The 72089-nt window shown below is 38.2% G+C and overlaps 1 protein-coding gene across 1 annotated transcript; it reads left to right on the top strand.

Moving 5' to 3' along the window:
• Positions 1 to 1439: 1439 nt before the first annotated feature.
• On the top strand, positions 1440 to 58879 carry tafa1a (TAFA chemokine like family member 1a). Its single transcript, XM_067371906.1, has 4 exons — positions 1440 to 1557; positions 47619 to 47759; positions 58169 to 58293; positions 58853 to 58879. Exons 1-4 carry the CDS (start codon positions 1440 to 1442, stop codon positions 58877 to 58879), a joined length of 411 nt encoding a protein of 136 aa, XP_067228007.1.
• Positions 58880 to 72089: the final 13210 nt, after the last annotated feature.

A 72089-nucleotide genomic window follows, 5' to 3' on the forward strand; every position in this document is an offset into this window, starting at 1 on the left:
AATTTGTCGGTGACAAGCAAGTGACTCCAGGTCTGTCAAGGTCTGGGGCTCAATTACAAGCTGAGGATTGAAGGGGCTTAAAAAACCGGCGAGCTACTGAGATCACAACCACAATCTGCTAGCGTGTTGAGCAAAACATATTGAACCCTCAGATACTCATTTTGCTACTTATGTTGCTCTAAAAAAAAGTTTCTTTTTTTAAAATAAATGTCAGTTCAACATCACCCATTGGAACGTTATATTAAGAAACAAATGCCCGGCATCATTTCCCAGTTTCCAGCGACTGTTAGATCAAGGCAGGTTTTAGATGAGAGATCACATATAGCTTGAAGCTAGGAGCTCTCGCGTATCGGGAAAAATTATTACGTGCAAAGGAGGGAGAACGAGAAAGATTGAGCGAGGGACTAAGAGAAAGAGACAGAGAGAAAGTGTGTGAGAGAGAAAGAGATGAAATGGGAGAGTGATGCGAGAGAGAGAGAGAGCAAGAAAGAGGGAGGGAGGAAGAGAGAGAGTACCGCCCTTCAGTTGCGTTTAAATGTGAAGCGGAAAATCATCTCTGTGGCTCAGGGGAGTGAAGAGGCGATTCTAGTGTTAGTGCGGGTTTGCCGTGCTTTAGATCATAGCGCTCTCTCTCTTTCTCGCTCTTTGTTTGTCCTATAGTGTCCCTGATTTCAGCTTCAGGCTTCAAAGTGAGAAGTACTGAGAGTTTCTACAAGACAACAATACCTGGACCCGGGAATATCTAGACAACTCACAATGGATGGATTGAGGACAAAGTATTGAGTTCACCTACGGCTGTCCCTGAATGATACAGGTACAGTAAAATAAGATTTTTTATATGGTTAAAAAACTAATATAACATGTTTTAAGCTTTATGCATGGAAAATGTTTTTTCTCTGTGAATAAAGAGTGCACTGAAAGATGCATGAATAACTTGAGCTGGTCTCGTTTCATTGATTATTATAGCCTACATTAGGATGCATGCTGTGAGACTGAATCCAGACATTTTTATAGTTTTATAGTATGACATTCAATTTCAATGCATGATATGTGGATACCTGAAGAAAATATGACTGCTTATTCACAACTCTTATTCATTAATATAAATAGAGAGTTGGAGACATGAGGTTAGAGGCAGGCTGTCGGGTAGCGAGGAAAAGAAACCGAGTGCCACTTTCATCTCTAAATGTGGCCTAATAGACACACTAAGTGGCTGAAAGCAAGTCAGTCTACATGAAGATTGGAGCTGTAAGATTTCCTCAAGTTCTGCCAGACGTTCTCATGCTCATTATTTCAGATTTAATTAGAAATGTCAGGTCTGAATGCACCTCACAGTATTCACAGCACTTAGTTAGGTAGGAGTGAATGGAAGTGAGAGAAAGAAAGCAAGACGTTACTGACTGACCGCTTTCTCTTTCCATCTTCAGAGGAGTGTTGGGATGTCGTGGCTGGTGTGGGTGTGGGTCAGTGTGACAGTCCTGCTGATGTGTGAGGCCACTTTCTATGAGACCATCCAGCAGCACCTAGCCCCTCCTGGAACCAACATACAGATCCTTGGTGAGTCCTTCCTTCTGTCCTTCTCCTGCTTCATTGTCCACTCTGAATTTTCTCAGTGTAACATCTGGGTATGAATTTCTCTGGATAGGCTGCACAATAAATGATTAAACTAAGTTTTATTTACTACTTCAGATGAGTCACACTCAGGGGTGGATCTACCAACTGCCACCCTAAGAAAAACTATTGCCACCCCATCTGCCACCCTAGAAATATCCCAGTATAAAATAAAAATGTAAGCAGCGTTTCTTGAACCACTTGTACCAGCAGTGGTGTTTTGATGTGATGACATAAAAAAGACAGCGTACCGCAAAATAAGAGAGGCTGCTCACTGCAGAGCCAATGGGTGGAGCTTGACATCCAGCTCCCCCCCTCTGGAATTAATGGGTGGAGCTAGAAGGTTTAACCACACCCTAAAGGCTGATTTATACTTCTGCATCGGACCTACGCTGTAGGCTACACTGTAAACCTGGATGAAGATTAAGTACGCTGCAATTAAAGTCTGTTAAATCTTTGATGCAACTTAAAACAATTACTGAACGAGGAGTTTAGTAGGAGTTTAAATGATTATTTTTAAGTTTACTGAGCGATATAAAGTGACGTCATCCATGCAACATCAATGCCGATGTTAACGACGTAACCAATGTTATCAAAAGAGACCATTCAACATTAAACTGAGTTGCAGAAGATTTCAAGTTCTCAGCATGCTTTGAGTCACACTCTGTAAGGGAGAATAAATGTTGTCATTTTGAGTGTTTTTGCACAAGATTAATACAGGGGAAGATGTGTTATTGTTTAATGTTCTGTTATTTTGGTATGTAAAGGTGTTTCTGTGATGTTGAAGTTTTGTAGGGTTACCATCATGGTAAAGGGTAGTGCCTGTGGTTAGGTCGAGAATGGGCTGTGAAACATCAAGGCTATAAATACTGCATGTTAATTAACAGTTAACAGTAAACTAACACTTAACAGTAAAGATTAGGTGTTAGTTTATTCAGTATTTCAATTAAATTGTAGCATAAAATATTTTTTGAGTTGTTTACTTAAAGGTGCCCTAGAACTTTTTTAAAAAAGATGTAATATAAGTCTAAGGTGTCTCCTGAATGTGTCCCCTGAACCCCATAGATTTTTTTTAATTAATTTTTTTAACTGCCTATTTTGAGGCATCATTATAAATGAGCCGATTCAGGGCTACTGGCCCTTTAATTCTCATGCTCCACGCCCACGGAGCTCGCGCTTGCCTTGAACAGTGCATAAACACAGTTTACACAGCTAATATAACCCTCAAATGGATCTTTACAAAGTGTTCGTCATGTATGCGGCATGTATGCGTCGGATTATGTGAGTATTGTATTTATTTGGTTGTTTACATTTGATTCTGAATGAATTTGAGGCTAACAGCTAATACTACACTGTTGGAGAGATTTATAAAGAATGAAGTTGTGTTTATGAATTATACAGACTGCAAGTGTTTAAAAATGAAAATAGCAACGGCTCTTGTCTCCTTGAATACAGTAAGAAACAATGGTAACTTTAACCACATTTAACAGTACATTAGCAACATGCTAACGAAACATTTAGAAAGACAATTTACAAATATCACTAAAAATATCATGATATCATGGATCATGTCAGTTATTATTGCTCCATCTGCCATTTTTTGCTATTGTTCTTGCTTGCTTACCTAGTCTGATGATTCAGCTGTGCAGATCCAGACGTTACTGGCTGCCCTTGTCTAATGCCTTTCATAATGTTAGGATCATGGGCTGGCATATGCAAATATTGGGGGCGTACATATTAATGATCCCGACTGTTACGTAACAGTCGGTGTTATGTTGAGATTCGCCTGTTCTTTGGAGGTCTTTTAAACAAATGAGATTTATATAAGAAGGAGAAAACAATGGAGTTTGAGACTCATTGTATGTCATTTCCATGTACTGAACTCTTGTTATTTGACTATGCCGAGATAAATTAAATTTTTCGTTCGAGGGCACCTTTAAATGTTTTGAGTATTTTGAACTTAATGAGTTTTACAAACACTGCACCAAAATTATTGAAAAATAAGAAACATTACATATGGTAAACAATAGTTCTAAGTACAGTGGACTTAAACATTTAATAAAACTAAAATTAAATAAATAAAATCAGTTTGACTTAATTGTTATTTATAATTATTCTTTACTTAAAAGATTTGAGTTGCTTACATTTTTTGAGCTAATCGGTGTCTACAATAATTTTTAGTAGTCTGAACTTATCGGGTTTTACAGTGTATGCGTCGGTTTTCATTTATATTTCTGCATCTTTGTCCGCGTCAACGGGGAACATGCAGACTGCTAGTACACAGTGTCCACAGTCATGTTGAGTATCAAGGCAAAAACAAAAGCAGCAGCAGTTTGTCATGTACGTCAGAGAAGCTTCAGCAGTGATGGCGGCTAATAGGCAATGACTTTTGTTGCAGCTTGACGTGCGTGTCCCCTGAAACAGAGCAGAGCGAGGAATTAAAATCCATAGGAATGAAAAACGCACGCTCTTCTTTTTTTGACCTGAGGGAGGGGTTCCAGCAGACCAATCACAGCGCTTGTGGCCCGCGTAGAATTACTACATTTTTGGAGAGGTGCACGTCAGGCTACGCCGTAGGCTACGCGTGCTACACACCGCGTACGCAATGCAGAAGTATAAATCAGCCTTAACCCTATCCCTAAACATAATTAGGTCAAACTCCACCCATTAGATTTGTTCTAGATTTGATTCATTTGGTTCTGCAGTGAGCACCACTTGCAAAATAATGGCAAGAAAACACGTCTTTCAATAAATTGTGCTTGCGGGTTGCATACGCATGCAGCGCGGTCAGTGGAGTCAGCTTTATAAAAAATGACTCGGTTCTCAGAAGTCAAAAACACACGTTTTTGGAGAGGTGCACATCAGGCTACGCTCCCAATTCATGTACAAATTCACTGTTTTTCCATTTGTTTGTGAATCAGAAAAAGACTGCTACTCGGCTAAATCCTCTGAGAAATGTTATCCTGTTCGGATAGGATATGTCTGGGATTCCATATTGTTTAGCAAATGGATTTTTCTACTACCTCATAATGGATATAGGCCTTTTTTCCATTCATCAAAAAAATAAAATGAAATCAATAGGAAGATCCTGAACATGGAACACTAATAGCAGAATAATTAGAATTAAGAATCTAATCTTAATTAACTAGAGTGAAAAGTCTGAAAAACAAATTGTCTGAAAGCAAACTTAAAGTCCAGTTTAAAAATGAAAAATAGTTTGAAGTTAGGTCAGAACTGATGTTTGCTAAAGTGTTGCTAGGTGATTGCTAGGATATTCTGGGTGGTTGCTGGTTGCTCTGCTATGCAGTTGCTGGGGTGTTAATAAAACTACATTTTTTTTTGTAGTAGTGATACAAACTCATTTAGAATCTGTTGATGTTTTTGATATACAGTGTCTTGATTTGGTGCCCTGGGTATTGACATTTTGTTATTTATTTTCCATTCTTTTTAAACAGTATAGATGGTTACTTTGGGGTAATGCAACATTCGTGAACACAAATGTGCATGTCAGGCTATAAATACACAAAAACTATGCATGGGTGCTTATGTGGTGTTGCCACCCCTCATAGACCTCATGCCTTTCTAGATCCAACCCTGATCACACTTTATAATATAATATAATATAATATAATTCCTTACATTTATAGAGCGCTTTTCTGGGTACTCAAAGCGCTTTACGTATGGAAGGGGGTCTCTCATCAACCACCACCAATGTGCAGCATCCACCTGCATGATGCGACGGCAGCCATATTGCGTCAGAACGCCCATCACACACACCAGCTTATTGGTAGAGAGGAGATAGAGTGATGAAGCCAATCAGTATTTATATGAGGATGATTAGGAGGCCATGATGGACAGAGGCCAATAGTACTTTGTTCGAAAGACATCCTGGGATTTTTAATGACCACAGAGAGTCAGGACTTCGGTTTAACGTCTCATCCGAAGGATGGTGCTTTTTGACAGTATAGTGTCCCCATCACTATATTGGGGCGTTAGGACCCACACAGACCACAGGGTGAGCACCCCCTGCTGGCCTCACTAACACCTCTACCAGCAGCAACCTAGTTTTCCCAGGAGATCTCCTATCCAGGTGCTAACTAGGCTCAGCCCTGCTTAGCTTCAGTGGGCAATTATATATCCTTTACTTTGCCTTGGCATCCAGAAGGTTCGATTTGCTGCTGTTTACTTACACTGGTTAATCCACAATGGTGGACAATCCAAATTAATTGCAGGTGAAGGTTTTAATTACTGGTTTGTTAGGCAGTGTATTATTAAGTGGTGCAAAGCAAATGCTTAATGCTTAATTTAATTCTCATAACTAGACTCAGGAAAGTAGACACACAGGATGGATTGCAAGTACAGTCCTTCTCAACATAGTGTTGCTGCCCAGATTTGGACATTTATCAAGTGGAATCCCAACACAGTACCAAGATTGTTTTGATCATTTCAAGCTTGCGGTAGCCAATAATTCACTGCACATGAAACATTGTGGTTGGTATTTAATGAATTCTGGGTCATGTTTTTTTAAGTTTCAGAATTTTGTTCATGATTTTGAGGAGGACATGTCAAGTAAATGTGTAATTTGCACCAAAATACCACAGCTTTATAGAGGATATCTTTTGACAACAACAACAACAAAAGCAGCATTTTTTCATACACTCTAAAAAATGCTGGGTTAAAAACAACCCAAGTTGGGTTGAAAATGGAAAAACCCAGCGATTGGGTTGTTTTAACCCAGCGGTTGGGTTAAATGTTTACCCAACCTGCTGGGTAGTTTTATTTAAACCAACTATTATTTAAAAATTGCTATATGGCTAGCTTAAAATGAACCCAAAATAGTTGGGAAATTAAAAACCAGATGCAATTAGAGACAACAACAATACCTTACAAAAGGTGAATGTTTATTAATAAGCTTTAATATTTTATTAATATAAATTTATTAATAAGCAATTTAATAAATGTTTATTGTTTAATAATTATTCATTTAACATTAATAAATGTTCATTTCCAACATACTTTGGGTTAATTTTAATTAAGCAATACAGTAATTTTTAAACAATAGTTGAGTTAAATAAAACTACCCAGCAGGTTGGGCAAATATTTAACCCTACCGCTGGGTTAAAACAACCCAATTGTTGTCCATTTTCAACCCAACTTGGGTTGTTTTTAACCCAGCATTTTTTAGAGTGTATGAAATGTTCATAAGCCTGTTATTGTGCTATCCTAACTATGCCCAATAATCTGGTTAGTTGTATTTTTTATTTCAATTTGACATTGCTTTTTTAGTTTTTTATCAGGACATGCAAACGACCAGCTGAGAATCACTGCTAATATACATACACTGCATCCTCAACAATAGTGTATTCATGTTGCTAACCAATATGAAAAAATCCTGCGTCATGAGTACAAATGAAGTTTTATCTCAAACAAACCATATTTGCTCATAGGAACGAATAATAGAGTGCCCATCACAGTAATAGTCACATCCTCACTTTCACAGATCAGGTCAAGAGGATATCGGACATGTAAATCTATTACAAAATCCTGTTTATCTAATATCTCAACGGTCTGGGGTAGTTTTAAGGTTAGCCTCAATTGAAACAGAGCACGAAAGCTTCTTGTAACCTCACACCTTCAAATGAGAGGGCAAAAAGCAATTTGAGACCGTACCACTTACCTTAACTAATCTTGCTAGAGGCACTTTACTGGGATTGGATCCTGAATTGGAATTGATTTTATTGTACAATCTATAGAACAATTATAGAGGTACATGCTATTCTTGATTCAAAGCAGAACGTCTGTGGAGTTTCGCCTCAGTTGACAATAAATGCTTTGACTATTTAGATTTGACCGATTTGGCTTCAATGCCATTCAGAGCGTAAATAGAGCGATGTTAGTAAAGCTAGTCCTGATTAAATAATTGAGCTCCAGCTGAGAGTCTTATCAGAGCACAAGTGTATTTCTTAACAATCACATGTTCATCCTAAATGGAGGGCTATATTATGGCCCACTGAGCGCTCGAGGGATTCCATTACCCCCAAATCTGAATATCAAAGCAGATAAACAAAATGCACAGATTGGGCTTTTATGAGCTTTGGTGACATTGTATAAAATTCAAATTTATAGCTGGATGGAATGAATGGACAGAGATTATGTTGACTATATGTTCTCTCAAAAGATAAACAACACTGCAGACATACTGACAAGCAGTATAGAATAATTGTTATTAAAGCCCACATTCTGCTCAGATTTAATTTATGGTCATATTTTCTGCAGTAATTCATTTACAGAGGGAAGAATTTGAGATATCGCTGTTTTCTAAAACCACACCTTCACAGCCATTTCCTTTTATCATTGGTCTTCTCATTTTCCTGTATGAGAAACACAAACAACCAGCACTGACTGTAGCTCCAGCATGCATTTGCATGTTGTAAAAATGTCAAGCTCAGCAAACACTCTCTCAAACTGTCAATCACGTAAGAAAAACTGTTTAAAGGCCAGCCAATCTGACACCATCTGCTTTCAAACCTTGTGTGATTATGTGGACATTTTTTGATGTTATGACAACTGTGTCCTATAATTAAAATGCTTTTTCAAGTCAGGGTGAGATTGCGGCTTTGGAGCGGGTGAGAGTGTGTGCATGTGTGTTGTATTACAAAGAGATATTTGTTTAAGTATCGAGTGCTTTGAGGCTGGTGGATTGTCCTGAGTATCAGGGTTGACAGGTCATGAATTGTTGCGGCACCTTTGCTTTCACTAAAAGCCATCATTGTGACTAGTGACCAAGATCAAGGCAGGAAACTGAGATTATGTAGGAAACAGTGTTGTTCTGAAACTGATTAATTGAGTTGCATCCATTACAAAGATGCTTTTTTGTTCTTGTTGAGAATTTTAAATCTGTATTTGAATTTCAAAGGAGGTAAAGGTTTATAAGAGCATATGTTTGATTTATGCAGTATTGATTATTATGCAGTGTAAACTGCTCATAGTAATGTGCCAAGATTCTATGTCGCTTGGCAACTGCAAACAGTCTATATAGTTAGAAAATGAACTAAATTTAAGCAATAAGATTTGAGAAGATGCAATATTGTAAAAAAAAAAAAAAAAAATAAATAAATAAATCTAAATCAGTTAAAATGTGGATTTTACAATCAGCTATCAAACAATAAAAATATTAAGGAAATTTTTTTATTAATTTGTTATTTTATAAAGCAAATTCATTAGAGGAAATTATTACATCAGAGGATCAGGATATACATTACATTAATACAGTACTGGTTATTGGCCTATGTGAGAGTTGTTTTAATCTATTGGTTGATATTGTATGCTTAACAATGCTTAATATTTAATTGTTCATGATTATTTCCTATATTTTCATAAACATTTTAAATATCTTTGCCATCATTTTACACTCACTTAAAGTTCATCTTTAAAAACACTAAACATTTAATAACACTGCTAAATGTAATCTCAAAATGAAAATTTTCACACTATACATTATGTTGCAATACATTTACTTTCTAGCATTATCAGTGGATCCCCACTAGCAGGGTCAGTTTTTTTGACATTTATAATTACCTTATTAAATGTATCTGTGTTGCCTTTCATGCCAAATACCTAAATTTAACTAATTACTTCAATCAATCATATGGAAGCTTGTTTTTGCCACAAAAAAAAAAAAAAAAAAAGGTAATTGCGACATTTATCTCACAATTCTGAGTTTTTTTTCTCACAATTGCCAGTTTACATCTCGCAATTCTACGAAAGAGGATTAGGGCCAAGCAAAAATAAAAAAATAAAACCATCTCGAGATTAAAGTTGTTAAATTTTGAGAAAAAACTCATTAAATTTCGAGAAAAAAGTCGAGATAAAATGTTGAGAATAAACTCATTAAATTTCGAGAAAAAAGTCAAGATAAAATGTTGAGAATAAAGTCATTAAATTACGAGAAAAAAGTCGTTAAATTACGAGAACAAATTCGTTAAATTATGAGAAAAATGTTGTTAAATTTCAAGAAAAAAAGTCTAGATAAAATGTTGAGAATAAACTCAATAAGTTATGTGAATAAACTCATTAAATTATGAGAATAAAGTCATTAAATTACGAAAAAAAAGTCGTAATTTAACGAATTTGTTCTCGTAATTTAATGACTTTTTTCTCATAATTTAACGAATTTGTTCTCGTAATTTAACAACTTTTTTCTCATAATTTAATGAGTTTATTCTCAACATTTTATCTCGACTTTTTTCTCAAAATTTAACAAGTTTTTTCTCGTAATCTACAGAGTGTATTCTCAACATTTTATTTCGACTTTTTTCTCAAAATTTAACAACTTTAATCTCGAGATGGTTTTATTTTTTTATTATTGCTTAGCCCTAATCCTCTTCCGTGCAATTCTGACTTCTTTTCTCAGACCTTTTTTTCTTGCAATTCTGACTTTTTTCTTGGAATTGTGAGATATACACTCGCAATTCTGACTTCTTATAAAGTCCAATTCTGAGGAAAAAAACTGACTTTGTTTCTCAGAATTGCGATTGTATATCTCACAATTCTGACTTTATAACTTGCAATTGTTTGTTTATATCTCGCAATTCTGCCTTTTTCCGAATTGCGAGATATAAACAAACAATTGTGACATATAAAGTCAGAATTAAGTTATATAAAGTCGCAATTGCAAATTATAAAGTCAGAATTGTAAACTCACTATTGCGAGATAAAAAGTCGCAATTACCTTTTTTTTTTTTTATTCAGTGGTGGAAACAATCTTCCATAAAATCAGAATACAATAGACTTATTACCAATAAAATTACTATAAAGCACAGGTTCTTATGGCTTGTTGCTTTAATAAATTGAATGAAACCATTTAAAGGCTGAATAGAGATGACTGTATGTCTATCTAACAACTATAAAAATTCATCGAGGAATCCGATTTTTTTTTTTTGTTTAGTTATATGCATTATTGAAACACTATGCCCATAGTGCATGAAATTGCATCTGTTTTAATTTGACTATGTGATGTCTGTACATCAGCTGCTCTGTGGGTTCAAGGGTCTTGATTTACTTGCTGCTGAGATGCGAATCAATGATTAAATGTATTTTAAATGCAGAGATGGGAAGTGAGGGACAGGGGGAATGAAAAGCACAGAGCTAAAGACAGACGGAGAGACAGACAGAAAGAGGAACGTGTAGCACTTCTCACAGATGTGCTGCCGGCTGTTCTTGCTCTCCGGCTCAGACAGACAGATGAGGATGGGTGATTCATGAGACCAGGTCTTTATTCAGCACTGACAGCTGCAACAGAACTAAGCAAATTGTGTTTGTCATGCATGCATAGCTGCCATGTTTTAGCGTTATGAGACTGAACTCTCCAGATGTAGAAAATAACCCATCTTTAACAAACCGAGACCTGAACCAACCCTTTAAACTCCTCACAAACAAATACAGACACAGTTTCTCGGGCCCCTGGGAGACCATCACTAAGTCCAAGGACATGTAGGCTATTATAAAAACAACCACACTGGAATCGACCTGGGTAGATCAAAGATTTAAAGTGCAAGTGTTAATAGTAGACTGGCAGCTAACTGTATTATGTTGAAAATAACAGCAGGCTAATCTGATAACTGTGGTTCTGCTATCTCTTTACTTTAACAGCAACACAACTGTGACTTATGAGCTCCTCTATGTGGTTTTAGAGGGCAGATATCATATCAGTCTTGCTGAGTTTCTGGGAAATATAGATTGTCTGTCAGATTCACTTTACTTGTTAGCTCCTTGATCAATGCGGCTCTTCCTGGACATGTGAAAATGCATGACACACACCTATATGTATCAATATACACCCAGGCATAGTCATATATAAGGAATCAGATGTACCTCACGCCACATCTCCATTCATCAGAGTAAGCTGAAGCTTGAAGTGACAATCAGGTCAATGTCCTTGAAAGGACTGCACTGTTTTTACCAGTATTAGTAATGGTTGGATGACTATTTTATGCAAAATTCAAAATGCAAAAAAAAAGATAGCATTGTTAACAGCTTCTTCTGTCAGTACAGATATCCTCACAGTTAAAAATCTACCAAAATCTCTGATGAAATTAATATTAAATATCGTAGCACTGCTGCATGGCGTAAAGCATTATTAATTATCGCACCATAAGTATTTTCATACCATGAGAATGCAGGTTGGGTCATACATCTGCTTTTATGGTTTGTTTTGCTGGTAAAATATGTAGCAAGAAAAGCGCTGGTACATTAGAAATAACAAAACTGATGCAGCTACATTGATTTTAAGGAGTCCCATGCTTGTCATTTCAAGATGAAAAACTTGATCATAAAACAGACAATTGAATAAATATAAATATTAACAAGGTTTCTTTCAGTAAAAAGAAGCAGGAAGAAGATCTGCAGATGTTCAAAAACTATTTAGAGCTGTAGTGTTCAATAAACCTTTTTATAAGCAATGTAAATATATTACATTATATTACAATAGATGCTTCACCAGAGCCTGATTCTTGTTAAGGGGCACCTAAAACTGAAATGAACATATATAATTTTGCTCAGGATGAAGGCTTTAGGAATGTGTACGCTCTTGTGCTGCCATCAGCCAATCAGTGGGATCATGACATCATTTTCCTCTCGGCTCTACAGTCATTAGTCACATGCCATTTAAGTTCAGTTAATTGGCTCAAAACAACCTGGCAGCAGAACTGAGCACCCATGAAGATGGCAGCCTCCAGGTCACGTATTTCCAGACTTGGCCCTATGCCAGTCCAGCAATTGCCACTGAGATGAATGGGAATGCTAACGGATCACCCTCTCCAGGTATCATATATAGCTCCTCGTTTGCAAATAATTGAAGAGACAAATAGGCCAGCCCTTACTAACACTACTTAACTTTGGCAACAGTTTGATGCACTCATTCCGGGAGATCAGGCAATATTTCCGGAAAAGACATGTCCAGATCTCTTTGAATGAAAGCGTCATCTGGTTTCTACTCTGCCATTAGAGTTTCTCTGGAGGATATTTTTCCAGGAGGGCACAATAAAGCTCAGTGACGTTGGATGCCGGTTCTCCATCTGCAGCTCTAGGCTGCCGAAGCCGCCCGAAGACTTCCCCACAAAGTGCCTCTGACAGAATCAGGGCTCGACTGCGGCACGGCATCCTGCGTGTCCTTCTTTGTATTAAATATATCTCAGCGGCATAAGAGAGAAGACAGTCATCTGTGATAATTCCCCCCACACGCACCGACAGACGCAGGCCATGGATGTAGCTACATCAAAACAAACATGGAATGTGTTTTTCATCTGCTTCAAAACAAAGGTTATCTTCCCGCATGTACGCCAGCACACACTGACAGTTTAATAGCCTTATATAATGCAGCTCCTAAAGGCACATTATTTTAGCAGAGACATTCCGTCCATCTCTCCCGCTTCCATCCAATCTTCCTGACAGTGCCAGCTCCCCTGTAGGAACAATGGGAGAGTCGTACAGCCTCAGCCCCTGGGCTGTCCTCCATCTGTTCTTTGTCACACTTCCGCTCACGCTCTCAATCTCTCTCTCTCTCTGCTCCAGACAGCGGTTCTATGAATGCCAGTCTGACCTCACAATACCTGAAGCCACCAGACACACAACCACATATTACATCCAAAATCTTCCCTTGCCACAGCATGGAGGAAGTCCTATATCAACTTTATTACATCAACCTTATGAGTTTTATTAGACATGTGACATCTACTGAGATACCTGAACAAAGAGAGCAAAGAGATTTTTCCTTTCTCCTAAAACACAAAACTGCTACCCATTACTGACTCTCTCATGAAGTCTTTAAACTTACAAAAAATATTATATATTTCCTACAAGTGACTCTTCATATGATCCTCAATTTTAATAATACCTATAAAAAAATAATCACCTCCTTTGAAGTGCATGTTTTATCATTTTACACTGACACGCTGTTTGTGCTTAAATGGGTCATGAACTGCATTACGGTATTATTTTATAATGTTTCCTGGGGTGCACTTATGTTAGTGTTATTTTTACATTTACATTTACATTTATAAATTAGATATAAAAGGCATTTTTCCTACTGTGATTTTAGCCCTCTGATTTAAATGCTCTGTTTTAAGGGGCGTGTCTGCTGTCAGACTTCAGTGTAAATGCCCACAAGTTGACCATTTATTCACTGGTTTGATTTACTGAAAAATAAATTATTTTGAGACAAAAACATCTGACTGTAGGCATACATGAAACATTACATATCAGAAATCACTGACCATTGGTGTAATCCAAAAGATCTGTAACAAAGTAACAGTAAAAACTTTTTTACTAACTTAAGCGTGTTGCGCCATTCTTGTTAGACCCAATATAGAAGGCACAGCATCGTTTCTTTAAAGGTGCCCTAGAACTTCTTTTTACAAGATGTAATATAAGTCTAAAGTGTCCCCTGAATGTGTCTGTGAAGTTTCAGCTCAAAATACCACATAGATTGTTTTTTTAATTCATTTTTTTAACTGTCTATTTTGGGGCATCATTAACTATGCACCGATATATAGGTTGCGGCCCCTTTAAATCTCGTGCTCCCCCGCCCCCGGAGCTCGCGCTTGCCTTGAACAGCATAAACACAGTTTACATAGCTAATATAACCCTCAAAATGGATCTTTACAAGATGTTCGTCATGCGTGCATGGATCGGATCATGTGAGTATAGTATTTATTTGGATGTATTACATTTGATTCTGAATGAGTTTGATAGTGCTCCGTGGCTAACAGCTAATACTACACTGTTGGAGAGATTTATAAAGAATGAAGTTGTGTTTATGGATTATACAGACTGCAAGTGTTTAAAAATGAAAATAGCGACGACTCTCTTGTCTTCGTGAATACAGTAAGAAACGATGGTAACTTTAACCACATTTAACAGTACATTAGCAACATGCTAACGAAACATTTAGAAAGACAATTTACAAATATCACTAAAAATATCATGATATCATGGATCATGTCAGTTACTATTGCTCCATCTGCCATTTTTTGCTGTTGTCCTTGCTTGCTTACATAGTCTGATGATTCAGCTGTGCACATCCAGACGTTCTGCCTCGATCATGGGCTGGCATATGCAAATATTGGGGGGCGTACATATTAATGATCCCGACTGTTACGTAACAGTCGGTGTTATGTTGAGATTCGCCTGTTCTTCGGAGGTCTTTTAAACAAATGAGATTTATATAAGAAGGAGGAAACAATGGAGTTTGAGACTCACTGTATGTCATTTCCATGTACTGATCTATTGTTATTTAACTATGCCAATATAAATTCAATTTTTGATTCTAGGGCACCTTTAATTTCACGCTCTCTGCAAATCCAACGCAGCTACTGTGTTTTTCCACAATGTGCACTGTGAGCACTGCACAACATTTTGCATTCTTCAAAGGCATATTTATCGCTTAGTCGCCCGATCCAGTGTTAGCGTCACATCTGTTATTTACCTACTACTACTTTTTGTGCTCAAATCAGTGGGCGGGGCTACTGAACTTTAGGGTTTGTGATATCACCAACCTGAGAAGAAGCTTGTTGTACTCCCTACCAGCCATTTGTTGTAGTCCTTAAAAAGAAAATATCTCCCTTTCCATTGAACAGATGTTGTTTATGCTCTAACAGCAACATTACACACTAACTAAAGTTAAGGACCCCTTTAAGACAGAGTGATTGATAGAAAAAAATATCTGTCAAAGTAAACATTTCTATAAATGTACCAGAAATAACTAGTTATTGAACAAAATAAATATTCATGTTATGTTTTAGTTTTTTTACAGCACTGAACCACAGAAGATTTATTTTGTATTTTATGACACTGATAAACAGTATTGTTATCCTTACTTGTTAAAGGGAGAATTTCTACAATTTGGTCAAAAATAATCTTCTGCAAAAGAAATTCAACCCCTTCCAGTCAAGTATTTAGTAGATCCATCTCTTTCAGCACTTCCAATCTTGATTCTATGTGGATTTGGATCTAGCCATTGCAATTTCCTCTATTGTTCTTTTCACAAGACTCAAGTCAGGCTGCATGGAGATTGTGAGCCTTATTCAGACCAATCATAAATTCTCAGTTGGTTTGAGATCTGGACTCTGACCAAGACATTGTCATTTTATGATTGGGGTCATTTTCTTGCTGGAAAACAAATCTTCTCTAAAATGGCAGGTGTCTTGCTGATTTGAGTCAGTTCTATAAAAATAACACACTAAAAATTAAATATTTTAAACGCTATAAGTGAATTTAGGCATCACAACATTATAATGTACAGTGTGAAAAAATTGGATTTGCTGAACACTACATTTAACAGTAATATTAAGTGTTTTAGCAAATAAATATCCAATATCAACCAATACCAATAAAATAAAAAATGATATAAAAGAAAATACTTAAAAAAATCAATTATTTTATTTTCTTTATTTTATTTGTACATTATTTGAATATATATGAGACTTATAAAGAATATTTTTCTATTTATCAGTTGCTACAAAATCAAATTTAGTTCATTTTAGTTCAGTGATTTAATGCCGTGAAACAATAAAACATGTGGCAATATATGTTAAATCTGTCAAGAAGAAACCCAAGAATTTACATATTTCAGCTGAAGTCTGAGCATTTCTACTTGATATCTGTATGTTGTGACGTTACATACTTTATCTCTGTCATCTCGTTCTGGTTGAATGTGTTAATGCTCTCCAGATCTCCCATGATGCAGTAAGCGTAGAACTTAAAGTGACATATCACCGATGTTGTCATGGCTACAATATACTCATGATATGAAGCTGCGTTCTCCGTTTGATGATTTGTGGTTTCAGGGGGGATTTGCTGGGGTAATCAAAGTGTTCACAGCACAGTAAAACACTGATCTGCTCTATCCATTAATCTCCTCTAATTGATTTCATCTCTCACAAACGGCAGAAGTTTAATAGGCTTGTTTGTGCCATCAATTTCAAAACAAACAATTTCCAGTGTGCAAGTGAGAAATCTATATTGCAGATGAGTTCAGGCTGATGTTCAGATATTCAGCAGGGAGAAAGAGAAACTGTGTGATGCATAGCCAAACATTGCCCTTATTGTTTTTTTGTTGTAGTTTTAAATGAATTCTTTCCGTGAAACAAAACTTGACAGTTATAGAATTAGAACAAATATAGACATAGAAACAGACTCAATTGTGGAGGACAGTGTAGTGCTGTCTCGCTTGCAATTCAACTTTCATGCCATGGAAAATTTCTGCATAATTTGTGTCTAAGGAAACAACCCATCCGTGTTTTGTGAATCATATTCTGGGAATAGCTGATAAGAATCAATACAGGAGTCCAGCATGGCCTGAAGATGTGGACAGAATATTGGTGTTGCTGCTTTGTGAAATTGGGCAGATTTGTAAAATATTGTTGTGGGATGAATTAGAAACCTGTACAAACATAACCTAATATAAAAAAACAAGGGATTTTGAATGAATTAATGGATCTTGAAAGAATGAATGAATGGATCAGAGGCAAATAAGGACATCAACGATGAAAAGAAGAAATAATTTAAAAATCCAGTGCAAGCGCCAAGTTCTTAGAAATGCAGTCTTTGTATTCATGTTGGTTTCATTTATTCATCAAACACCATCTTCAACAAGAACAACAACAAAAAAATGTCAAGTTAAATGTAATACAATATGTTCCTTACATCCTGAAAATGGTTAATTGGATTCCACTCACTTTGATCTTAAACATTATTTTCCAAGATTTTCAAACATATTGATTCAAAGTTTTTAAACAAACATACTTGATTCAAAAATTACAAATATAATATTGGGGTTACTCCATTTTACCTGAACTAACTTTGCCTTTTTCATGAAAAAGGTCATATTCTGTTTATATTAAAACAAACCTGCTTCACTGCATATCTATTAAAGAAGCAATAAGCATAAATAATGTTTTGTTACTAAGTTTTTAATCAACAAATTCAGCCATTAATGGTTCTTTTTTTCTTTATTGCAATCGGGACAAAAATATCATGTCAATTACCCATGCAACTACATTTTTTTTGTGAAAACGAACAAATTAACTAAAAAGAAACTTACTTTCCAATGCTATATACTAGAGAGGAGAAAATTTTGGCCAACCATTTCATTAGAATGAATTCACAAAACACTTTATCTTACTACTAAGACTTCTCCTAAATGGCAGTAAAAGTTCTTAGTTAAGAGTTTTCTCTTAAAACCTATTCACAAAGCTGCTGAGACCAACTTTTACTAAGGAATAGAGAGAAGTCTTAAGCTAAGAGTAAGGGTGGGGTTGACCTCGTTGCTGTGGATGATATCAACACGCTTACTAACTATGCACACAGAGATTGGCTGATGGGAGGAGTCTCGGTCAGCGATTTAATCATAGAAATATTGTAGAATGAGGTATCATGTTGCCAGATTCAAATAAAGATTTTAAAATAAAATGTTGCCATATTTAAATAAAGGTTTTAAAATGTAGGCTACGTGTCACTAATTAAACTAGTATATGTTCAGCTGTCAGCCTTTTACATGTCTGCATTTTGAGAGAATGCAGAATTCACACGACAAATTATGTCTTATACACAAAGTTTGGGAGGAGCTGCTCCTCAGGAGCACATTCAAACGGTCTATGTAATCAGCTCGAGAGGAGGTATATATACACAGATGGGAGCCAACACATCTATAGTTACCTATTAGTTTCTGCATCCCTCCGTTACCCGTTTTTCACTCTCAGCTGGGAATATGGGGAGAACTCTGGGTTTGGGCTAAATTCCAAGCTTGGAGCCCTCGATCCCCTTGGACAGCACGCCAAATACGCTTATTATATATATTTTTTTTTACTCTATTCGATCAATTGTAAGTGTGAACTTGTGAAAACAACTGCCACAGGTAATCAGACTTTTATGAAGAAAAGGTTCAGCACCCAAGGCTATATGGCTATGGCCTCAGAAGTGTAACTTACAGTGTCTCTGGCGGATTGGCAGCAACGGCCATTAGGATTTTTTTTTATTTGGTCTTAGTGACTTAGGAGTCCTCTTGACTACTCCTAATGTTTCACAGATTTAGGAGCTATTTTTAGCACTAAAATGCTTTGTGAAATACTCTCAGAGCAAAAATTTAGGAGTCCTAAAATTAGGACTGACAGGCCCATTATTTTTAAGAGTTTCTCCTAAATCGGCTAGTGAGAAGCTACTTTTAGCCTTAAAGGGTTAGTTCACCCAAAAATGAAAATTCTGTAATTTATTACTCACCCTCATGGCGTTCCACACCCGTAAGACTTTCATTAATCTTCAGAACACAAATTAAGATATTTTAGTTGAAATCCGATGGCTCAGTGAGGCCTCCATAGTCAGCAATGACATTTCCTCTCTCAAGATCCATTAATGTACTAAAAACATATTTAAATCCGTTCATGTGAGTACAGTGGTTCAATATTAATATTATAAAGCGACAGGAATATTTTTGGTGTGCCAAAAAAACAAAATAACGACTTATATAGTGATCGCCGATTTCAAAACACTGCTTCAGGAAGCTTCGGAGCACAATGAATCAGCATGTTGAATCAGCGGTTCGGGGCGCCAAAGTGATTTCAGCAGTTTGGCAGTTTGACACGCGATCCGAATCATGATTCAACATAAAATATTCATGATGCTCCGAAGCTTCCTGAAGCATTGTTTTGAAATTGGCCATCACTAAATAAGTTGTTATTTTGTTTTTTTTTGGCACACCAAACATATTCTCGTTGCTTTATAACAGGGGTCGGCAACCCAAAATGTTCAAAGAGCCATATTGGACCAAAAAAACAAAAAACAAATCTATCTGGAGCCGCAAAAAAATTTATAGCCTTATATAAGCCTTATGTGAAGGCAACACAGGATGTAAGTGTGTATTAGCTATATTAGCCTACTATCAAAATGACTAATAATGAGGTATTCCCGAGGTATATATTTAAAAACTGCTGAAAGCTACAGAAAAAAAGAAGCAAATGGATCGGTGCAATTCACAGAAACAGCTTGACTCCAGGCAGAGAAACATGGATTTGCAGTTATCATTTTGTCAAATTGTTGGATTTTGAGGTAAAATCATTCCATAGCCTATATTGTATTGTTATATATTATTTTGAAAAAACATCAATTAAATATTTGCATCTTATATTCTGCATAATTGTGTGTTTTAAAATAAACACTGACAAAAACTATATTAGTATAAAACTGTATGCTTTAGGGTTGGACAAAATGACATTGATATAAGTGATTTCGCGGATTTAAACCTACCTAAATTGTAGTTATATAAAATATTCATTCTTTATGTATTTCCCTGGCGTCAAATCAGGCACATATTAATGTCAGGGAACACGACTCCAGGCTACATGTCAATATCCATGGATTAGGTTTATTTGACAAGTTGTAAGAAACACTTTCGAGTCCAACCTTTAGTGTAATTCGTTTGTTTTTACTCACGTTTTCGCAGTCTCCCCCATTAAATCCAGTCACGCAACAGGTTCTTTTGCCACTCAGTCCAGCTGAGGGAGCGCGCTTTCGGCGGGAAAGTGGCGTCGATGCATACTGGTGCGTGACTGGATTTAATGCCGCGTTCCAGGCAACCCGTGAAGGCCAATTCACACCGCACCGACAAACGCCAACAAACACCAACAAGTTGGCCGTTGGATTTAGAATTCTACGAGAAAAAAAACTGTCATGTTCACACAGCCCCTACAAACACCGACCAACGAGTGACGTCTGACTGGAAAATTCCACAAACTACATACGCGTAACCATGTTGACAATATTGTCAGGCAAGTTTATTATATTAATAACACAGTATCATATGTTTTCATTGTATTAAAGTATTGAGGCAAAACAAAAATACCTGAAATACGAAGCGCTGTAGCCATCCATCTGATCGTAACATATTGGTTGGTATACACCGGTTTTTAAACTTTTTTTTTTTTAGCGCGACCCTTTTTATTAAAGAGACCCATAAGCATATACAACCATGTAGCTAAACAAGCCAAAATGAATTATTAAAAACGAAACTGAAGGTAAACCTGCGTTGCTCTGGTTAACATTACCTCTCTCTTTCGGTGAAGTGGAGCAGCTGCTCTTGCTGAATGGCACGGATTGCACTATGGAATATTGTACCTTTTGTATATATATATATATATATATATATATATATATATATATATATATAAAATATATATATATATATATATATATATATATATATATATATATATAGATATTTAACTGTATTTTATTTTTTATAACGAACAAGCTGCAATGTCACGTTTCCAGTACTTTGTTGTGTGTGAGGCGCGGGCGCGATCAAACGGCTGTCTTTGCAGGGGACTTGCCTCATCGTCATGGCAACGGTTCGTAGCCAGGTCAGATTACGTCAGAGTTTGTTGCCGTTTGTCGGAAACCTGTTCACACCGCGCAGACATTCCACGACCCGACCAACCATGTTCAGTCGGGTGAAAACCGACTCCGACCAACGCCAACAAACGCCAACAGACGCCAACAGGGGTTTCAACAGACGACTTTGTTGGCGTTTGTTGGCTGTTGTCGGTGTGGTGTGAATTGGCCTTAACCCGTGTTTTTCCAACTTTCTACCCGTAAAAGTGCACTGGAACAGCAGTCAAACCCGTGACTTCCCACCCATGAACCCGTACTAGATCGATGTACTCCCAGTTACGGGTTCTGACGTCACATAGCCCGCGAAACAACAATGGCAGCCACTACGGATGCGGTGTTTATGCAAGTGCACGGTAAAATAAAAAGTATAACAACTTCTCTTGCCTTATGCGCCGTTTTCCTCCTCTGTTTCCCTCAAATAAGCAAGGAGTAAGCACCTTTGGCAATATAATTGTTAATGAGCATAAGCACCGTACGGTCCGCCATGTTGGTTTGTTTACACTTTTATGCAGTTTGGCGTGATTTTTTTTTCCTGGAACGCTACAAAGTCGTGAGTCGTGATTTGAAGTCGTGATTTGAAGTCGTGACTTACGGGCTCAAAAACCTGCCTGGAACGCAGCATAATGTGCCGCGCTGAAACGTGTGTCGCAGGCTATGACGCAAATCTTCGTTGACAGAAATGTTGAAATTTAATATTTATTATACACATTTTTACAGCATTGGAAAACGTTAAGAATGTTTGTGTCATGTTTGTCCTCCTACAGAAACCAAATGAAAACAAAAAATATATCCCCCCCCTCCATCTTTTTCCATTTTTATACATTTTTGAAAAAGCTCCAGGGAGCCACTAGGGGGGTTTTGGGTGAACTAACCCTTTAAGATGTTTTGTGAATATGGCCCCAGACTTTCAAATGGTAGGCTACATATAAAGAGGAATACAGTAGTACACCTAAAAATGAAACATTTACTCACCCTCAGGCAATCCAAGTTGTAGGTGACATTTTTCTTCAGTAGAACTGTAAAGAAGATTTTTAGCTGAAATCGTAATCCTTGGTGATTCATATTTAATGCAAGTGAATGGCTAACGTTACTGGTATCTTGAGAGTCGAAAAACATATACAGGCAAAACAAAATGAATACCCATGGCTCCTAACAATACAGTGAACTTTATTTTCAACAGTTTTACCTGTAATCCACATCCTTGGCGAACAGTCCTGAGCGAATTCACGATAGAGCGTGAGTTTCCTGTCACATTACGTTACAGCACTCAGGACAGTTTGATGAGGCTGTGGATTGTAGTTAATAATGTTGTAAATAATGTTCAGCTTTTTGCACAGATCACTTGTTTCGCTTCATAAGATCTCAATGTATTGTCAAAAACCAGGGGAATTAATTTTGTTTTGCCTGTGTTTTTTTGTTTTTTTTGTTTTTGACTCTCAGTGATGGTAGCCATTGACTTGCATTAATATGAATCACCAAGGACCACGGTTTCAGCTACTTTACTGTTCTACTGAAGAAAAAATGCCCTGAGGGTGAGTAAATCAACAGAAAAAAGTAATTTTTGGGTGAACTATCCCTAGTAGTTGCTTGCTACTTTCTGATCGCACAAACAGAAAAACATCTCCACATCTTCTATAGCAGTTGTCAGTTTGAGTTTGAGTCAAAAATCACTTTCTCAGTTGATGAATAATTCAGAGGGTGTATCAAGAATGTGTTTGTTTGTAATTGTTTAAACAGCAGGAGTAATTGAAAGTGTACAGGCGGTGGTTGAGAAAAATGGATTTCGGTCGCCTACAGCTTAATTAATTACACCACACTTTGTCCTCTCATGTCGCTCACAGCCACAAAGACCCAATAAGAGGATCCCCATGCAATAATAAACATGCCATATCTCTGTATGTCTCTTTCATTTACTCTTTCTCACTTCCTCTTTTGCACCTACTCTCTGTCACACAATTCCTCTTCCTACCTGCAGCAGCAGAGGTGGCAAGGCAATTTAACTGTTTTGCATGCGAAAGTTGCAGCCATCAGCCATGCAGAGAAGTAATCAATCAAAAACCGTCATGCAGGCAGGAAAATGAAAACCACATTGAGAGGAAGCAAAATATCTCGTGATGAATTTTAAGACGTCTCAACATCACTTGTAGCGTAAAGCAGCTCAAGTTTGAGTCATTTTGTTTTTTTGGCGCACAAAAAAGTATTCTCGTCGCTTCATAACATTTCTGGGCATTTGAAAGTCTAAGTTAACTTGCTCTCAATGCAGGCCTCACGAGCCATCGGATTTTATCAAAAATATGTTAGTTTGTGTTTGAAGATGAACAAAAGTCTTACGGGTTTGGAACGACATGAGGGTGAGTAATTAAAGACCCATTTTTGGGTGAACTAACTCATTAATACTTTGGTGAATCGTTCATGTAAATCTTTTCATTTACATAGAGCGTTCAGATGAATAGTTCGATGAATGAAATAACTCAAACTTTCCAGTGCTACATATGAGAGAGAAGAGGGTTCAGTGCAAAACAATGCACTAAGATCAATCAGACTTTTCAATGTTAAATATAAGAGAGAGAAGACGTTCAAGACAAACCGATTCACTACAATGAAACAGACTTTACCATGTTAAATATGAAAGAGAAAACTGCTCAGGACGAACAGATGCACTAAAATTAATCAATCCTTCCAATGTTACATAAATGAGAGAGAAGATGGTTCAGGATAGAGTTGTCAAAAGTACCAACTTCAGTACCTGGCAATGAAATTTAAAAAAAATGTGATGTTTTGAGCACTGCTGAGCAGATTTGCAAACACCTGATTGGCCATTGTGTTGACATACTCATTGGATATGTCCGTGATTGCTGATGATCAATGCTTGTGAAGAGTCATCTTTGGCACTTTTGACAACTCAAGTTCAGGACAAACTGAATCGCACTTTCCAATGCTGCATATGAGAACGAAGCCCGTTAGGACAAACTGATTCAATAAAATGATTGGAACACTGCATATGACAAAGAAACCTAACCTAAACCACTTTAATCTTGATGACATTTGTCCTTGTATTTTTCTTCTCTTTGCTCGTGCATGCTCTTACAGTTATGCGAGAGAACAGGAGTTGTAGAAGTATTTAAAGCTGCAGACCATTTCACTGTCCTTCTTCAGAGATGTAGCAGGGAGGACATCACTCTTAAGCACACATCTAAACACACAGAGGGCCCTTCAGATCGATAGAGAGAGCCGGAGAGAGTGCTTTAGTACTTGTACATTTGAGGGCAATTCTGAACTCATTTACACACATAATGACTCACTTCAGCAAGGACAGGACTTTTCTCCGTCTGGACACCACTTTCATTAATTCAGTGTGAGGTAATTAATTCTACAGCATACAGTAGGACTGAGAATGGCCAGAATATCAGTGTGCCATTAGCATGTTCCAACTATGGAATGACAATATAGCATAATTCATAAGCATAATGTTTGGAAGGAGGTGAATTGTCCCAATCATAGATAAATTAAGCATTAAACACTGCAGGGATTCTGACGACAAGTCACACAAGTTGATGTTGAAATTTTAATAATTACTCAAAGCGTAATGGTAAACAAGTGTAATGTTTCTGACATTAATAAACAAAATATACATGAAATCAATAACTGAGTCAAACTGCTTTGTAGCACAACATGTAAATAAAAATCAAACTGAAATTCCCATCAATGTGCCTGCTGTCTGTATGAACAAGCACTTAAGAGACCGGGAGTGAAGTAACATCTTATTTGAACGTCTGTAGCTCAGTGTATTTTTGTGCTATGTGTCTCAAACTTTAAAATTATATTCTCTCAGTTTTCTGCTACAAATTAAAGTGGTTTAGACACCATGAACTTATCCATAAACTATATAAATGAGTGTAAAGTACAAAGAGTGCTGCTACCACATTACTGGGTCTAAAACATATAAAACATAAATTTTACACATATAATTGTAAGTAAGTTTATTTATTCAAAATTATTATGTCATCACATATTTAATTGTAAACATAAAATTGCTTACAATAGATACATATGGTATTGTCAGGGGATGATTGCAATGCTAATTATACAGTAGTTCAATATGCAAAAAGCAATGATTTGAGACAAATTTAGGGAAAATCTGATAAATGGCCTTGAAATCCCATATATTTATATTTATTTTACATTTTACTACATTATAGGATTTAAAGGACTAGTTCAATTTCAAATAAAAATTTCCTGATAATTTACTCACTTCAATTGGCTCCAAATGGTTAACGGTCAAAATTACAGATTCGGTGCAGCTGCAAGTCTTATCTAGCGAAACGATCGGTCATATATATATATATATATATATATATATATATATATATATATATATATATATATATTATACACGTTTTAACCAAAGACACTCGTCTTGAATTAGCTCTCTTCTTCTTCCATTAGAATTCCGGCAGTGGCCCTCCACAGGTCAAAGTTTGAACTAATTGTTATACACTTGTACTAGCATATTGTATATGACAATTTAGTTCAAACTTTGACCTGTGGAGGGCAGTAATACACTTAGCAGCGTCTACACTGCCGGAATTCTACAAGAAGAAGAAGAAGAAGAGAGATAGTTCAAGATGAGTGTCTATGGTTAAAACGTGTATATATATATATATATATATATATATATCTTTTTTTTTTAATGACCGATCATTTCGCTAGATCATTTAAAGCCCTTTGAAGCTGCACTGAAACTGTAATTTTGACCTTTAACCTTAATTTCTTTTCAACTGAAGAAAGAAGCACACTGACTCTTTGGATGACAAGGGGGTGAGTAAATTATCAGGAAATTTTTATTTGAAAGTGGACTAATCCTTTAAGGAGGATGGTGCTCATGTACACTACCGTTCAAAAGTTTGGGGTCAGTAAGATTTTTTTAAAAGAAATTGATATTTTTATTCCATAAGGATGCGTTACAGTACACCAACTTTTGGCTCTCTTAGCTGTTAAAAAACAAAACCGCATGCATTTTGCCGAAGAGCATTGTTTTGGTTGTGCTTTGGCTCTGCACGGCTCTAAAGATGAATATGGTTATTTCTCATAACAAAAAAACAAAAAAGAGATAGAGGGATAGAGATTATCCTTCTGCTCATAAAACATTCACTACTAGGCTTAAGAGATATAACCAGTTTAGATAGAAAGGATCTCAAGCTGAAGACATCACTGTAGCTGTACCCATGAATAGACACGGTACTTTTCCTCGAAAATAATTCCAGGAAAGCACTGCAACAATCATAATGAACTGACCCTTCTCAATGAACTCAGGTTAGAGAGCTACATATGGTAATTTATCAGTTCTTCATAAAATTAAGGTTGAACCACTGCAGTCACATAGACTGTTTTAACAATGTATTTAGTAACTTTCTGGACCTTGAAAATGGTGGTTATGTTGCTATCTATGGACGAGTCATATACCTCTCAGATTTCATAAAAAAATATCTTAATTTGTGTTCCGAAGATGAATGAATGACTTATGGGTGTGGAACGACAAGAAGGTGAGAAATTAATGACAGAAATGTCATTTTTGGGTGAACTAACTCTTTAAAATAGTTGCTTGAAACTGTAATAATATTTCACAATATTACTGTTTTCTGTATTCTTATTCAAATAACTGCAGCAATGCATAAGTGACTACTTTCAAAAACATGAAGAAACATGTAAAATCTTACGACCCCAAAAATCTTAAACATGTAAAATCGACCCCAAACTTTTGAAAGTATTGGTGATTTCATCCTGGTAGCTCACTGCATACTGCATCACTCCTTGGACTCCCCTACAATATAGTATGCTAACATTGCAAGAAACGATAAACATTAATGAGACTGACATTTAAAGTTATATGCAATCAAGCAGTAAATGTTCAAAATAAACCTATGCCACTGGAATAATTTGCAAAGAATTAGAACATTTCCACAGTAAGGGAAAAACTCATCACACCAGGAAATGACCAAGAAATCCAAGTCAATTCCCTTACTAAATATGCACTATGCAAAGAGCAAGAGATAATGGGAATTAAGAGGAGTCATAAAATCATTGCATCTGAATTAACACATCAGTTCAGTGTTCTTCCCCCAGGCCATGTGAATATTTGTAATGAGAGTTTAAAAGGCCCACTGCGAGTTGTGTTTTGTATGCCCTGCGAGCAAAATGTTGAGATTAGCACTACCTAAATCACAGAATGCTGTTAGCGTTTCTCTGATGCACAATTATTAGCTTGTTAATAATACATGATGGTTTACGGCCAAGATGCATGATCTCTTTTGTGGAATAATTAAACCGGACACTCTCACAAATAAGAACCCATGCATTTATATTCACAATGCAAATGTTTAGACTCTCATTCATATTATTTTTAAAAAAATTTTATCCTTTTAATTTGTGCCCACAGCGGGTATAGGACTCATTAGAGCTAAATATCATGGGATTTTAAGACAAAATGTGTGGTAAACAGTGTCATACCCATAAATAATAATTTCATTTGAGATATGCATTATGTTTTGTTGAGATATGCTTTTATGTTCTGTTATTTTCCATTCAAGTCCACTGGGAAGCTGCAGATGCATTTCAATGAGACGCATTTCAACTGTATCTGCGTTCTTTCAATAAGGCTTCTTCAGGAATACGCTGCAAAATGAATTACCATTATTTCATATATATTTAATTACCTTATTATTTCCAAAGAAAACATCTTGAGCTTGAAATTGAGCCCAAAAGGGAGGAAAATTTCATAAATTAGCAAGATAATGAGCAACCCAATCTGGGGCTCGGTACGTGATTAGCGCCACTGTTCTTTATTCAATACCTCACCCACACACTCTCGCGCTCACCTTCATGAAGTTATGAGGCCGTTATTGCAGCCCGGGCTCATTTCTCTCATTATGAGAGGATGAAGGGATTAGACAGAGGTTGTTTGAGGTGTGAATGGTGTAAGGAGGAAAAGCAGAGCGAGCGTGTTTGATACCGTTAACATTGGACAATTTGAGCCTGTCGCATTTATACGGCCTGAGTGGGTCTCTTTGATCAGTGTGGCAGTACTGAAAACAGATTGCTCTGTCCATGAAGACAGGTATTCAACAGGGTTCAGTGGCTGTGTATTTTTAGAAGAAGAGTAGATAATACTTATGTGCTTGAATGCATCCAGAACAGCATAACCGAGAGCGGCTTAATTTGGTTCTACCGGTTCAAGCTCTCATCTCTTGGTTATTCATGCATGTGGGCAGACAATCTCGTCGTGTAATTGTGTTTGTCTGAAACACTTCTTGGTGACATTTACGGCAAAATTACTCAGGCCACAAGGCTGTCTCTCTAGGTCTGTCATGTTGATGCCTAGGCGCTGGTGATTACGCTTGAGCATGAGACAGCTGTGTGAAGAGCAGCCAGGTCCGAATGTTCCACACACACGCCAGCCTCTTCTGGAGATGAGATGAGCTCTGTTGTGAAGACTGGAGGACTGTGGAGAGGAAGAGATTAGAAAGAGGACAGGGAATCGCTCACACACAGATCACACGCTGATCAACAAAATAGACGTGACTATTTCCGCTGCACCTATTACAGACAGACGCAATCTCACTAGACAGAGATTCACAAGACCCAAAAGCTTGGTGAATTTCAACATGGTGAGCTCCGTAAGACATGGTTTAGAGAGTTTGGTGTGTGAAAGGACTTGAATGTTCTGCACAGACCTGTACCACACCGAACACCTTTGAGATGAATTTGAAGCACTTGACCTCACTTACGATCCTGTCTGAAAGGGAGCAAATTCACACAGCCGTGATCTAGTGGAAGGCTTACCTAGAAGAGTGGAAGCTGTTAAAGCAGCAAAGAGAGGACTGAATCTCTATTAATGCTCATGGTTTTGAAATTAAAATGTTCAAAAGGCACATAAGCGTCATGTGCTTCAAACCTGAGAGGGCACTTGCTTTGGAGCAAGTGGATTTCAAATGTAACTTCAAAAAGAATACAGCTACTGTAGGTATAAAAAAAAAGTGTTTGTCTAAAAATTGTCAATTGCTTAAAAATGAATATTGGGTCTACCCAATCTCATGTCAGTACAACAAACTCAAACAAATGTATTTCCAGTGAAGAACAACAAAAGTTGTCAACGCAACTCTTTTCTATACATTGGAAATGTAAGGTGCTCATTAGCTGTCATGTTCACTTGCAATTTTGTTAGGTTTATTCAAATTAAACTTTCAAAATTTAAAGGGGACATATCATGAAAACCTGACTTTTTCCATGTTTAAGTGCTATAATTGGGTCTTCCAACCCAGAAAACGCGAAAAAGGACAACGTAGTAACTTTGTTTTAGTAAGCCTTTCTCTGCAAGCATGTGAAAAAACGATTTCACTCCCCTAGTGACGTAGGAAGGGGATCTTATTATTATGTTACCGCCCCTTAATCAGCACGTTTCCACCCACGGCACTGTCATTTTGCTTTCGCTAACAGAAACGGTGTACCAGTTCTAAGGCCATGGAAAAAGTTAGAGCAAAGCATGCTAACTGTTCTGTTGTTGGCTGCACAGATGAGCACAGAACACTATTTAGGCTACATCCACACGAAGCCAGAGCTTTCCCTATCCGATCGTTTTTTCCTTGTCTCAAAAAATATCTGCGTACACACGAAACCGCTGAAACTGACTCAAAATGATGTCGTATACATGCCAGATCAGTATGTGGTGCTGTTATTCTGCCACAGAGATACACTTTTATTGAGTGATAGGGAATGGTTTCCCTCAACCTACTTCCCTTGTGTGTTTTTACATTGTGTGTTTTTTTTTGTATTACACTGTATTACCTGAATGATGATGTGAGCTCCTGTTGCAATTCTCGATTCAGCATAAATGACCTACAATGGCGACATTTTTCACAATCACGACAGGTGATCAAAATACTGACCTAACTTCACTAGCAGAAAGGCAGCGTGAAATAAACAAACCAGACTACAACTGAACATAGCATGACGGCAGCTTCACATTCTCTAGGTCTACCTCCTCGATGGCAGTCAAGTCTTTCAATTCATAACATAAGGTTCACATCCACAATATGTTGTAATTTTCTGTTTATACCTTTCTAAACCAGCACAGTACGGACTCCATCTCTTCCATTCTAATTTTCACTGCTTGCCCTCCACACGAATTTTGCGCGTCACCAGAACCACGTGACAAGGCAAAATCAAGTAATATTTGATTTTTTTTTAATCAATATTTTTTAATATCATATATTTTTTATGTAGTTTTTAATATCAGCAAGGATACATTAAATTGATCAAAAGTGACAGTAAAGATTTTGGTTTTAAATAAAAGCTGTTCTTTCGAACTTTCCCTTCAAGAATCCTATAAAACTAATTTTAATTAATATTCATATTTAATTAATATTAATTAAAATATGAATAACAATTTTTGTTGTAAAATCTTAAAAAATATTTTACAACAAATATATATTATTTATGAATACAAATTAAAATATGAATATGAACTACAAACCTAGACTGTAGCCCTCAACTATAGTCAAGGTAGATTACTGTACATAAGGTTTTGTAAAATAAAAATGGATATATTTGTGTTTTTAAGTACAAACCCGATTCCAAAAAAGTTGGGACACTGTACAAATTGTGAGTAAAAAAGGAATGCAATAATTTACAAATCTCATAAACTTATATTTTATTCACAATAGAATATAGATAAAACATCAAATGTTGAAAGTGAGACATTTTGAAATGTCATGCCAAATATTGGCTCATTTTGGATTTCATGACAGCTACACATTCCAAAAAAGTTGGGACAGGTAGCAATAAGTGGCCGGAAAAGTTAAATGTATATATAAGGAACAGCTGGAGGACCAATTTGCAACTTATTAGGTCAATTGGCAACATGATTGGGTATAAAAAGAGCCTCTCAGAGTGGCAGTGTCTTTCAGAAGTCAAGATGGGCAGAGGATCACCAATTCCCCCAATGCTGTGGTGAAAACTAGTGGAGCAATATCAGAAAGGAGTTTCTCAGAGAAAAATTTGAAGTTTGAAGTTATCATTATCTACAGTGCATAATATCATCCAAAGATTCAGAGAATCTGGAACAATCTCTGTGCGTAAGGGTCAAGGCCGGAAAGCCATACGGGATGCCAGTGATCTTCAGGCCCTTAGACGGCACTGCATCACATGGAAATCACAACATGGGCTCAGGAATACTTCCAGAAGACTTTGTCGGTGAACACAATCCACCGTGCAATTCGCCGTTGCCAGCTAAAACTCTATAGGTAAAAAAATAAGCCATATCTAAACATGATCCAGAAGCGCAGGCGTTTTCTCTGGGCCAAGGCTCATTTTAAATGGACTGTGGAAAAGTGGAAAACTGTTCTGTGGTCAGATGAATCAAAATTTGAAGTTCTTTTTGGAAAACTGGGACACCATGTCATCCGGACTAAAGAGGACAAGGACAACCCAAGTTGTTATCAGCGCTCAGTTCAGAAGCATCTGCATCTCTGATGGTTTGGGGTTGCATGAGTGTGTATGGCATGGGCAGCTTACACATCTGGAAAGGCACCATCAATGCTGAAAGGTATATCCAAGTTCTAGAAGAACATATGCTCCCATCCAGACGTCGTCTCTTTCAGGGAAGACCTTGCATTTTCCAACATGACAATGCCAGACCACATACTGCATCATTTACATCATCATGGCTGCGTAGAAAGAAGGATCCGGGTACTGAAATGGCCAGCCTCAGTCCAGATCTTTCACCCATAGAAAACATTTGGTGCATCATAAAGAGGAAGATGCAACAAAGAAGACCTACGACAGTTGAGCAACTAGAAGCCTGTATTAGACAAGAATGGGACAACATTCCTATTCCTAAACTTGAGCAACTTGTCTCCTCAGTTCCCAGACATTTACAGACTGTTATAAAAAGAAGAGGGGATGCCACACAGTGGTAAACATGGCCTTGTCCCAACTTTTTTGAGATGTGTTGATGCCATAAAATTTCAAATTAACTTATTTTTCCCTTAAAATGATACATTTTCTCAGTTTAAACATTTGACGTAATCTAGTTGTATTCTGAATAAAATATTAAAATTTGAAACTTCCCCATCATTGCATTTTGTTTTTATTCACAATTTGTACAGTGTCCCAACTTTTTTGGAATCGGGTTTGTATTTATTTTTATATGAACCATGCAAGTGGCTTGACTTCATCATGTCTAGGCACTCTAACAAAAACAAACAAACAAAAACATCATTGGCATGCGCATATGGTATGCTGTTCATGTCCACATTATACTTTAGTGTAACTTTCTCACTCTATCAGCTTCCATCTCTCTCAAATGTATCTCTTACGCTTAAGTTTGGTGTAAAATCATTAATGGAAAATCACTAGTGAATCTAGTGCACAAACAGAGCACCCACATATTTTTTTTTCTTTCTTTTGGACAACCAGCTTCTCTTAAGGTCCTTTAGGAGAGTCAGAATATGATTTCATGCCCCAGATCAGTTCCACTGTCTGAAGCTTCAGCCCCCTCTGAATGTGACAGCCCGCTGACGGCCTTTGAGGAAACGCATACTGATGTGGATAGATTCTCTCTCTCTCTTTCTTCCCCATCCCTATCCTTTCTTCCCTTCTCCTTCTCCTCCCTCTCTTCTTCAGTCCCTTTACCCCCTTTCATGCCATTCTTATTCATCTAAAAACAACACCAGCTCTCTCCTTTTGTAGTTGCACAGCATTTTAATAAAACATTGGCGGTTTTATACAGGCCTCCCTTGGCAGGCTGTTTTTCACTCTGCGCTTGGATAGTGGTGCTCGGAGGCATGTGTAGTTTTATAAACCACCAGCTTTCATTTGTCTTCTGTGACTCGTGCTTTCAGTCCCGCTATTGATATTTGCTTCACCCATGTGTAAAATACACGTGTTGTAAAAATCCTATTGTAAAAAAAAAAAAAACTACCCGCCATTTGAAAGGGCATTGTTTCGGAAAAATGATTCTACGACAGAGATAATAAATGGAACGTGTGCCCATTCACAGTTTTTGCATAATTTTAGCAGTGATATATAACCATGCCCATCAGCCACTGGAATGAGTAAAAAAATAAACTGTATATTCACACGTGAGTTGCTTACAGATATGGCAAAAATGCATTAGCTGCTAGGCAGTGTAAATATTTTTATTTTTTAGTGGTCGGGGTCAGTTGCTCTGCCTCACCGCTGAACTACATTCGGGGCAGAGGTGAAGAGATGCCTGAGCAGAATACATCTCACATTTGTTTACTGGAGAACGAATATTTGTTCAGAGCACCTTTAGATGCTCTGAACAAATTTTGTTTTAATTGTAGTATACTGTGCATTTAAAGGGGTGTGCGCTGGGGCTTCTCTCTCTGTTTGCCCTTCATGTGAAATCTCTCATTGTGAATCAGCTTCATCTCAAAGCTCTGAACAGCATGACTCCATCAGACTGACATCATGCCAGCAGCGGCAGCAGAGATTGAACATTTAAAAGTTTTTTTTTTTCTTTGTTTTGTTTTGTTGTTGTTGTTGTTTTTTACAGCTAGCTACTAGCATTTTAGGGAAGTGTGTATTTTTTTTGACATGAGAGTGTGAAACGTATTCATTCCCCATAATCTTTCCCACATTTACATGATGGAGCAGTGTTGTGTTAAATAGAGGGAAGCTTGTGGCTTTATTTATTTTTACAGAGTTAGATCATTTTTTGTTTTTGAAATAAGTCTCTTTTGCTCACCAATGCTGCATTTATTTGATAAAAATACAGTAAAAACAGTAATATTGTGAAATATTATTACCATTAAAATAACTGTTTTCTATTGGAATATATTTGTAAATGATTTTTTTTTACATAAAATTTTCAGCTTAAATCACTCAGCGTCTCATAATCCTTCAGAAATCATTTTAATATGCTGATTTGCTGCTCAATAAATAATTCTTATTATTATCAATGTTGAAAATGTTAATATTTTTGTGGAAACCATCAGCATTCTCTGATAAATAGCATTTATTTCAATAGAAATCTTTTGTAAGATTATAAATGTTATTTTATTGTTACTTTTGATCAATTTAATGCATCTTCTGCCCTGAATAAAACTTATTATGTAGGTATAAATGGGTTTCCATAGTATTACTACATTTTTGGCCCTCAACACAAACACAGAGATCACTATAAAAGCGGTTCTCAAAGCGGTTCCACAAATGGGTCACAAATCTGTTCTGGGGTGTGTTTCCTGAAAGCATCATTAAAGTAAAAAAAAAAAAAAAAAGAGAGAGAGAGAGAGAGAAAGACGTTTGAAAACAGTTTATGAAAAATTCAAGGGCAAGGGGCTGTACTTATTTGCATATTCCTCAATGATCTTACAGGGTTAGTTCACCCCAAAATGAAAATAATGTCATTTATTACTCACCCTCATGTCGTTCTACACCTGTAAGACCTTTGTTCATCTTCAGAACTCAAATTAAGATGTTTTTGATGAAATCCGATGGCTCAGTGAGGCCTCTATTGAAAGCAAAGCCACCAAACCTCTCAAGATCCATAAAGATACTAAAAACATATTTATAACGGTTCATGTGAGTACAGTGGTTCTACTTTAATATTATAAAGCAACAAGAATACTTTTTGTGCACTAAAAAAACAAAATAATGACTTTTCAACTATTTTGTGATGGCCAATTTCAAAACACTGCTTCTGTGCTTTTTACACATCTTTTGTTTCAAATTAGTGATTCGGATCTCCTATCAAAAGGCTAAACTGCTGAAATCACGTGACTTTGGCGCTCCGAACCACTGATTCGATTCGTAAAGCTCCGAAGCTTCAAGAAGCAGTGTTTTTAAATCAGCCCATTAATAGATATTGTTGAAAAGTCATTATTTCGTTTTTTTGGCACATAAAAAGTATTTTGAGGAAAACATTCCAGGAATTTTCTCCATATAGTGGACTTCAGTGGGGTTCACTGGGTTGAAGGTCCGAATTACAGTTTCAGTGCAGCTTCAAAGAGCTCTACACAATAACAGACGAGGAATAAGGGTCTTATCTAGCAAAAAAATTCAAATTCAAAAGTCATTTTCTAAAAAAAAGAAACGAAAAATGTATATACTTTTTAACCAAAAATGCTCGTCTTGCACTAGCTCTGCGATCCGCAAGCGTTACGTAGTCACGTTAAAAAGGTCACGCCGGACGTAGGCGGAAGTACCGATCCAGTGTCTACAAAGCAAATGTGCAAAGATTAAGCCAAACGCCCTTAACAAAAAAGTTCTTTGCCCTACCACGGTTCTTACACCTACACACGTGACCTTTCAACGTAATGCGTGGCGCATCGCAGAGCAGTGCAAGACAAGCATTTGTGGTTAAAAAGTATATACATTTTTTTTTTTTTTTTAAATGACCGCTTGTTTCACTAGATAAGACTCTTATTCCTCGGCTGGGATCGTGTAGAGCTCTTTGAAGCTGCACTGAAACTGTAATTTGGACCTTCAACCCGGTGAACTCCACTATATGGAGAAAAATCCTGGAATGTTTTCCTCAAAAACCTTAATTTCTTTTTGACTGAAGAAAGAAAGACATGAACATTTTGGATGATATGGGGGTGAGTAAATGATCAGGAAATTTTCATTCAGAAGTGAACTAATTCTTTAATAACCATTTTACATAAAAATGTAGATTGGTCTAATTTGATACCAAAAAGTAATTACCCCTTTACTAATCGCTATTTGGTCATGCTAGTACACAGTCTTAACATAATGGCTATGTTTATGCAACTGGCCCCAGCAAACAACAATTTAAATCAAGCCAGCAAACAAGAATGTTTTAAAGTCCAAAACCAGAAGGTTTCATTAAGGTGACCTTGGCAAAATACGGGTTTTAGCCCTACACTCTGACAATGTCAACAGTGGTTGATGAGAGAGCAGACTCATGACATGCACAGAAATCACAACCTCCACCGCTATTACACACTGGCCAGAGGTGTTTATTCCTTTGGGTGTTACATCACAGAAAGCTGTCACTCTTCTGGGAAAAGCTGAAATTGGTGAGTACCGTTCACTGATGAATTGCTTTATCCTCGCAACCCTCAAAACAAATTTGTCACCGACTGAAAAAAAACCCCTGTTTCTTACAACCAAGCTGCTTCCACCAGGGCAAAGAATGAACTCTGAGGCAACGAACAGAGGTTATCTATTCCAGTGCACATCAAACACATCCCTAGCAGTGTATTTTTACTGCTACAGAAAAACATCTACCTATAGAGCAGAACCTGTGAAGGAAAACATATACTGCAAAAAATCTTTTAATCAGTATCTACACTGCTGTTCAAAAGTTAGATTTTTTTTTTATTTAAAAGTCCACAATATGTGAAATATTACCATTTAAAATAACTGTTTAATCTTTTAAAATGTAATTTATTCCTGTGATGTCAAAGCTGAATTTTCAGCATCATTACTCCAGTCTTCAGTGTCACATGATCCTTCAGAAATCATTCTAATGTGATTTGATGCTCAAGAAACATTTATTATTATCATCAATGTTGAAAACAGTTGTGCTGCTTAAAAAGATGCTCAACCGAACGTGAATGACGCACGAGAACAAACCTAATCTGGAAGCTCAAACCTGCTACGTAACCATTTGAGCTTTACGTTTCTTTAGCTGTCAATACGTAATAATGTTTATGTTTAAATGTTGTCAATACGTAATAATGTTTATGTTTAAATGTTGTCAATACATCCATATTGTATGTTTCAGCATCTATTCAAATGTACAAAAATATACTTTTTTCACCTGAAAATGTTATGTATTTACTATGAGACCAGGCTGGTTAATTAGTATTTGTGTAAAATGATTTTTGCAGCAACAATAAACAGATTTAACTGCAAAGCCCTTGTTTCATTAAGTTATTTGAGAATTATCTTTGTACTAAAATGTCATTCTACAGATGCTGTTGACTGAGCAGCTCCAGGACATTACACACGTCGGTTTTAAGTCACTCTGTTGACTTTTGTTGTAGGATTTGTGTCTTCCTGTAGGAAGATGAATCATCTCCCACATCCCAGAGCTCCTTGCTGCACCACCAGGACTTCTCTACTTTCGATTTAGTTCTCTATCCATTTTCCTTTGGCTTTTTATGAGTTTTCCGGTCCGTGCCGCACAGAATCGTGCCTAAAGCGTGATGCTGCTTCACAGTAGGGATGCTGTGCTTGTGATGTGCCGTGTTTAGTTTGTTCCAATATAGCACTTTGTATTAGGGCTTGAAAGTTGGAATCTGGTCTACTGAATCCTCTTCCAAATTCTGAGTCTCTCCCACACGCCTTTGGGCAAAACTCCTGCTGAGATGTGATGTGTGTGTTTTTTTTGTTTTTTTCCTCAACAAAGTCATTTGGGTTGCCACCCAACTGTACCAGGCAGATTTCTGTGCTTGCTGTTGTTGTCTCACATGTATGTCTCACAGAGGACTGTAACTCTATTGTTGCTGTGTTAGTGTTTCTCTTAATGACCTCTGCTTCTGTTGCTCCTCTCACCCAGATGCTTGGTTTTGGAGAACAGCCAGTTCTGGACAGATTTGTAGTTGTTCCTCATGTCCAAACCATTTTAATGATTCCTGTCTCTCTGCTCAGAGGTACATTCAATTCTTTGGATTGCCTTCCACTGGATAGTTTTTTTTTTTTTTTTTAAGAACCTCGCCTCATAATTACTTTTAGTGTTTCTTTGGAAGTACAATATACCCGTACAGCTTCAAACACACTCAAATGGATTGCTGTATCTTGGCAAAGGGTAATTAACTCTTATAAATGTCAAAGGGGTATATACTAAATTATTTTCGTTTTCATTTATTTTAAAATTGCTTAATTAATATAATAGCTATTTTTTCTCATTATAGTGCAGTGGTTCTAACTAGTTTTGCTTCAGGAGTTTCCATTGGATATCAATTAGCAACCTAACAGAGAGCCATAATTGTTTTCTCATAAACCAAAGTGCTAATTGAAAATTAGTCAGTACTGGACAAAACAGCCCCATCCATGTTTATTCACAAATTTAACACATTTCAGCCCATATTTAATGTAGTCCATGGGAATCAGAAGGAAAAATGAAGAATGTGTCACTCAAAAATTTTACTGTAGTAGATGCCATTTCCTGTATTCTGGTGCCTTTTAATTAAACAATTGCTTTTATAGTCTAAAACGGTTAGTACTCACCAACAGTTAGATGTTTACTAAATTGTTTTGAACTAAACTAGCAAAAACGCCAGATAACTGTTAGCAACTGTTAACAACATAGTGTAAGTGTAATTCAATGGTGCATCAGAGACTACATGATGCCTATAGAACAAATATTATAGATATAGAAAGATGGTTCACTCCTGTTGGTTATGAATATGGAAGAAAATGCAAAGCGCAATATGGCGGAATACATCTTTTAAGTAAAAGAGCCAATCGCTGATTGATAAAGTCATTGCATCACCGGTTCCCATAGAAACCTGAGACTCATGCTTAGGACTGCACATGCGCATTGAACAAGCCAAGTGGAATGGATTTGAGGAAGCAGCAGCATGGTAGTCAAGGTTGTAGCTAAAACATGGCATGGAGATAAATTTATGACCCGTGCTGGTAAAATGAGTCAGAATGCGCACAGGCTCATTTCGGGCTAGAGTGAAAAATGTCAGTTTTGAGGTTTTCACAAAAATTAGCTCATTAAGCCCTCATCTAGAGATCCCAATGCTACAAATAGAAATTAAACATCTAAAAGTATCTTTATTTGTACGTTTTCTGAGAGGAGTACCCTTTCTTTGTCCATGAAAAATGCAGTTTTTCTCTGCTCGCTTCTGGACGACTGGCACTTCCACTCAGGACAAAATTGGTATCGTTTTAAAGCGCAACATTTCAACTTTGTGAATATTTATTGCAAATTCTTGATGGCATGAGTCTGAACTAATGAAATGTGATTTTCAAACACATGCTGATGTAAACAAAACGATCTTACTCGCTCTGACTGACAGATCTGAAGTGCACATACAAAGACGCCTCAGACAGCATAGTCAGATGTTTTTGATATTTTTGGTATATTTTTACTAGTGGGTGCAGGACACTATAGTTCATTTATGTAAGTGAGGATAGCAAAATAAAGTAAATTGTGACATATTATACCCAAAAGTTCTTCATACAGTGGACTACCAGTAAAATTGATAAACATTTGGAACCAAAAATTATTCAGACACTTTGACCTGACCATGTTTTGCTTAAGTGTTATCTGACATAATTAAGATTAAATTTTTTCTGACACAGTTTAACTCTGAGATCTTGTCATATTTTATTACCATTAATACCATTAAACTATAGTGAATAAACTGTGTTAACGAATGAAATGTTCAGGGTTCTTGTGTTTCTCTTTTCTTCAGTGATTCTGCTTGTTAACAGCAGGTGTTCATCACTAATGCACAATCATCACTTAATTAATTGCTTAATTATCTCACTAACTCCAACTCTGCTTCAGCGCCATTTCAACACCACTTAGAGAGGGACCACATGTACTCCGAGCAGAGCTGATCCAAGGTGTCTTAATAAATTTTGGTTTGAGTGTTTACCCAGAATTTCAGTATTTCAAAAAATCTGTCTTGGTGAGTATTCACGCAAACATCTGTTGTGAACGTTTGGTTAACTGTTCGGGAAAAACATCTGATGTTTATCATTATATTACATTTGTGTGATACAGTATATATATTTGTGCCAAATTTGGTGGTATTACCAGGGATTTTAAGGTATGGTTGCTAGGTGATTTTGTTTTCGAACCTTCAGAAAACTTTAACTTGATTTTTCTCAAAATTGACTTTGCTGACTCTATTGACTTCAAACAGGTGTAGCTCAGTCATTTTTTGTCGAATTCCAATAAATCATACATCATTTTGAGGGTTTTTTAATAGGGAATAATAGAGAATGAAAATAACAACTAATGTTTGAAAATTTCATTGCGACTCATTCTGCCAACACGGGTCACATTTATTAGGGCATTCCCCAAGTGGAATGGATATGACTGACGGCGCTCTGAAAAGTGAACAGACATATGCGCTGAATTAGAGATGGTAAAAGTGAGTGGGTCCACTATCATTGGTTTAAAAAACATACAATGTTTCCGATGCCCATGTCCGCATCATATTTTCTTTTACCTAGATTATAAATGATATACTTCACTTGTAAATTTGTCATGGATTATTAATAGGAATGAATCTGCTATCAGCGTGCAGCTTTTCTGTATCCTAACCCAGACTGGCTCCTCTTTTCGTCAACCCGTTTCCCTTCTCGCTGTTTTGCACTGCATGTGACTGAAAAAGTTCCTGTCCAGGCTCATATGTTCATAGGCAGAGGCACATTGTGCTTGCTCATCTGTCACTGTTTGTTTGTCCTCTGAAAGTGTGTTTGTTTGCTGTTGAGAGGTTGTGATATAACCTGCCTGTCAGGGAAAACTCTCACGCAGATGGCTGCGGATGAATGGAACAATTGAAGCCGAATTCACACACTACGCCTTCTCCAGACAGACAAACACGCCACACACACACACACACACTCCAGCTGGCTAATTAGACAGCAGAAGAGTCAAAGTTATAGCCCGTGTGTAATACGCTGTCTATTTTTCTCTCTCCGCACCCTGGCTGCTACAGGAAAATGAGCCTGTATTGGTCCCCGATGGCCTGGTCTCATATCCATTAAACTGAATAAGTGCCTGAAATAGCCCTTGTAGTAAGCAGTATGATGCAGGATTCCCTACCACAGCAGCTATGAATGCATCCGCTAGATCAATCAGTGGTGTGGCCCACACTCCCTCAGGGTGATCTTATGCTATGTCTTTTAAAAATATGAAACTCAGCACCATTCAATGATACTCTGTAGGTTTTCTAAGTTTGCTTAGTCATTAACATTTCATGGAATTATACGCAAGACTTCGAAATTGATTTTCTGGATGAATGTTTTTTGAGTCGTTCCTGCAGAGTTTAGTGAACATTACAGCAGCAAAGTGCTAGACTGCTTTTGGCTTCTTCCGTTTAAATGGATACTGGATCTAATTTCAGATATAAATTTGATGAAAGGAGCTAGAAAAGAGATCCAAAAATGTTAAAAATGGTATAAGGTTTAAAAAAGAAATTGGACAATGGTAAGTATTGGAGTCTGGTTGGTGGTATATAGTGGGGTCCAAAAGTCTGAGCCTATGGGAATCTAATTAAAATTTGACATTAAACCATTTTAGGACAAATCAACATTATATAAGTTTGCACGATTAAGCAAATTAAAACTGAATCACGATTAGGCTGTGATTTCATTAAATAAATATTGTATATGCATGGCGTGTTTCAGAGTGAAGCATGACACTGTGTTCATTTACATGCGAATCATGATCTGGTGTTTTCAATGTCTCAGAGTGGCTCAGTTCATAGTAAATGCTGAGTTTGGGTCACTTATCTTCCCACAATTGTAATGAGAAGTGCTTAGCTTAGATGGTTGAAGATGAATTTTAAAAAGCTATAAATATTAGTGTTGTAATTTAGCTGTTGTACTGTAAAATAAAATTATTATATTATTGTTCATAAATACTTGATTTATTTTACTGTGAAATATGTTTATTATTTAATGTTGCTAATTAAATATATTTAATATTTAATATTTTATTTAATGTTTTTATTTAGTTAATAATATGATTATTTTATTGTTATATTTATAATCTCAGCCCTATACAAACAAGCACAGCAAACTTTTTTTAATCACAATTTTTATCAAAAATTGCTATTTGATTATTTCCCCAAATACTGCAGCCCTACGTTATGACATAAAATTAAGATTAAGATTATGCACTACTTTTAGGTCCCTAATAGAGTAAGTAAGCATGTGACTCTTTGTCCAGATGGTCATTTAATTTAAAGGGATAGTTCACCCAAAAATCAAGGGTTAGCGTCAGTTCTGGCAGGTCACGTCAGTCAAGCTCGCTTCAGGTGACTCACGTATACCTATAGGAATACGACGCCTATCACAGCACCATATATAAGCTCCTCAGTATTATCAGAAGCGATCGCATTTCTCAGGAGCTAATTACCCTCCTCCATCCCCAGCTCCTCCTCTCTTCAGTCAGGATTGGCCTTATGATTCCCCTGAATCAGACTAAATCTTGAAATATGTGTACATGTTAAATTATTGACATTAATGATATCTGCATATGTTGGTTCTGTTCTGTTTACTATAGGGGGGGTTATTGCTACAGAACCATACCGCCAATACAAACTCTATGCAATTATCAATCATATTTGACGATAGTGGTCCTGACAGAAATGAAAATTATCATGTCGTTCCAAACCCGCAAGACCTTTCTTCATCTTCGGAACACAAATAAAGATATTTTTGATGAAATCTGAGAGGTTTTTTTTTATCCCCCATAGAAAGCAACGAAATTACCACATTCCAGGTCCAGAGAAATAGTAAAGACATCACAGCATCAACTGCGTAGGAAAATGACAGGGAAGAGGAAAAATTTATATAATAAATATAATAAATTTGTTATTTTTGTTTTGTTTTTGCACACAAAAAGTATTCTCGTCACTTCATAACATTAAGGTTGAACCACTGTAGTCACATTGTCTATTTTAATGATGTCTTTACTGCTTCTCTGGACCTTGAATGTGGTAATATTGTTGCTTTCTATGGGGAATAAAAAACCTCTCAGATTTCATCAAAAATATCTTAATTTGTGTTTTAAAGATGAACAAAGGTCTTGCGGATTTGGAACGACATGAAGGTGAATACTTAATGACTTAATACTTAATTTGGATGAACTAACCCTTTAAAATGCTCTTTGGAGTTTGGACCTTCTCAAATCATCCCGGAGAGCATGATCACCAGACCTGTAGCGTTCATGAAGCTCCAGTTCTGCTGTCATCAAAGCAAAAGATGAGCAATCCAAGTAAAAAATGTAATTTTTTCAATTCAACTTTCCACTTAATATGAAGAAATTGTAGAAAAAAATTGAGAAAAAAAAAATGCATTTTCACTAGTGGTCTCAGACCCCAGCGTACAGTATGTACAAACACACACACACACACACACACACACACACACACACACACACACACACACACACACACACACACACACACACACACACACACTGACATAAGGTCCAGTTAATGAAAGCTGCTTGACAGTGCTTTACCACAGCTTTAAAAGTCCTCTGACCCTCTGTTTGATATGTTGAGCAGGAAGGAGCCACACGGAGGCCTATACGAGATAACGTTAAGCCCCTGAGGTTCAGCAATCAATTTCTAGCGAGTCGCACGAAGTGACAGAATACAAAAAGCAATCACGTCCCAGCATGGATCTGAGCTGTCCACTGTCACCTGCTTAAATATTCAGAAGCGCTCTAAAATATTCTGATGTGCTGTTAAAACAGTCGACAGGCAGCGCTCTGTTCCTGTCTTTCTTTCTGTGTCTTTCCCCTCCTGTTTTGACTAACTTCAATCTAGAGGTAATGAGAGCCTAAGAAGCTGGAGACCGAGAAGCTATTTACATTTTTATTGATTTTTGAAAGTGCATTTAACATTTTTTTTTCTCTCCCCTTTCCCCTACTCTTTTCGAATCCCCAAATGAGAGTCCCACTGCTCTGTTTACGCTCAATGAGGAGTCAAGATATTTTAGTCAGGAGCTCCTGCATTTTCTCCCTCTCTTGATAGATCAAAGTGGAAACTGGGTCTGTCTTGTGTAATTAAGACTAGGCATTAAAGAAAACAAACCCCTGTGAATTCTGACTGAAGCCCCAGTGGGGAATGGAGTACTTTTCATAATTAAAGAAGCACAAACAAGGCCTACTCAACAATCCACAACAGTTCTCGGTGTAGCATTATTGTTCTCTGATTTCCACAAGGCTGTTTGCCTCTTTAACTCCTTGAAGTCAAACCTTGTAGTTATGGCCATGACTGGAACTTGTTAGCAGGTGCACATATCTTATGCCATTTTCGACCCCTTAGAATACTAGACTGGAAAACCATGTTTTTTTGTTTTTTTTTTCAGTGAAGATGGTTAATTTTCAAATTCTCATTTTGTATACAATTACGCAGTGCGGTATGAAAGACCGTGCTATAGGCCTATCGTGAAGGCATACAGTGGGGTAGGCATAACATTATTGTTACACAAAAATATTAAAACAATTAAACAAAATCTTTTTTTTATTTTATAACCATAAATTATCATTCTATCAAGGAAATTCATTAGGTTCAGTCCTTCCGCTGAATATTATAGTCCCTGGTGACTAGCTTGCTAGTGCTAAAGGCTCAACTGACTCAATGAAAAGTGACTCAAAAGTACGATTCAAATCGGACAACACTACTTGCTTGTCTCGTGAATGTACTAAGGGGAGATAAGGCAGATTAGTGAATAGCAACATTTAGTGAATAGCGACTTAAATTTCAGTCTGTTCCTCAAATAAGCCTAAATCTATTATTTGACTTCATAAGACTTATAGTGTAAACTTATATGAACTACTTTTTTGAAAAGACAGCAGGATCTTTAAAAAAAAAAATTAAATTTTATTTTATTTTTCCACGTATGAACAAAAGCCTTTGGAAAGGCTTTGGAACAAAATGAGAGCGAGTTTAATAATAATTACAGAATTTTACATTTTATATTAACTATACCTAGGGCTACCTTGATATTTGGCTTCTGTGGGTGTTGTTACTGAAATAAACAGTACTTGAACTGATGTGGTTTTGTCAGAAAAGTCACCTAGTCCACACAAATTTGTTTCTGAGTCATCAGTGTGCTATTGTTCAGCAGTGTATTTACTGAACATTTTTGTTAAAATATCAAAATCTATTCAGGTAACCTTGAATTCACAGAGCACTGCACGATGATGCTCACTATTTAGAGAAGAATATGTACAATCTGCTCATGAACTGAACATTTATCTGAGATATCTATCTCTAAAGGCTGAATTTGTTTGTTTTGATCTCCCACTGAGTAAATGAACTTACAGGCCATCATCCTTAAAGAACTTTGGTTCATTCCAGATCACTCATTAAAGTAATGTTAAAGTACAAACCCGATTCCAAAAAAAGTTGGGACACATTGCATTTTGTTTTTATTCACAATTTGTACAGATGTAGAAGTTTCAAATTTCAATATTTTATTCAGAATACAACATAGATGACATATCAAATGTTTAAACTGCGAAAATGTATAATTTTAAGGGAAAAATAAGTTGATTTTAAATTTCATGGCATCAACACATCTCAAAAAAGTTTGGACAAGGCCATGTTTACCATTGTGTGGCATCCCCTCTTCTTTTTATGACACTCTGCAAATGTCTGGGGACTGAAGAGACAAGTTGCTCAAGTTTAGGAATAGGAATGTTGTCCCATTCTTGTCTAATACAGGCTTCTAGTTGCTCAACTGTCTTAGGTCTACTTTGTCGCATCTTCCTCTTTATGATGCGCAAAAGGTTTACTATAGGTGAAAGATCTGGACTGCAGGCTGGCCATTTCAGTACCCGGATCCCTCTTCTACGCAGTCATGATGTTGTGATTGATGCAGTATGTGGTCTGGCATTGTCATGTTGGAAAATGCAAGGTCTTCCCTGAAAGAGACGACATCTGGATGGGAGCATATGTTGTTCTAGAACTTGGATATACCTTTCAGCATTGATGGTGCCTTTCCAGATGTGTAAGCTGCCCATGCCATACACACTCATGCAACCCCATACCATCAGAGTTGCAGGCTTCTGAACTGAGCATTGATAACAACTTGGGTTGTCCTTATCATCTTTTGCCTGGATAACATGGCATCTCAGTTTTCCAAAAAGAACTTCAAATTTGAATTCGTCTGACCACAGAACAGTTTTCCACTTTGCCACAGTCCATTCTAAGTGAGCCTTGGCCCAGAGAAAACGCTTGCGCTTCTGGATCATGTTTAGATATGGCTTCTTTTTTGACCTATAGAGTTTTAGCCGGCAACAGCGAATGGCACGGTGGATTGTGTTCACTGGCAATGTTTTCTGGAAGTATTCCTGAGCCCATGTTGTGATTTCCATTACAGTAGCATTCCTGTATGTGATGCAGTGCCGTCTAAGGGCCCGAAGATCACGGGCATCCAGTATGGTTTTCCGGCCTTGACCCTTACGCACAGAGATTGTTCCAGATTCTCTGAATCTTTGGATGATATTATGCACTGTAGATGATGATAACTTCAAACTCTTTGCAATTTTTCTCTGAGAAACTCCTTTCTGATATTGCTCCACTATTTTTCGCCGCAGCATTGGGGGAATTGGTGATCCTCTGCCCATCTTGACTTCTGAAAGACACTGCCACTCTGAGAGGCTCTTTTTATACCCAATCATGTTGCCAATTAACCTAATAAGTTGCAAATTGGTCCTCCAGCTGTTCCTTATATGTACATTTAACTTTTTCGGCCTCTTGGAATGTGTAGCTCTCATGAAATCCAAAATGAGCCAATATTTGGCATGACATTTCAAAATGTCTCACTTTCAACATATGATATGTTATCTATATTCTGTTGTGAATAAAATATAAGTTTATGAGATTTGTAAATTATTGCATTCCTTTTTTATTCAGAATTTGTACAGTGTCACAACTTTTTTGGAATCAGGTTTGTACTCTTATAAAAGCATCAGCCATTGAGAACCTTTCTTTTTACCTTCGTCTTGAACCTACAGAACTTTTTCTCTTCTCTCAGAGTCGCATTATTGGCATGATTATTGAGTGTACTGCTTAAAAATAGACAGAAAATAAACAAAGAAAGAAATATAGGAAATGAAGGAGAGAGCAAAAGAAAGGAAAATTAAAGGGACAAGGAAAAAATAAAGTAAATAAAGCAATATTTGATAGGGGGAAACTAAGACTACAAGGTTATTTATGAAAGAAAGAAAGAATGTTATGTGAATAAATAATATAGATAAAAAGCAGAAAGTCGACAGAGATCCAAAAATAAGCAAAATATTTAATATAAGACTCACACGAGTTACGTTTCAAACTTTTTATTAATATTCTTTTGTCGAGCACCCATCTTTGAGCATATTTTTGCCAGTGATGTGCATGCTTTTGTCCTGATTTTGCTTAATAAATAAATATAGGAAATGAAAGGGAAAATTAAAAATGGACAAGGAAAAATAATAAAAAGGGAACATGAAAGGGAAAAATAAGCTGAAAAGAAAAAGAAAGATAAAGAAAGAAAAATAAACAAAAGAGTTAATATTGGAAAAATATAGGGTAAAAAAGAAATAAGAAAAAAAATAAGATTACAATTTACATCTAAAATATGGTATATACCTGTACAAACTGTGTCTCATCTCTCATATATATCTCTTTTTTTTCTCCTCCACTTCTAAAGCACCTCATCCTCCCTAAGGAGTGTCTGCGGTGTCTACATTGAAATACATGATGAATTATGTGGCAATATAATGGGACCATGAAAGATGACATGCATGAGATAATGATTGTAAATGTAGATCCATGTGGCGAGTCAGGAGTTTTTGTTTGTTTACTAATGGCTTTGTCTTTCGACAGAAGGAGGGACATGCGAGGTGATTGCGGCCCACAGGTGCTGTAACAAAAACAAGATAGAAGAGAGATCTCAGACGGTGAAGTGTTCCTGTTTACCAGGAAAAGTAGCAGGAACCACCAGGAATAAACCCTCCTGTGTTGACGGTAGGTTAAGAGACATGGCATATGTCAACTTAAGTCTTAATTGCATGTAGCTTCCTTTGTGTTATGTTAAATGACATATACCAGATTCTCGACTGTATCTCAGTGCAGCTGTGCAGTGATTGAACAGCTGTGCTTTAACGCACTCTGTGCAGCTGTGTAAAGCTGCAAGGTTCTCCAAAAAGACTGTGCAGCTTTTTTAAGGTGTGGTATGTTTGAAGAAACTCTGTTCAGGGTCGCTCTTGCAGTGTCCCTGCCCTAGAAAAGCTCAGATCCTCAGGGCTTTTCATTATTAATGCTCTGTCCTTATGACAAACGAGCTGCTGTAAACTAACACTTCTGGGAGAACATCTCACTCGCAACGCACCACAAGATAATCAAAGAACATTAACTTTGACTGCATCTCGCGGAGGAGCATCCAACCTTTTCCCCAAGTAAAGCTCATTAGGATGTTCTTTTCTCAAAGATGACGTCTGTCTTTTTTGGATGTTAAACCACTTAAATGCCCAGCTTAAAGGGATAGTTCACAAAAACATCAATTCTGTTATCATTTACTCACCGTTGTGTCGTTCCAAACCCCGGTGACTTACTTTCTTCCATTCAGGAGATGTTAGAATGGCTGCCTCACTCACCATTCACTGCCATTTTAAGGAAAAAAGATGAACTGAAAGTCAATGGTTGGTGCCTGAGGCTGCCATTGTTTAAGGCTGATTTCTTTAAATGGTAAGGGCTAAATCAAGGGTTAGCATCATGATCTTTTGCATGTCAAGACATTTATATATATGGATAAATTAATCCAACAGGAACATACACTCAATGGCCACACCTTGCTTGTACCCTTTTGCCTTCAGAACTGTCTTAATTCTTTGTAGCTGAGAGAGCCGCTCTTCTGTTTTGTGTGTGATTTCGCTTTTGGTAACTTACTAGGACAGAGATGTGAGCTGTGCGTCATCTCAAGGTGTTAGATCAGTCACTGTTCTCCACCATGTCAGTTTTGTGTTTCTTTTCAAATGCCGTGTCATGCGCGAGATGTGGCAAAGGAAGTTGCGCGTGTGCAGCGGTTAAAGACTCCGGCTAGCGCGTGTTTACATGCTGCTGTTGGTTAATGAAGTTTTGATGGATGAACTCGCGGTTCAGTTAGTCTTTTGTCATGTAAAAAGTGATAATACTTTTCAGATTTATGGACGTCGCCATCTTTAATATTACGTTGATCACTGTCGTCATGGTTATGCTCAGTGCCCAAGGAAGTCGACCGGAAGTTAAAGTCGGCCGGGTGCCGCCATCTTGTAGCAGAACTTCACTTGCGTTAGCATCCCCATTGACTCCCATTCATTTTGGCGTCACTTTGACAGTGAATAACTTTACATCTGAGGCGTTTAAAGACTCCATTTGTCCATTATTTATTTCCAAAGATACACGACAATGTATAAAGGGCTCCATTACCTTCTATGTTACATTATGGCCCCGTAGAAAGTTTTTGTAAAAATAAGCTAACGATTGCGTCATAACCACTCGACTCTCTGTCGCACAGTAGAGAAATTACCGTACAGACAGGAGGAGAAGCTCGCAGGCATTCGGGGAGATTATCTTAATATGGCGTACTGGCGTTATATTTTAAAATACTATACAAAATAATTAATCAGAATACTTACTCCTGCTCACTCACGCCAAAGAACTTCCCGCTCAAGCTCGCCGTCTCTGCAAGATTAACGATGGCAGTTTGCACGCACAGCTACTAGAAGATTTACATCTGTCAGACAGATTGCGGACGTCATCAAGCTTAGTGTGAGTCTGCGCGTCAGAAAGGGAAGTGCTAAAAATCGCTAAAAATGGGCTTCACTTGACTCAATGGACTATATGCACGGAGCGTTCTTTAGAACTTCCGCATTAATATAAGCCAGCTCGAAAACTTCCGGTGAGATGTCATTTGCTGGTGTGTTGAGCATCGGTAGTGTAATACTTAGTTTATAATCAGAATATAGTCACTTAAATAGTGTGGCACAGCATTAATTTAGTTATTCAAACGCAAGACAGCATAAAAAATAAATAAATAAAGACGTACCTCAATGTTCCTCCTCGGCTAAATTCAATTCGACCATTAGTTTTCACACTTTTATGTGGAAAAAAAGCTTCAAAAATTAAATATTTATTGTGCACTTTAGTTAGATTAATTGAATAAATGTGTGTTTTCACAAGTGTGCTGAAATCATTGATCTTGCACTGCACTGACTGTCAGCTGCTGTGATTACAAAGGGAGAGCCCGGTGCTCGCTTTCTGTGTAATTCACAATAAAAGTTATTGTTTTTCATAAGGTTTTGTGAGTATTTCATACTTCACATTGACAAAATGTATTTTAAACCTAGTTATTTTATAATGTTTAATATTTAGTCAAAAACGAAGTGAAAAACGTTTAGAGGAAATGGCTGATATGTGCGCAAATAAATGCTACTTTGCCGCCATCTGGTGGTTAAAATGCTAATTACTGTCTTTTTTTATTTTTAGATAAGTGTTTTCTATCAAATGTTAAATTTCCTATATTTTTAAACGTTCGGTTATACAACGGGGACAATCTCAGAAGGATGAACAAATAATGTTTGTGGTCATCACATTAAAAATAACATTTGAAGTGCTGGAGAATAATGTGTGTGCGTGCCTAATTACAGACACGGCATTTTTAAACAGTCCCAATAGCTTCGTCTTTATTGCAATCAATAAAACTGGTTTATTGGCAAATTAGGTAAATGTGATAACTACATTAAAATATAAATACAACATTAAAAAGTCAACAATAGATGGTTTTGTGTCGATGTACAACGACTACAGAATGAACAGCTAACAGCTCACCGGAAGTGCTCGAGCTGGCTTAACGACAACCAGGAAGTAACCCGTGCATATAGTCCATTGAGTTCCAATGGGGTCGCTGTGTCCATTTCTTTTACTGTCTATGGTTATGCTGTGTTCACACCAAACGCGAATAGAGCGTCAAATTCGCGTCTACCGCGTCTAGTTTGCCGCTTGAACATTTTGAATGCATTCGCGCGTCTAGAGCGAAATAGACGCGCGTACAAAACAAGCGTTTGAAGTGAAATTGACGCGCGTCCGAGGCGAGTGGGAGGGGCAAGTGCTAGGCGGTTGTCTGTTTGCAAGATGGCTGATGTTGATCATGCGTTCATCGAGAGAGCTACCACTTTGTATTTGCTCTGGAGAGCAGAACAGCGGCGTAGGAGTCAGCGTCGCGGGAAGGCCGCGGGTCGATAAACGTGTACGTGATTTAAAAGTGAAATGTGTATTTACAACTTACCAGGTAGCCCAGTCTCCTCACCGACACTCTTCCAAGCGAGGTCCTTTTTATTCCTGTCTGAAGTATGAACTTGTGTCATAAATCTGTGGGTGACTGCTCACTGATAATATCAGTCGTTCCTCCATTTTGAATGAGTGACTCCGGGCGGGCCTGCCGCCACAGCAGCAAGCAGGCTCCTGATTGGTTAACGCGGCGCGAATTTACGCCAAAGTTCAAATTTTTCAACTCGGGCGTCAGACGCGAATTTGCGTCAAACGCTAAATGCACAAAAAGCACCATTCGCGCGAAACGCTCAATTCGCGTCATTCGCGCGAACTAGACGCGCGAATGAGGCGAATTCGCGTCTTCCGCGCCGCGCTAAACGCCTCATTCGCGCCGCGAGACCTCCAGACGCGCGTAAACGCGTCTGTACATTGACTTAACATTGAAATCATTCGCGCCAGACGCTCTATTCGCGTTTGGTGTGAACACAGCATTACAAGTAAGACAATACGGCTTGACACTCGCTGCACGTTCATACAGACAGACAGTGTTCCAAATGCTACTGTAAATTGCTGTGTAAACGAGACATTTCAAGACTCACACCTGTTTAGTAAATGCCGTTGTCAATCCCAAAAAATGACTGTGTGAACGTGGCTCAGCAAGGTGCTGGAAACATACTTTAGAGATTTTGGTCCATATTGTCATGATAGCATCACACAGTTGCTGCAGATTTGTAGGCTGCACATCCATGATGTGAATCTTCCGTCCCGCCACATCCTAAAGGGCCTCTATTGGATTGAGATCTGGAGACAGTGAAGGTCATAGTAACCAGTGTTTAGAAACCAGTTTGAGATGATTTGAGCTTTTGTGAAATGGCGTGTTATCCTGCTGGACATAGACATCTGAAGATGGGTACACTGTGGTCATAAAGAGATGGACATGATCAGCAACAAAACTCAGGTAGGATGTGGAGTTTAACAATACTCAATTGGTACTAAGGAGCCCAAAGTGTGCCAAGAAAATATTTCCCACTCCTCTACACCACCAGCAGCAGCCTGAACTATTGAATGCAGGATGGGCCTATGATGTAGCGTCTGGAGCGATCAAACACACAATTGTAAAAAGCCACAAAAATCATACATTCGGTCCATAAAAATGGAATCCATGCCAGTAATTCATTGACAAGTCTAAAATGAATGAACATGCATTTCCCCAGTACATTTTGTGTATTATTACTGTTTGTATATTGTTTTTTGTATATTGTATAGTGTTATGCATGTCTGATAACAGAACCGTTAGATAATGTAGCCATCTTGGTGGTGTTTCATATCAAATTATCCATTTACTGACTCACACTTTGGTGGACATTACCATCTCATAGAATACATTGTATGTTTGTTATATTTATCAGAGTATAAATCGACACAAACTACTAGCTTACTCCCCTCATGCAAATGAGTTTCAAACAAAGAAACTCTCCTCGACCACAACAGTGTCAAATTAACAGCTCAAGTTTGTCGTAATTTACATCATTCAATGTTGAAGATCCTATTACTAGTATTAAAGGAACACTCTACTTTTTTTGAAAATAGGCTTATTTTCCAACTCCCCTAGAGTTAAACAGTTGAGTTTTATCGTTTTCGAATCCATTCAGCCGGTACCACTTTTAGCATAGCTTAGCATAGTTCATTGAATCTGATTAGACCGTTAGCGTCTCACTCAAAAATGACCAAAGAGTTTCAATATTTTTCCTATTTAAAACTCTTCTGTAGTTACATTGTGTACTAAGACCGACAGAAAATGCAAAGTTGTGATTTTCTAGGCCGATAGGGCTAGGAACTATACTCTCATTCTGGCCCTGGTAAATGTATATTTACAACATATTTAGCCTAATCTTCATCTGAAACTATAGCTGTTGTGTTTAGGATTCTGTATTAGATATTTTATAATAAATAGCATCTGGGTGGGGAAAGACTCAACAGACTTTGTGAAAAACACATGAAAGTTAACAGAATTTGCCCACAAGACAGCAGCATCAGTAAAAACAGAAATATTTTTCATCGTTTCAGGCTGCAATGTGTTGTCTGTTCTGTAGAGGACTAGTAAAATCCGGAGGCAGAGGCGTGTGTTTGAAAGTGACTTTTTTTTCTGATATTTGTGTTTTTTTTATGTGTTTGTTATTTTGCCAAAAATACACAAGGATGGTCTGCACTCTGAAAAAATCTTGATTTATTTAAAGCAACAGGGGAAATATTCAGATGTTTGGTCCAAGGTTACTTTTACTTATACTTGGAACTTCATGTTGTTGCTGTTTTACCTTAAAAAAAAAAAAAAGTTGCCAAGAAAGTAATTACAAGTCAATGACAGAAAGATTCTGGTAGCATCCACTACTTTTTGAAGAAAATCCCATATTAATTTATGTAGGTCTTGTAGCAGTAACATGAACTGATGTAATAATATTTTATATAAATATGTTGAAATAATCTTTATTTATATTTAGGTCCTGCGTCATTAGCTGTTTCCATCACCCTCTTATTATGCACATTTTGAAGTATTGCATCAGAAACTATGTAAACGGCATATATCGGAAAAAAATCCCTTAATTCGCAAAAAAGTTTTTACGCTCACTTGAGCTAGTTTTTGACTTGTGTGAAAAGGAGTTAATGTGAATAATGGGAGAGGCAAATGCATTTGCCGAATAAAACATTAAACCCACGTGACTAATCTGTTGTTTCCGCTGATGGTGTTTTATTTACTGTTGGTTACTAGGTTACCAATACCACCATCATGCTCGAACAACTTGATGGAAATGCACCTAATTGACCCTTCGCAAAGACCCGCCCCCCCTTAGTTACTGTTGCTTTGTCCAACAAGCCATGGCGCTATCACGCCACACAGAGTGAAAAATACATCACGGAGCAAAGAGGACACTGACAACATGTCGACAGACAAGACAAGTCCCAGCTTTCAAATTGCGGCATTTTTTTAAAGAAATTTAAACAATAAATACCGTTTTGTGGCTCTTTAATGTGTTGTGACAGATCGCTGTAGCGCCTCAGCTCAAGCAGCTCGTGAACCGATCATCTCTTCCTACTAGTTAATTTATAGCATCAAATAAACATGAATGAACATGAGAAGGAATGTTGTTTCAACCACGGAAATATGTCAGTACACACCATTTTTCAAGTTAAAGTCCACCGAGGTTAATCTAACTCTAACTCCTGACTGCTTTGTCGGACAAAATGGCGGATTCAGCATTATGATTGGTTAGATCGCTTGTCAATCAAACTCCCAGCAAAGGGTCAATTCGCATTTGTTTTTGTTTTTTGTTTGTTGGGTTTTTTTTGCAGACTTTGAAAAGATTCACTTCACGTTTGGATGGAAACCCAACTAGTAACATTATTATTAAATATTTTAATTTATTATGGTCTTGCTGCAGTAACATTTATCAAAGTAGAATATTTTAGTGGTAATTGTGATTTAAATGTTAAATTTTGTAGTCTATTCTTTCTGTCTGTAATTTATGGTTCCTAGCTAACCTGAGATGACACATTGACTGAGATGGTGGCCATTAAAACTGGTCCATGGTCTCGTTCTCTTATCATTCATATTGATATTCTAGGATATGAGGCTGAAGGCTATCTTTCTGTCAAAGGAGTACATGACATTGAAGGCTACATGTTATGTATGAGATGCTTTGTTTACTTTTTGGAGGATAAGAGACCTGGTAAAGTGAATTTTAATCAAAACATAGAGCCCTTGCCTGAGGTTGTTTTCCATTGATTTTATTATTGCTCTGTAGCCAGAACAGTGTTAAATTTGCCTCAGTCGTGCAGTGCTGTGACTATTGTACATGTGAGCAAAGTCTATAAAGCATGAGCATTTATTCACCCTTTTAGAATACCATGGAGAAAGTGTTGAGCACAGGCAAATGAAATTTTAAAGGCCTATTCGCAAAGAGACAACTATTGGTTGAGTGCTTTTGGGTTATTAATGAATGTGACTTACGTTCAATGTCATTATCACGGAAATGGAGTAAGTCACAAACTTTGAGTACTTGTTAGAATATTAATAACATATAAGTGCCTTATACATGCCTGATACTATATTTTCAAGTGTGGTGTTCAATGCAATGTGACAGCATTACAGTGGTGCCTTAATGCATTATATTCTAACATATTCATAGTGATGCAAAGATAAGATGTTCTCAAACCCCTCAGCACCTGCTTCCTTAATGGTCTCTACTCAGTCTCCATCTGGTAATTATCATAAATTTCTTCAAAGTGGGAAAAATTGATAGTTTTACAAGGATGCCTTTCTCTCAAGCAACTGAAATGATGTAAAACCTTCCACTGTAATGTCAGAAGATTGACCTTCATTATATACCTGGAATATGGACCTTTTTCCTATAAGACTACAAGGATATTTAAGTGAACGATTCATGAAGTGCCACTCTGTGAAATGGCTCTGCAACTACTGACCACAGACATCCATCCACTGAGGCTATTCGAGCACATTAGATTCAAGTCAATTTTATTTGTATAGCACTTTTCACAACATATTGTTTCACAGCAGTTTTATAGAAAATTGTACCTTAAAGCACCAATGAACAAGCCAAAGGCGACTGCGAAAAGTGCATAAAATGTTCAAGAGAGGTTTGGTACTGTGCCCAAACAAAATCTTACTGAAAGCTATTTTTTTGAGATATCAACCTAAAATTTGGAACACAGCCTGATTAGATTTATGGCTTCTATAGCAGTTTTAGAGTTCAACATATTTCATAAAATATATATTTTATATAAAATAATGTTCATAAATCATTTTCATAAACTTAAACCTCTATAACTTTTTTTTGTTTCACATTTTTGGTTAAACTTTTTTACTTCATCAATAATCTGCCAAGGGTCTTCTTTAAAATGAGATCAAACTTAAGTCTGTGCTCCTGCTCCCAAGCTTCAAATTTATGACAGTTTTTGGACCTATGGACCTATGTGCAACTTTTTTTTATTTGACGCACATTAAGAATTTATTCTTAATTTTAATTACATTATTATTATTATTAATTAAACCACTCATAAACATACCTGATCTCTAGACAAAAGAATTAATAACCTGTTGAAAGTATTATGCAATCATTTGCAATCATCTCTCCTTTCTTCCAAATGTTCTATATAGAACCCTGTTGAACCTTTTTATTAGAGATTTAAGAGATTTATTTATTTTACACTTTAATTTAAAGGGGTAATTCATGTATAACGTCTATTTGTCATCATTTTCTCTTGCTCATGTTATTCCAAACTTGTATGACTTTCTTTCTTCTGCAAAACACAAAAAGTTATATTTGTTAAACTTTTTGCTCTGCATTGACTTCCATTGTATGGTGTTATGTCTGGGGACATATTTTCTGTGTGTGTGTGTGTGTGTGTGTGTGTGTGTGTGTGTGTGTGTGTGTGTGTGTGTGTGTGTGTGTGTGTGTGTGTGTGTCTCTGTCTCTCCTCTTACTTGCCCTTAGATGACTCCGCCCTAATTGAACGTACCAGGACGTGCCTGCTGATTGGTCCGTTGAAGTCCTGTGTCTTTTGAAATACCAGACTCAAAGAGGCGGGGAGAGTGCTGTGAATTTGAGTCTCATAGTAAAATAGCATTGCATCTCATTCTGTTGTTAAGAAACCCATTGTATATAACTTTTATTGTCGACTTGTCGAGACCTTTATTTCTTCATGTTACCTGTTGTTTTCTTGTCTATGCTATTTAGCTACTTCTCTTTTTTTCCTTTTCTTTCCTTTTCCCCTTTTTTTGTGAGCTGGTGTGTGCGCCACTATTTTTGGTACTTTTTTGTAAATATTAATGTGACATTCACCTTAAAACTGTAGGAATTGGGTGCCAGTTTTCTTTATTTTAAATATCTTTTCTCCTGTTTTTGCTGTAGACAGGGAAGTCTGCTGTCATTTGTTTTTGTTTTTCTTTCACATAGGTTATTTAGAGTCCTTGGGTTTAGTTAGCGACCTGTTTTTTTTTAATTATTACTATTATTTTGGCACTGCCCAATCCTGAAGAGATTGTCTCGTTACTGTGTGACAAAATAGATCTACAGAAAAAAGAAAAAAACCCATACAGATTACAGCTTTCTTTATTTATGTTAACTTCCCTGACCCTAGGGTCATAGCATAAATTGGGGGCTCGTCCGGGATTTGGACCTATAGGACCTCTCGCACCTGAATCGAGAATCGTAGCCCTAGACCACCTCATCAGTCTTTGATTTGAATTGGCCATACGTGAGAGAAAGGTCAATGGATTATGGTCTGTATACACCACTACTAACACTTCAGCACTTTGAGGTTTATGTTTGAGGTAGTACTTTGCCTGTAGTAGTGAATACAGAACACAATCCACTGACCTTTCTCTCACATATGGCTAATTCAAATCAAAGACTGATGAGGTGCTCATTAACGATTCAGGGGTTTAACCTTGACTTACGATACAAGAAGGGTAGCGAAAACACTTGCAGTTGCTCTCTATCTTTTTCTCCTGTTTTTGTTGTTGACAGGGAAGACTGCTGTCATTTGTTTCTTTTTCTTTCACATAGGTTATTTAGAGTCCCTGGGTTTAGTTAGCGACCCATTTTATTTATTATTTTGGCACTGCCCAATCCTGAAGAGATTGCCATGTTACTGTGTAGTGAAACACACAGGCTCAGGGTAGCAACTGTTTCAGATTTCTTTATTTATGTTAACTTCCCTGACCCCTAGACCAGGGTCGTAACAATGGACACACAAAATATTTCTCAAAATATCTATGTTCTACAAAAGAAAAAAATATTATACAGGTTTGGAAAGACATGAGGGTGAGAGAGTGATGAAAGAATTTTCATTTTGGGGTAAAATATTAATTTATATAATAATTTAATTTAGATAATGCATAAATTGCTAATAGATTGCTAATAGTCTAAATATTTAAAATCTATCCTAAAACATTTGGAGTGATGCAGGCAGTAAAGCATCCTTAGACGTGAGCATGTAAATATTATTTGTCAGATGGTCAAGGAGCCGCGGAGGATGGAGATTGGAACCTTACCCTGTTGTAAGTCAGACGCAAGTAAGAGTCTAACCCAATTATGATCTGCTTGCAGCCTCTATAGTGATTGGAAAGTGGTGGTGTGAGATGGAGCCGTGTCTGGAGGGAGAGGAATGCAAGACTCTGCCAGATAACTCCGGCTGGATGTGCTACTCCGGAAACAAGATCAAAACCACCAGGGTGAGATTTAGAGCACCTGAAAGCATTTCTTGTTACTTTACATACATTACTCAAGCTACTGAACAATACATGACTCTTAGTGGTGCGGTGTATGATTGCATGATGTGATTGATTGTGAGTCTGTGTTGTGTTGTTGTTTTGTGCTTATTTCGCTGAAATATTTTATTAATAAAGAACACAATACAGAGCAATAAATAAACAACCCGCATACACCTGAATGGCTGCAGGCAGGTGTGGTGGACATGGGAAGTAATATAAAAATAGAAGACCTGCACACTGCTGTAGCTCACAAGAAATCCAGTATTTATTAAAATAACAGTGATTTGGTCATGTAACTTTGAAAATGACACACCGGCAAATAATTGTAACCAATCAGAGTGTTTCTTCAGGTAGCCAATAACAATATGGTCAATGGTAATTTCTTTAAAAGTTCTATGGAATACCATTTGGAATGTAAAGTGCCTCCTGGTGGGATTAATTAAGAAAAGAAGAAAAAAAAAAACACACTCAGTATCAATTTTTCCCTTATTTTCTTTTTCTTTTCTTTTTTTTTCTCCAGAATACCCACCCATACACATCGTTGTAGCAGATATAGTCACTGGAAAGCTCATAACGGAGGAACTTTACAAAGGTTTTTGATTTTATTCCTCCTTTTTCTTGTTGATGATTCAGTGAAGACATAAAATGACCAACAGAAAACTGACAAATTATGGATTTCAAAGGTGTAGGAACTATGGTAAATTTGTAAACAAATAATAAATTCTAATAATACCAATCACATTTGGTTGTTTTTTACAAATAATCTCTGCATGATATATTGTTTTCGTATTGCTCATCCATCTTTTATTTACTGTACTTTTTCAGGGAAATATCCAAGACGACAAGCTGAATTAAGTTTTCCCAACTTTAAACCAACAGACATGTGTCTAATGACTTGAACTGGAGCCCTTTTCTCATAAATCCATCTATCTCTGAGTAACACGGACACCAGACTTTCTAAGAGAACACTTCTGGTTCTTTCATTGTTTTGTTTTTGACAATTGTCAAATATTTGTTTCCTCTCAGTGAGTCCTGGATAATTAAACTCGTATCCCTTTGTGTGGAGTGCACTCAAACCAGCTGTACCTTGCCTGAAATAATCTTCAACTGTAATATTCTTGGATGTTCCTATGTCTCTGGAAGAACATATTCATTCTCCTACTGTATGTAGTGAAACTGGCTTCCTGTTCATGTGGATTTTCAGAAGGGGACGGATCCTCTTCAAGCAACTTTAATAAAGACACTTTGTGCATCGACTATGAACAAAATGCTAAGGAGCACATGTACATGGAATGACTGATCCCATCCGATCCATCCGGATATGTTCCTCTGTTTCCTGGAACATTATATCAGATTAAGAGTTCTGAATGAATTATGATGCGATACTTAAACCAAATAAGTCCTTAGCATGATTTCTGGGAAGTTGTAAATATAGGTGAAAGAAATGTTTTACATAAATAAAATGAATTCAAAGAATTGTGAGAATTATGTTACAACTATATTTAATTTGCAATAAACAGTTTAAGTGTGAAAGTAATAGGTGAGAACGTGCAAAGAAACAGCCTTGTTTACATGTTCTTGTTCAATGTTTTGTTGATTGGTTAAAGTTGGTTGGGCTTCAGTAATATTTTGACAAATTAAGTCATCAAGGCTTAACTGAAGTGTTCTGAAAATTTACATGTTTAATGAAAAACTAATAGACCATCACTTTGGCTACAGCAATATATAAAAGCTGTGGATTTATTACTGAAATTAATGAAGCCTGATTGAAATATGCTGGTGCATGCACATATAAAATACCGTGACATTTAAATATTCTGAATCAAATTCATTTCCCACTGTTCAAATATAACTTCATTAAATGGTACAAGACCTATAAGACCATTCTGTATATTGAGGGTTCTGGTTGTTTGAATGGACTGGAGAAAAGAGGGTTGAGGGTCTTTCAATGTGTAGGCAGGCAGTCTGCACTGAAGGACACTGTGAAAATTCTGATACCCGCTGGGACATTTACCTGTCATTTACATTCAGAAATAGTCCTCTCCGCTCGGAGCAGCTGAGGGCCAGAGCACGCACTCACTTTGAATATGTAGCTCTAGCATTTTAAGCAGGGACCCGGGAATATAAGAGCCTCAGTGTTGCTGTCGGCATGCAGAAAGGAGGCTCTAACTACAGGCTGAGTGAATACAGATCACTACATTTACAGTCCTCCACACGGGACAGCAGAGGATGAACTTTAGCCCTACCTTCAGTGGAGCTTTAGTGGAATTTCAAACAGTTGACTCCAGAATATCAGAGTGGGAAAATTAATACACGAAAATCTTAAGCAAATACCACCATTTTCTCTTGCAGTCTGAGATTTTGGAGGAGAGGTCTTCAAATCATGTTTTTTGCCAAATTGAAAAAGTTCCTTTGTGTTGTAGAAAAGATTAAAGAGCAATCACAGTAATACCATTACAAGACACTCACAAATACAATAGCTTCAGTTCTAAAATTTGATTGGCTGAGATGAGTTCCAAGAGTGCTTGTTTTGTGGCCACGTACACACTGTAGGCCTAAAGTTCCAAGAGTGACAACCGCATTTAAATAAAGGAGTGAATCCCCTAAAGTATCGTTGCGTGTGTATACGGAACACGACTTGGTTGACAGCAAAATTCTGGCTTCTTGTGTGTACAGTAATATTACAGTGACCAAAGGCTCATTATGTTCAACCTTTTTAACTACACAACCGTTAACAGAGGCATCATGTTTTGTTTTGTAAGCATGCTCTTTAAGTGTTGTCTATATATTTTAAGTGTTTTTGGGCTTTCTTGTTGCTTGAGCTTGACTAAAATAGGCAGGTATGGGTCGCAATATTTTCAATATTTACCATCTGGATTTATCTAGGTTTATTATGGGCTTGCACTGCACACATACAGAAGAGATTATGGGTCTGTCCAAAAGCCAACGCTTGCAGACTTGTAAACTAGAGAGCTTGTGCACACGACAGGAAGTAAGTGTGCAAGACTGTCCCAGGTCTTAAAACGCCAAAGCTCAGTGCCCTTAAAGCAATGGTCTCAAACTCAATTTCTGGAGGGCCACAGCTCTGCACAGTTTTGCTCCAACCCCAATCAAACAGACCTGATCCAGCTAATCAAGGTCTTCAGGATTACTAGAAACTTCAAGCAGGTGTGAGTTGGAGCTAAACTATGCAGAGCTGTGGCCCTCCAGGAATTAAGTTTGAGACCACAGCCATAAAAGGGTTAGTTCGCCCAAAAATGAAAATTATCCCATGATTTACTCACCGTCACTGTCATGGGTTATCTTCTTTCAGATTAACACATTCAGAGATATAATTGAAAATATCCTGGCTCCTTCAAGCTTTATAATGGTTATGAAGGGGGGGCCATCATAAACACAGCTCCAGGGGGTTAATAAAGGCCTTCTGAAGAGAAGCGATGGGTTTTTGTAAGAAAAATATCCATATTTAAAACTTTATTTACTATAATAACTAGCTGCCAGGAGACAGCCATACACATCAGTTTGCGGCAGAAGACCCTGACCCGACGTGGAAGCACACAGGATAGAGCAAAACAAAACACTGGTCACAAATTAGAAGTCTAAAATAGACATTTTTTAAAAGTGCCCTAGAATTAAAAATTGAATTTACCTTGGCATAGTTAAATAACAAGTTAAGGACATGGAAATGACATACAGTGAGTCTCAAACTCCATTGTTTCCTCCTTATAAAAATCTCATTTGTTTAAAAGACCTCCGAAGAACAGGCGAATCTCAACATAACACCGACTGTTATGTAACAGCCGGGGTGTATGCCCCCAATATTTGCAAATGCCAGCCCATGTTCCCAACATTATGAAAGGCATTACACAAGGGCAGCTAGTAACGTCTGGATGTGCACAGCTGAATCATCAGACTAGGTAAGCATGCAAAAACAACAGCGAAAAATGGCAGATGGAGCAATAATAACTGACATGATCCATGATACCATGATATTTTTAGTGATATTTGTAAATTGTCTTTCTAAATGTTTCATTAGCATGTTGCTAATGTACTGTTAAATGTGGTTAAAGTTACCATCGTTTCTTACTGTATTCACGGAGACAAGAGCCGTTGCTATTTTCATTTTTAAACACTTGCAGTCTGTATAATTCAAAAACACATCTTCATTCTTTATAAATCTCTCCAACAGTGTAGCATTAGCCATTAGCCACAGAGCACTATCAAACTCATTCAGAATCAAATGTAAACACCCGAATAAATACCATAATTATGCGATTAGACATGCTGCTTGATGAACACTTTGTAAAGTTCCATTTTGAGGGTGATATTAGCTGTGTGAACTTTATTTCTGGTGTTTAAGCCAAGTGCGAGCTCCGGGGATGGGGAGTACAAGAATTTAAAGGGGCCGCAGCCTGAATCGGTGCATATTTAATGATGCCCCAAAATAGGCAGTTAAAAAAATGAATAATAATAATCTATGGGGTATTTTTACCTGAAACTTCACAGACACATTCAGGGGACACCTTAGACTTATATTACATCTTTTAAAAAGATGTTCTATGGCACCTTTAAAGAGAAATATCAGAGGATTTTGAAATAAGAGAAGAGGAGCCCCAAGTTTGATTCCCAGCCATATTTGTTTAAACCGCAAGAGGCGTCTAAGTTTACGATACATCCTGCGTCATACATCATGTCATAGGGGGTTACTGATTTGGCTCATTGTGGACTTGCGCAGTATGCGTACGGTCGTCTGGTGGAAGCTAGTTATTTTATTTCAAGTTATAAAGTTTTAAATATGGATATTTTTCTTACAAAAACACATCGCTTCACTTCAAAAGGCCTTTATTAACCCCCTGGAGCCGTATGGATTACTTCTATTATGGATGGATGCATTTTTTTGGGCTTCAAAATCTGGCTTCCCTTCACTACCATTAAAAAGCTTGAAAGAGCAAGGATATTTAAAAAAAATATATATATCTCTGATTCTGTATGTCTGAAAGAAGATAGTCATATACACCTAGGATGACTTAAGGGTGAGTAAATATTCGGTATTCGAGGCTAAGCGTATCCCATCATGTATCATGTTCAGAAACTCACATGCCCCGAAATCGCAAGATGTAGAGGAAAACGTTCCACTGTAAGTTTAAATTAATTAGATAAAACATATAATTTAGTAGTAAAACATAGTGTTTTTATATTTTATTGGTGCAAAGATGAGCATGTGTATTTTGCAACTGTTTTTTATCACTTAAATGTAAGTGCCACAATTACTAAAGTATGTCATCTAGGAACTACTGAACAAACATTTAGAAGTTTATTTTAAAATGCAAAGTATTGAAAATCAAAATAAGGTAAATACTTTTTTTTACACTATAAGTGTGTCCCATTGGGTAATCAAAAGTTTTACACACACTTGCAATCTTCACACCCATTTGAACACTTGGGCCAAATACAGGAAATATGTCATAAAAGTAGACAAGAGGTCAAGTGCAAAGACTGCAAGTATGCGTATTTGTACAGGCCCCCTGACACATCATTAACAGTTCAGTTCAGTTAGACACTGCAGAGAATTTTTGTAGAATGTGGTTGTCACTTCTGTAAATCACTGAACTGTGTTTGTACAGAACGGATTAAGCACTAAAAGGTGAACTGACAACCAAAGTGAAGTGTGTGCATGGCCACATGTTTGTAATGCTCCACATGTCTGTTTGTGCATTCTGGACAAACTGTCGCTCTGTGCATTAGTGGTGGGGATTTTACAGTGTTTCTTTCCAAAGTTTACATCTTTGTTAGAGATGGGTCAGTCACTGAATGATTAATTCAGTTGTTTAAAAAAAAGAAAAAAAGATTAATTCAGGAACAAAACAAGTGACTGACTTTATGAGTGAATGATTGAACTCTTATTTCAACAAATTCACTGAAAAGACTGATTCATTTAGAAACTAACAAGTGAGTGATTGAATCATTTTACTTGACCGATTCATTCAAAAACACAGATTCATTCAGGAATGAAACAAGTGAGTGGCTGTGTCTGAAACCACATACTCTCATTCTCACCTCTTTTGAGTGAGTATGTTCTATATAGTATGAATGTGCGTTGCACTAATGTAAACCGGATGTACTACAGCTGTCATGTTGTCATGTGACCTACTGTGACCACTGCCATTCACAAGTCCTCTCCCGCGGCATCATAGGATATTAAAGTGTCCTTTGGATGCACACTTCAGAATCTTGAAGTAATAGCAAAGTCCCTTTAAGACAAGTCATTTCACTCGGCGGCCATCTTTCAAACGCCTCTCGGGCATCCTGGGCATCATGCAATCTCTTTGAATGGGGAAACATCAAATTCTCCAAAACTGTTCGCCAACCTTACCATTAAATTTCATATTTGAAATCACCAATGAAATCAAACAACAACCGGCTCAAAGATTTAGTTTCTAAACGCTCGAATCATGACAAAAAAAACGTCTCGGGTTACGAGTGTAACCCCTGTTCCCTGAGTAAGGGAACGAGACGCTACGTCGAATGACGTGATGGGAACCCTCTGTATTTTGTGTTCGTGAAGCACCTCTGTATCCAACCAATGAAGAGACGTGACGTCAGAGGCGGGTGACGTCACGGATCAGGAAGCTATAAAGCACACCTGAACACAAAGCACGCCAGCTTCTGTAAAATGTCTGAAGCAAGCGCACCAGGTATGCAGGAGATACGGCCACGTGACGTAGCGTCTCGTTCCCTTACTCAGGGAACAGGGGTTACACTCGTAACCCGAGACGTTCCCTTTCGTGGGAACTATCGACGCTACGTCGAATGACGTGATGGGAACGCAATCCCAACTACGCCGTGTCTCCGAGTGCCTGGCTGCTATCTTGTAGGACCCTGGCCCCCGAAGTGATATTAAGATTAAGATTATAAAATCTGATGAAGGTGTGCTGGGATGACCATCCAGCCGCACCACAAATGTCGTCCATGGAGACTCCAGATAAGAGAGCTCTGGACGCGGCCATACCTCTCGTGGAATGAGCGCGCACCACTAAGGGACACGGACATCCCACTGTCTCATATGCAAGTGAGATGGCCTCGACCACCCACTTGCTTATCCACTTTCTTTCCTGATCCGAACTCGTAAAAGGAGGCGGGCAGAAAGCCTCGAGTACAATGGGACCTGGGACCCTCGTCGGAACCTTCGGAACATAGCCCGGCCTGGTATGCAGAAAGGCTTTCACCATACCAGGCGCAAACTAAAGACAAGATGGAGCGACTGACAGCGCTTGTAAATCACCAATTCTCTTCAAAGAAGAGACGGCAAGAGAAAGATAGTTTTAAGTGTCAAGAACTTGTCTGACACCTCCTCTATTGGCTCGAAGGGAGCCTCAGCCAGCCCTTGGAGCACAATAGTGAGGTCCCAGGTCGGGGTCTTTGTGCGCACCACAGGTCTCAACCTGAGTGCACCACGGAGGAAGCGTACTACTAGGGGGTCTCGACCCAGCGAGGAGCCCCCTACAGGGATATGATGAGCCGAAATAGCGGCCACATATGCTTTCAGCGTGGAAGGGGTTAAACCTTCCGAAAACTTTTCCTGAAGGAACTGAAGCATGTCAAAGACAGAAGAATGGACCGGGTCCAAATTATGCTGTTCACACCACACAGAGAACAATTTCCATTTATATAAGTACAACTTCCTCGTGGAGGGAGCTCTGGAGTGAAGGATGGTCTCTACAACCTCGGTTGAGAGACCAGTTCCTATGAGCCTTGCCCCCTCAGGGGCCAGGCCCACAGTTTCCACATTTCTGGGCGGGGATAGAGAATCGTGCCGCCCGCTTGAGACAGGAGATCCTGCCTGAGAGGAAGCTCTAAGGGAGAGCCTTGAAGTAGAGACATTATGTCCGAAAAACCATATTCTGGTCGGCCAGTACGGGGCCACCAATATTAGGTCGACCTTCTCCTGGCGAACCTTCTCCAGAACTCCCAGGAGCATTGAGACTGGGGGGAACACATACAGACGTAGCCTCGGCCACGTCTGTAGCATGGCATCCAGCCCTAGAGGTGCTGGGTGCTGAAGTGAGTACCACAGAGGGCACTGAGCTGACTCCTCTGTGGCAAATAGATCGACTTGAGCTCGACCGAAAGTTTTCCATATCAACTCCACCACCTCAGTGTGGAGTTTCCATTCCCCCGGTCTCGCGCCCTGCCTCGACAGGGCGTCCGCTCCCACGTTCAACCGCCCGGGGATGTAAGCTGCTCTCAGCGAGAGGAGCTTTCCCTGGGACCAGAGGAGGATGCGACTGGCCAGCCTGAATAACAGGCGAGACCGCAAGCCCCCCCTGATGGTTGATGTATGAGACCACCGCAGTGTTGTCCGTGCGGCCCAACCCATGGTGATCTCTCAGGTCTGGGAGGAAGTGTTTTAATGCAAGAAACACCGCCATCATCTCCAGCCGATTTATGTGCCAGGAGCACTGATGGTCCTCCCAGAGACCCTGAGCCGAGCGACCACTCATGATCGCCCCCCAGCCAGTGAGGGAAGCATCCGTCGTAAGCATTACGCGACGACGAGAAGTCCCCAACATGGGTTCTGGGACAGGAACCAAGGCTTTTTCCACATGACCAGAGCACGAAGGCATCGCCGCGTGACTTTGATCATGCGAAAAAGGATTTCCCCTCGGGGAAAACCCCTTGGTCCTGAGCCACCACTGTAGGGGTCTCATGTGCAGAAGGCCAAAAGTAATAACGTTGGACGCAGCTGCCATAAGACCCAACAGTCTCTGAAACTGTTTTACAGTGAGTGACTGGTCATAAGAGACCACCGTCATGTTGTCCGTATGGACCAACATGTGGTGGCCCCTCAGGTCTGGGAGGAAGTGTTTCAGTGCTAGAGACACCGCCATCATCTCCAGCCGATTTATGTGCCAGGAGCGCTGATGGTCCTCCCACAGACCCTGAGCTGAGCGGCCACTCATGACCGCTCCCCAGCCCGTGAGGAAAGCATCTGTCGTAAGCATTACACGACGACCAGAAGTCCCCAGCACGGGTCCCTGGGTTATTAACCAAGGCTCTTTCCACATGACCAGAGCACGAAGGCATCGCCGCGTGACTTTGATCATGCGAAAAGGATTTCCCCTCGGGGAAAACCCCTTGGTCCTGAGCCACCACTGTAGGGGTCTCATGTGCAAAATGCCAAAAGTAATAACGTTGGACGCAGTTGCCATCAGACCCACCAGTCTCTGAAACTGTTTTACAGTGAGTGACTGGCCTAACTTCACCCCTTTCACGGCCCCGAGAATGGAACTCAAACGAGCAGGGGACAACTGCGCCTGCATCGTGGTGGAATCCCAGATTACACCTAAGTAGTTTGCAACCTGACTCGGGACCAGCACACTCTTTTTGGCGTTGAGCCTCAGCCCAAGCCACTTCATGTGCGACAGGACAACATCTCGATGTTGAACTGCCAGTTGTTCTGTTTGAGCTAATATCAACCAATCGTCGATATAGTTCAGCACGCGGATGCCCTGGAGTCTCAGCGGAGCCAGCGCTGCATCCACGCGCTTCGTGAACGTGCGGGGTGAGAGGGATAGGCTGAACGGAAGAACCCTGTGTTGGTAAGCTTCGCCCCCGAAAGCAAACCTGAGGAACTTCCTGTGTGAAGGATGGATGGATACATGAAAGTATGCGTCTTTCAGATCTGTCGCTACAAACCAGTCCTCGGACCTGATCTGAGGGATGATCTGTCTGAGTGCAAGCATTTTGAGCTTCAGCTTCTTTATGGATCGATTTAGCACACGTAAATCTATGATCGGACGCAACCCTCCATCCTTCTTCGGAACAATGAAGTAGCGGCTGTAAAAGCCCGACATTTTGCTGGGAGGGGAAACCCTTTCTATAGCCCCTTTTTGCAAAAGCGTCGTTACTTCTTGCTCCATCATCAGAGACTGCTCTGGGGTTACCACCGTAGGAAGCACCCCATTGAACTTGGGCGGTCGTGAACCAAACTGAATTCTGTAGCCCTGTTCTATCATGAGCAGCACCCACTTCGAAACATTCGGGATTTTTCCACTCTTCCAAATATTCTACTAAGGGAACCAGTCTCTCGAGACTGGTCTCTGGTGTTTTTTGAGCACTTGGCTCGTCTATCTGACGCGGCGCACCGGCAGACAGACGAATCTCCTCGGAGGATCGGTGGAAACTGCTGTGCCCTGACTCACGCTTGGTGGCAGGGTTGACAGAACGGTCCCCTGAGGGCACCGAGGAGGACCCGATATCTGAACCCCCCCGGAGGGGGCTGCCCTCGAGAGATCCTGCACTATGTCAGGACCTCTTCTTTGAAGCCTTCCGAGAGATAATGACGGTCCTCAGATCCATCCTAGTCCGGAGGCTTTTAAATTCCTCAGAATTTAATGTATTCAATATTTCATTTAATCCTCAAATTAAATGCAGCCAGTTCTTATATTTTTGAACAGACTGAATATATTTAGAATACAAAAAAGAATTATAGCTCGTAATAATTCGCAAGGTATTTTAGGGAAATAGAGAAAGGGAACTCCCGTCTACTCAGATCCCTTAATACATACACATACACACACATGCATAATTACGGACACGTGATATATGCGCAGCCTCGGCAAACGCAAGACCCGAGCCGTATTTTCATTCTTGCAGACTTAATCTACGCGCTGCCTCGGCAACGCGAGATCCGAGCCATATATTCTTTAATGAAAACTCAGTCTACGCGCTGCCTCGGCAAGCGCGAGATCTGAGCTATATTCTTTAATGAAAACTCAATCCACGCGCTGCCTCGGCAAGCGCGAGATTCGAGCTTTGCAATAGACTTTTATTCCCTCGAGAATAAAGCCAACAGGAGTGGAGCTACAAAACTCCCGCTAGTGCATACTTTTCTTCGGGACATTTTTATGAATGAACACGGTCACTGTCAGTTGTGAGCTGACGTGCACGCTCCACTCCCAGCAAACAACACATAAATCGTGTGTATCCCAACTCGCTTTGTAGTGTAGCACAGGGGGAAAAATCAAACTGCTGTTCACGATTGATTTGTTATAAACGTGTGATTTTGAAACACGATATGTGTGTGTGACTGTGAGGTGGCGATCCTCAGATCGATATCACAATATCCACCTCCTCAGAGCTGGACATGTGAGTATCGGTGCCTCAACCCGGGGGAAGAAACCGCAGAGCGTGCTTCCACCTGGGAGACGGCGCTGAACCTGGCTGGTGAGGGCAGAGAAAAGGCGCGCCCGTCTCTAATCCCTCTGTCAGATCCATTTGTGAACCCCATGAACGGAGCCTCCGCCCTGCCTCAGCAGAAGCGGGACCCGATCCGCGGGGAACACTGCAGCAGTGTCCTGAGAGCGAGTTTTTACAGTGCACACAGACGCTCCCTCGAGAGCTGCCTGGGCTCACTCCCATTTCACTGCTGTTTCTCGCCATAATACGTGTCTTTTTTATATATAAATATATGGATTGGTGTGAGATACTCTTGTCCTCAGACGAAGAGATCTTGACTTGTTTATATGTAATAAGACAAACAACACCAAATAAGACACACAAGATACAGAGAGCGCTTGCTGAAGACAACAGAAGCTGGCGTGCTTTGTGTTCAGGTGTGCTTTATAGCTTCCTGATCCGTGACGTCACCCGCCTCTGACGTCACGTCTCTTCATTGGTTGGATACAGAGGTGCTTCACGAACACAAAATACAGAGGGTTCCCATCACGTCATTCGACGTAGCGTCGATAGTTCCCACGAAAGGGAACTGTATTTTTCAGGCTGGATCCGCATGCGCAGACCTAAATGCGCGTCTCCTCGGAGGCTCGCGTCTGACTGTTTCTATAGAAACCGGTGAACGGCCGCTGAAGTGACGCGATGACTTTACCAGTTGGCGATTGGCTCTTGTTTAGAAGGCAGCACTTATTCCGCCATATAGAGTTCCCCAGGGATGACGCGTTTTTGTAGGCCAACCCGGAAGTTAGCGGCGCACGGGTTCCCTCGATTGAAAGCCTATGCATTTTTCCCATAGACTTTTGGAAAATCGCAGAAAATAAGCTCTGTGTTTAACAAAGGGTTGTGAGACTTATTACACATTTTGTCTATCAAGATAATCTTTACAAGTTAACACAACATTTATAGATTTTGAAGCCTAAATAAAGTCGTCAGATATAAAAAGCTAACAGTAGGCTATAAACGGACTACAGCACACCATGGTCGCGGATCAACGTCGTCACCACCAAGCGTCCTCAAACTTTATTTAGAAGACAACTTTATTTATAAACATGCTCGCTGATTATGGTCTGCGCTGTTATTAATACTTATCCACTTTTTCATGAGAAATGCTGTCCAAATGTCCCATTTTTAATGATGACGTCTTAAGTCCCCGCCAAAGGAAGTAGTCCCTTTTAGCAATTTGTTAGCAACCGCCGATTTGAAGACACAGTAAAAGTTTAAAAAATCACAAGTGGGTTATAACTGGTGTGTTTTATGTCATAGATCAAAACGTGAAAGTATTTAGAGGCTTTGTTAACCACAAACCTTATTTCAGGCGATTTAGCAAAAACCCATTCAAAAAACCCATAGACTTTACAGCGTTGGAACCGGAAGTCCTAAAATGCTAACTCGCTTCCGGGTTTTGCCTACAAAAATGCGTCATCCCTGAGGCACTCTATTGCGCGTTACACTTTCTCCCATTCAAAACAATACGAGTGACATGTCTTGTGTTATTCTATAGTCTTTGGTAATAGTTAATCTGGGAAGTTTCAAAGACGCGTCACTTGTATTGTTTTGAATGGATGAAAGTGCAACGTGCAACATGGCGGAATAAGTCCCCCTTTTAAATAAGAGCCAATCGCCGACTGGTAAAGTCATCGCGTCAAGGCAGCGGCTGTTAGAAGTTCCGTTGCATAAACCACGACTAGTCTTAAAAGTTAAGACACTATTTTTTCTTGAAGAGAGGTCCTAATTTATTAAAGTCCGTTACATAAAAAGGTAGATTGGTGTAATTGGAATTGGAAAAATAACATTGATTACCCCTGGTTAACTGCAAGTTGGTCAAACTAGTTCTTAAGACACAGTCTTAATATAGTGACTAAGTTTATGCAACTGGCCCCCTGGTTTCTATAGAAACAGTCAGACACGTGCCTCCAAAATGAGGCACAATAGACGCGCATTTGGGACTGCGCATGCGCAATAGCTTGATCCAGCCTGAAAAAAAAAAAAAATTTGTCATGATTTGAGCATTTAGAAACAATTTATGAGGCAGTTGTCGTCAGACTTCATTGGTGATCTTAAATATGAAATTTAATCGAAAGCTTGGCAAACAGCTTTGGAGAATTTGATGTTTCCGCATTTAAAGATAGGAGCTGTACTTGAACGCCCAAGAGGCGTTTCAATGATGGACGCCGAGTGAAATGACTTGTCTAAAAGGGACTCTGGTAGTTTTTGCCTACTGTTTTATAAATAATATGAATTTGGATATATTCTGAGGCACTGAATCATTTACTGCTAATACCGAGTCATTCAGGTACACCATTGCCGAAAGACAAAACGATTCTGCTTTGACTTCTTTTTGTATTTTCTTTGGTGGAGCAAAGCAGACAAAGAAACTGAAAATATTTTGTCTAAAATGCAACTTAGCCAATAATTTTTCTTGTTTACTGAACTGTAAAAATGCAATATCTCCAAATGTGGCCTCATGCCTATGCATGATTCGCAGCACTTCACTGCCCGTGAATTAATGCTTATTATATTTT

Source organism: Chanodichthys erythropterus, chromosome 20 (assembly GCF_024489055.1).
Source record: "Chanodichthys erythropterus isolate Z2021 chromosome 20, ASM2448905v1, whole genome shotgun sequence".
Classification (NCBI taxonomy): Eukaryota; Metazoa; Chordata; class Actinopteri; order Cypriniformes; family Xenocyprididae; genus Chanodichthys; species Chanodichthys erythropterus.

Bases quoted from the DNA above. Each gene is read 5' to 3' on its own strand.
- tafa1a (XM_067371906.1), top strand. From the start codon at position 1,440: ATGTCGTGGCTGGTGTGGGTGTGGGTCAGTGTGACAGTCCTGCTGATG. The intron at 1,558-47,618 runs GTGAGTCCTTCC...GTCTTTCGACAG, and splicing joins AACCAACATACAGATCCTTG to AAGGAGGGACATGCGAGGTG. The intron at 47,760-58,168 runs GTAGGTTAAGAG...ATCTGCTTGCAG, and splicing joins TAAACCCTCCTGTGTTGACG to CCTCTATAGTGATTGGAAAG.